Source organism: Lampetra fluviatilis, chromosome 12 (assembly GCF_964198595.1).
Source record: "Lampetra fluviatilis chromosome 12, kcLamFluv1.1, whole genome shotgun sequence".
Classification (NCBI taxonomy): domain Eukaryota; kingdom Metazoa; phylum Chordata; class Hyperoartia; order Petromyzontiformes; family Petromyzontidae; genus Lampetra; species Lampetra fluviatilis.
In genome coordinates, this window is record NC_136286.1 from 14,299,879 (window position 1) to 14,371,967 (window position 72,089).

Here is a 72,089-nt window from a genome sequence, read left to right on the forward strand (position 1 = left end):
TATCTCCAACGACGGCCCTCAGCCATTTGAGGAAATCCCAAGGGATCGCTGCATGCGAGTGATGCTCACGCTCAGCCTGACAGAGCTGCAATTCGAGGTGAAGGAGGCCTGTGCTCCCATGCACACGTTCTTTTCCTCGAAAGGCTTGAAATCTCACCCAGACAAGATCAGTGGAGATGCCGGAAAACCCACTGATGTGACATCAGTGCCGTGGTGACTCGTTGGGTTTGCGAACGACCTATCCATGTTCACGTCACGCCTCTCAGAGGCGCGTGTGCCCCCTGGGGAAGCTTCCTGGACAAGGACGCAGCCTGGCGCTGGCTTCTGCAGCGTGACAAAGCAGGGCAGAGAGGGAATTAAGCACCCGGTCACCGCTGCGCCAGTGTCGCAAGTATGACGACGTTTCAAAGCCGGGCACCATTACTGAGCGACCCAGGTGAACGGTGCCTCGGATGCTGCCTAACGCGAGGAGGTCACCCTGCCGCTTTAGCATCCAGGTCGAAGGACCCCAGGCGAGCAGCACTAAAGCACAGCTCCACCACTACCCGTCACGTCTTCTCTTCCAGAACCATTCGTAACCGCGGTGGAGCCGCCTTGGGTCTGTCCTGTTGCTACGCTGCTCTGCTATGTTGTTCGTTCCGCGCTGTAGAGGAGGGCAATGCGCCTCCAAGGAGACGGAACGGAGGAATGAGTCCCCTCCCCCTCCCCGTTAATCCGTGGCTCTTGTGCCTGTGAGAGCCGTGGCGACCAGCAGAGGGCAGGGGTCACACACGCGCCACCACCACCGACACGCGGCACGCCCATGGCCGCCTTTCCATGGGACATTTCACTCGGCGCTCATGAAAGCCCCCGCCACTTGACTGCGTCGCCTTTGGTGCTTGTTCCCCCTCTTGTCTGTTTTGTCAAAAATAACCGCTACATTTAAGAGTGTATCCCTCCCTCCGTCTGGTTATAAACGTTGTTCTTTAATCACGTTTTTCGTTGTTGCGTTAGACCTTCACATATACCGTACATTGCTGTGCACTGTCCCGCTTTGGTTTACTCCGAAGGTCACCAGCCTCCCTATGAGGTCTAAAAAATATATAAAATAGGTTGGCTTTTAGATGTAATTAAACAAAATAATTAAACGAATTCATGTTCGGTGATTCGTGGGATTGTGCAGTCTCCACAATGCATTGCTTTCTTGCGCTCGCTTCATTTTCATTCTGGGGACAGGGCAATTTTTCCCCCAAGTGTCAATAAGCACTTACTCGCCTCGCGCTGCACACTGATGCTGCATGCCACGACGTTTCATCCATTAGAGATGCTAATGGATGCGGAGGCTTTGAAACCTAATTGTTCACATCGACTCGTTTCCCTGCCGCCTCTATGCCCTCTCTCTATTTCTCGTCATGCTTTGTTGAGCAAAAGCCAAATGGAAAACCTAAAAATTAATTTGGCAACCTTTGCAATGTTTCCACTTAGGCCATTAAACATAACAATAAGAAAACAAACATTCGGTTATCAAGCTTTGCCATATCCGCGCTTTGCCCCCCGAAAGCATTAAGGATATTAAATTCAAAAATATATACATTTTGATTAGATTTCATTCCACTTTGCCCGATTGGGTGTCTGCCTCTCTGTCCTGTCTAGGGGCCTCCCATTGTTACAGTCCCCGTCTGGATGTCGTACGCGCATTGAGCGAACCGTGCCTGGCACCGATGCAGCTTCTGCCCACATTGATTCACCAACCGCGGCCGAACCGATAGACGCAGTCCATGTCGAAAAGTCAAAATGGTGACGCAAAAAAAATTCGGCAGAAAGCGAAAGACCCAACAATCCCCTTTTTTGATGTTAGCCAAAACAATCAAAAAGCACGTGTGCTCGTTTATTCACAGTTTTTCACGAAGCCAAAGAGATTTCTCGGTAAAACGTAAACGACATACGACCGCGCAGCGACTCGATGTTTCAAGTGGCGAATGCCCACGTCGCGGTGAGGAAATGTGCTCCAAATTTGGCGTAAAGAATGTAAAAGGCATATTTCTTATTTAATTCTTACTGTCGTTCGTTGCTGGGAAGAACGTTTCATCAGTTGTCCCGACTTCTTTTCGAGGGATCTGTATTGTAGATAACCACCGAAGTGGATAAATTGCGTCCTAAAGGATTGTTGACCCAAAGAATCGACAAGGCTGATTGGTCCTTGAAATAGAAAACAGTTAACTCCAGGATAGAATATGGGGCTTTAAACCAGTGCCAACATTATGCCTGGGCATAACCTTCCAATACCATATGGTTCATAAATATATCCCTGTTTGTTTACATCTTAGTACGATAGTCAAACTATATCTGTTTCATGTTTCTGTAGATTAGTTTTGTCATCTGTGCTGTGTTATATCTGGAGGTAATCTGCACTGCGGTGAATGGAATATATATCGTGGATTTAACATCGAGATCTGTTGTTTAAATTTTTTTTTTTATTCTTCGTGTGATACTTTAGCTTTTCAATTGTATTTTTTGCTCTGAATTTTCTTCACCTCATTGTCCTACTTTGTTTTTTGTTGTTGTAATTTTTTGCTGTTGATGACCCCAGGTCACTCGTGCGAATGAAACCCCAGCGCTGGTGTCTCGAGTTATCACCTCCCCGGTGAAACAAAGCAAAGTCGAGCTTGGCCGACGAAATCCGGAGCCGTGTTGCCGATAAGGAACGTCCCGAGACTGGCTGACGACACTTCGATGGCGTCTTGTGACGGAACGGCCGACCAAGCGTAAGTCGGACAGAAAGACGTGGTCTTCCTCTGCATTGGGCTCACACTGAACCGTCCGCAGCGAGTGCATCTATAACCAACGCGAGGGACGAGCAATGTTTTCATTCCGTCGAGGCGGTCCAAGTCGAGTGGACAAACAAAGAGACATCTTGGGCAGAGGCCAAGCAGGTCTCCAGGGCTGAGAGACCACGCTTTGGAAGAGCACAAAGTTCACGCCGGAGAGAAAACGCGTAGAGAGCGGGGGAGAGGCACTCACGCGGAGAGAAGTCTCGTCTCTGATGCGAGTCTCTGGTTAATCATGCGGCTGCGTAAAAACTGTTGAGGTGGTGGTACAACTGGAAAACATATCCTCTGATTGTGAATGGGAAGTGATGAGGTGGCGTGGCGAGAAATGAAGCCGCTTCACACAATGCCGGATTATCCTAGGAGCACAAGTAGCTACACATGTAGTAGCTACACATGTAGTAGCTACACATGTAGTAGCTACACATGTAGTAGCTACACATGTAGTAGCTACACATGTAGTAGCTACACATGTAGTAGCTACACATGTAGTAGCTACACATGTAGTAGCTGCACATGTAGTAGCTGCACATGTAGTAGCTACACATGTAGTAGCTGCACATGTAGTAGCTGCACATGTAGTAGCTACACATGTAGTAGCTACACATGTAGTAGCTACACATGTAGTAGCTACACATGTAGTAGCTACACATGTAGTAGCTACTGGCCCCGCACTTTCAAGGGCCCCGCGCTAAATGCTTTCAAGCTGTCAATTCCGATTTAAAGCTTTCGTGACTGCAGGGATTCATCTTCTTAGTTCTTTCGGTATAGTCACGTAGAAGGGAAATAATAAAATAATAAAAATATAACATAATAAAATACAATTCTCAGGACGTTTCGGCCACAACGCAAGCAGCCGTCCTCAGGTGAAGAACAGGTGTGTCGGAAAGACAGCGTCTGTCTTTCCGACACACCTGTTCTTCACCTGTGGCAAATTTTGTCTAAGTCGAATAATTGATGACTGCACGCAAACAAAGTATAGTTTAGTATGTAGAAATAAAATACAATTTAGTTAAATCACGAATAAAATACAATTTTAATACATTTTAAAATGTAAATAAATCACTAATAAAATACAATTTAAATAAATGTTAAAATTTATTGAAAATTTATTTTATTTGTGATTGGTTTAAATTTTATTTCTACATACGTGACTTTACCGAAATAACCAATGAGAATAGTAATTGCTGCAGTCACGAAAGCTTCAATTCTAGATTAAAGTATAGTTTGATTTTGCATTAAATTTTGTATAGTCTAACTCGTAGGCATCCTTTGGCAGATGTGAGTCTCTTATGTGCACAGCTGAAATGATTTGCAAGGATATGGCCTTTATACGACAGGGCGCTGGAGGACGATGGCTCACTGACTGCAACATCCTTACTTTGCCGTGCAAGAAGAAGTTTTTGGTTTTATTGTATAAAGCTATCCAACATTTGTTACGCTTGCACCCTGCATAGATACAATTGGCATGACTGTTATTTAAAAAAAAAAGGCAAATGTGTTTATCAAATTAGGATTATCCCAAGTTGTTAAGGAGCAGGATACGACCGATTTAGACTAAACTAGTTAATTCCTGCGTTGCTGGCTTTTAAAAGTCCCAGCGGCTCTCGTCAGCTGCTCCTTAGGGGTGATGGTGGCAAGTAAATCTCTCACAACAACAACAACAACAAAAGCGATTTACAATCCCCGTGTTGTGGCAGCAGCCGTGGCATGAAAGCAGGCAACTGGGCGGGCCCGGGGCGAAGTCTAAACGGGAACGCGTTTTCTGCATAGAGCGCATACATCGGTTTTGATACCATTCATTATGCTTTCACTTGATGAATGCAGCAGGGTTGGTACAAGCAACGATGCCAAATAAGAAGTGAAGCTAACAGGCACAGTCCTGAGGCCAAGAAAGTTCCTTCTTCGGAATTTCCCAGGGGGCACGCCCGATATTGTGTTTGGGGTCTCTGCCCATACGCATACACAAACGCCTTATTATTCACGATATATAAACAACTTTTGCTGGAGAATACAAAGAGCAGGGATTCTCCAATATTGAACGAAGTTGATTTGTCTGGAATTGTTGCTGGTTTGTTTCCTGGATTCTCAGTTTTCACATAGTCACATAGTCACTTAAGATGTTTTCTTGTTCATGGTTTTGTTGTTTGTTTGTTGCGGTTGCACCCGATTCAAGAGCCGAATGGCTCACAGGGCTATACACAATAAATGAACTTGAACTTGAAATTTGAACTTGAACTTGTCTTCATAACCTCTGTCAAACCTTTGTCCCAGTTATGGCGTACCGACACAGCTCTACTAACGCACTTGACAAATGCATATCCACACACACAAATCAACCTGTCTAATAACTATACTCTTGGGACAATATAGATCATCATCATCGGCCTTGATCAGTCCACTGCTGGATGAAAGCTTCTCCAAGACCTTCACCAGACAATTGAGTAACAAGATAATCAGTTGTGAAGCAATTCATGTTATCTCATTGCCATGCACATTTTTATTCCAAATCAACCTCGCAATCACTAAACCTTACAAAAGAAATTATAATGCAAGAGTCCTCATAATTGTCTTGTTAATGCTCAATAAAATCACAATCGGCTAAGGTCCTATTTAAAAAAAAAACTTGCATTAAGAATGAACAATGCGATTTTAACAATACTGAATTATTAGCCAAATTACAGATGTAGCAGGATGGCTTGGAGGGCAAATTATTTGCCCTTTCAGAGTCCCGAGTCAGCTGATGGAGAGTCTGCTCTGGCAATGCTGGCCTCCCAAGTGAGTTGAAATCGGGTTCTCGTTTCATCTTGGGTAGGAGATTAATCTTGGGAAAGGGGAGTAAAATAGATTGGATGATTTTTAGCCCAATCAATACTGAGCTAACAAATAAGTTTATTTCAACTCAATTTTAATGAGCCTTTAAGGCTTACGATATTGTGATGGTGGAGCAAATCAATGACACACGCTGCCGAAGCGTACAGCTGTTAGTGCCCTTGATAGTTCCAGAGGGGTTCTAATTGACGTCTCTCTTGCAAGGGCGCCGTGTCAAGCTGGGACATTAAATCTTGTTTCGAAGGTCAACTTGTCTCCCGTCTGCTTACGTGAGCCATGGTGCAGTGAGTAGGCCTGAGCCAGTGGTGGCAAGTCCACATTCCCATGGAAGAGGTCAGTTACATAACAGAAAAATCACTTTTGACTTTCCGCAGCGAACTGACCAACACGGTGCAAGTATGGTAAAACAACCCCCTAGACCCGCCTGGTTATGGGTAGGCGCTGGTATGAAATGATGTCAAACGTTTAATGAAGCACCGCCAGCAACAGCTGGCCGATCACCAACAGCATCATGTGTGGCTCATGCTGCTCGGATCAGATTGCTCACATTCTGAACAGGCCACTTCAGACCACAAGAGATTTGTTGACTGCATGGCAAAATCACGTTTCCCATCGCAGAGGGCTGTTGTGGTTGCAGCTCACTTGTCTGGTCTCACAACATCCTCTGCATCTTTTTTGTTCCCGCTATCGAGCAGGAAAGCGCACTTCCAGACACGAACGATTGCTGTCGAGCGAACATCGCAACGTTCCGAGACTTCAAGAGAACGGCGGAGCTGTTCGTCCGCAGCGCACTGCCGCTTGCGTCACCCCCCGTTGGGCAAACGTCCCATCGCATTCACGCGGACGCCGCCGACAGACCTGAACATCCCCAGATGCTGACAGACGGTTGTTATCTTTTGGCACAGCTGACGGACATTTTGCTATCTCCCCAACACACTGCCTGGCCTCTACCTCCCTCCCCCCCCCACTCTGTCGTGGGTTGAACGGCACAACTGTTGTGCTCAATGCCACGAACAAAAAAAAACCCGAAATGGATAAGACGCACATCAATAATTGAAGGGAAGGCGGCACGCGGCTGAACGCAACGCCGATGCGCGCCCTGGCTGCAGGAAGTCGTCGCGAGGCTTCTCTCCCTCCTGCGCTACTCCCCATGCACAAGGTCACAAACAATAAAGCCGTGCCAGCAAAACGCGATCATGTGGCTTGAATGCTGTGCTCTGGATATATTCTGCATTTTGTGGACACCTACATAGCAACTGTGAAATTAACATCAAGCCGCACAGCAAATCGTAGTCCATTTCACAACCCGCTACAACAGATGCCACATTCCAAAAGTGATATGCTCTTTAGCTGTATAGGTGACTGGTTCCCTCTATGCTCATCTTCTGGCTGGTGTCATCTGGCATAGCTGTGCCAGCTGACCAAACCTACCCCAACCTCCATCACTCACCCTGATCACTACCCCAACCCCCATCACTCACCCCGATCACTACCCCAACTACCATCACTCACCCCGATCACTACCCCAACCCCCATCACTCACCCTGATCACTACCCCAACCCCCATCACTCACCCTGATCACTACCCCAACCCCCATCACTCACCCCGATCACTACCCCAACCCCCATCACTCACCCCGATCACTACCCCAACCCCCATCACTCACCCGATCACTACCCCAACTACCATCACTCACCCCGATCACTACCCCAACCCCCATCACTCACCCCGATCACTACCCCAACTACCATCACTCACCCCGATCACTACCCCAACCCCCATCACTCACCCCGATCACTATCCCAACCCCCATCACTCACCCGATCACTACCCCAACTACCATCACTCACCCCGATCACTACCCCAACCCCCATCACTCACCCCGATCACTACCCCAACTACCATCACTCACCCCGATCACTACCCCAACCCCCATCACTCACCCCGATCACTATCCCAACCCCCATCACTCACCCCGATCACTACCCCAACCCCCATCACTCACCCCGATCACTACCCCAACTACCATCACTCACCCCGATCACTACCCCAACCCCCATCACTCACCCCGATCACTACCCTAACCCCCATCACTCACCCCGATCACTACCCCAACCCCCATCACTCACCCCGATCACTACCCCAACCCCTATCACTCACCCGATCACTACCCCAACCCCTATCACTCACCCGATCACTACCCCAACTACCATCACTATCCCTATCACTTTCCCTCCTTAGCCACTCTCGCCTGCTCTACTGTCACCATCACGACACCACAACTTGCTATAACCCCACCCTTTATTTTAACCACTATCACCGTATATACAATTATATATATATTGTTAGCAAATCGCCTTGAAATAAGGCGCTATATAATTCTACGAAAGATAAGTAGAAATCATGCGCACACAAAAATTAGTATCGGCTGAATTGCTTGAAAAACATTGTCACTTGGCCCCAAGGTTACGTGTGAGGCAGGCTTAGTGTCCGTCAACATAATACCTGTGCTTCAGCTTTAATAAAACCAAATATAGTCACCTAATTAATTGTATTTGTTCAACCACAAGAGCCTCATTTAATCGCAACTCTTTTTCAGGAGGATCCTTCATTTGGAATTGTTTGGTCAGTAAATTTTTCCAAAAAGTGTTTTGCACCTGGAAGGAAAGTAAAGTACCTGGAGAAAGCTCACGCACTCAGGGAAGACGTTGCCCAAAGGTCAATAAAGACAGATTCGATAATGTTCCATCTCACGGCCCACCTCACAGCCAAGCGTGTTTCTGCATCATCATTAGCCATGATCAATCCACCACCTCTCATAATCATGGATAAATTGTTGCATCAACAATCCATCTGGGATCTGCGAATGAACGTGTCTCATCACTCTATCTCCACGGAGGCCATCCAGGCGTCTTATAAATCGAGACAAACCTCCAGTCTTTTGACTCCAAAGTGGTCAATTACCTCCTTGTGCTGGATTACCACCTCCGATTAGCGCGGTTGGCTACGTGCAGTGCGAAAGAAGTTCAACAGACATTACAAGCTTGTGCCACGACGCCCGCCTCTCACCAAGCGCGTGCTTGCTGATTCACTCTTAACTCTTCCAAGGATAAGGCTCGAGCACTCGTCATTGTGGGAAATTATTTTATTATTCATTACACGTGACAACATTTTAAATTACGCATTGTATACCTTTGTTTACAGAATATATCAAGTGTTTCGTATCCACATTACATCACAAGAGACACTTGAGTAATTCACGTTTTCATCATTTTTAGCCAATATAAATCTCTATCAGCTGAGAAAAGAGCAATGTGCAGGACAAGGCAAACACGAATACATGCTCCGATTAAAACACATTTAGACCTCATGGCATCTCAATATTCCCACGATGTCACCTTGCCCGACGTGTCAATCAGCTGAGCGTGTAGTGTTTGACGCTTTGGTAATTACTTGTATAAATTACAGGCCCACTGTGGTAAATGAACTGTCAATGCTGTGCAAACTGGCTGAGTGGCGAGGGCATTGACTGCAGAGCTGCTACCCAGCGGCAGGGGAGTTGGAAGAATCATCGATGTCATCATCTCTTGGCAAGGCGACGATCTGGTGCCGGAGGATGTGTCTTCGTCAGCTCGGCGATGCGTGCGTCCTTTATCTGCACCAGCTGCTCCAGCCGCTGCACCTTCGCCTGCAGAAGCTGCACGCGCGCGCACAACCAGGTGAGCACGGGCCAAAGGCATTGATAGGAGCAGCAACACGGGAGAGAAGTAACTGGACTCCTTTCGTTAATCGGCAGAATTAATCATCATCCTACATCCATCATTTATTTTACCATAAGAAGTTTAAAGGAGCCTTAGTATTATTCATGGAGTTGAGCATTCAACTCTGAATTCACACTGAACCCTAGGAACTCAAAAGTTGCCTTAGTCTGACTCTGTGAGCCTCAGAGACTATCATTGAACCCTGGGAATCTTAAAGTTGCCTCTGGATTATTTGCCTCATTTGGTGTGAACGTGTCTGTGTGTGTGTAAGCGAAGAGATTCATAATTTCTCCATAACTGTTTATGCAGAGAATATAAAAGTGAAACAATACAAATGAGATTGTGATATCTGCCAGATGTTGTGTGGTGTCACACAGTCTGTGATGTCACATTGTCCCAGATAGTATTGAAAGGGCACAGTTAATATTATAGATGTTATCGTTATTATTGATGTACAATGCAGATCCCTCTGAACAACCTCCGCAAACACAGCTGAAAGTTGCATATGCTATAAGCCAGTCTTGCAATTTACAAAATGCGTGAAATATAACACCACAGAAAGTAAACCTTGTAATATTAATTGCTGCAAAACTAGTCCAAATGCAGTAAAACATAAAACAGGGAAGATCGGTAAAACAATTCTGTTGATTTTGAAACACTCGTTACTTTTGCGGCCCAGGGTGTCATTGACAAAGACGTGTTGAGTAGTTTAGTTATTGACGCTTGTGCACCACTGCAGCAGCAGAAAATACTAATAATGTGTTTCATCTTGAACGTAAGTCGAGGTAAATCCCTGCAATTGCTCATTTCCTCATCCAGCTGCTTCACCCAGCCGTTTCCCTCCCTTTAACAATGTTCCCTTGTACTCATTCTCTCTTGGATGCTTCTCGCAAATCGAAAATACCACCTCATACCACGACACCTCCGATTAGCACGGTTGGCTACGTGCGGTGCGAACAAAGTTCAGCACACATACACACTCACACCCCTCTTATCTCTCCCCCATATCGAGACCTTTTCTTCCACGCTCTCAAGCTCCCTGCCTCCCACACTCCAACTCGTCATTTCCCCTCGCTGACTACCTCGGCGTCTATTTATCTTTCTCCCCCTCTCATCCTCGTGTTGTTCTTCTCACTGCGCCCCCGCCGTCTCACTCTCTCCCCGCCGTCTCGCTCTCTCTCCCGTTCTCTCCCGCTCTCTCCCGCTCTCTCGCTGTCCATCTTCACACTGCTCGCCACTCCTCCCTCTGCAGGCGGCTACTGCCGTAGGTTTGAAGTTTAAAGTTCCATGTATCAGGTGTAGCCCTGTGAGCCATGCGGCTCTTGAGTCGGGTGCAATCGCAACAAACTAAATATGAACGGAGAACATCTTAAAGCGACGACGCGCAACAGAAACATCCTGGATAAACCAGAAGAAATTCCCACCGTATTACAACGCTGTGTGCAAAAATCCCAGTGTGATGTAAGTCAAACAATAACAACCCTAAGACAATTTAGATTAAAGTCATCCGGTCACTGCCCCAGCCAACCCCGCGTGCCTCCTCACGCCGATTCCCGTTATAATTCTCGCCGCTCGAAGCTGCCGCTGCCGCTGCCGCTGCCTCCTCATAGGGCTCAGTGGCCAAGCGGTTCTGACAGCAGGAAATACGTTGCGGCTGGATTAAGTGCGATAACATAAGGAAGGCTTGTTGAGGTGAAACAGACAGTGATAAAAAGATAAGTAGATAAGCCCTCGACAAAGGCGGGCAGGTTTTGATCTCTATGGGCTAGATGGTTCAATACTTTCGACTCCTGACAAAACATAGTTTCAATGAACTGCCACGAATGTTTACGGTGAGTTTGTGGCAGAAGGCCGAAAGGTCGTGCGTGAGCGTGCACACCCACGGGACGGTGTGCCGATGGACACAACGAGAATCCTCTCCCATTCATTCACGCCGAAGGCCTAAAGCGTTGGCGAAAGTTATTTTACTCACGATCATTGAACGAGCAATGCGCTTTACGTTAACGTAGACAAATATGAAAGCACGAAAGCAAACTCGTAAAAAGTCATCATCATTGTCAGCCACGATATATCCACTGCTGGATGAAGGATCTTCCCAAGCATTCCCCATGCCCAAACAGAGTGAATGGCCCAGTCAGAAGAGTCCGCATACATCCCCGCTCCTCTCAGAACAAAGTCCTCGCGAGACTTTCATCGCAGTTGCCAGCCTCGACCAGTCGAGGGAATTCCACAATTCCGTCGTAGGGGGATACTCTCCCATCGAGGTCAATCACTGCTGGCCTCAAACGATCAACGCCTTCGTATTATCGACCCTGCCGGGATGATAAGCTGTGGTAACCCTCGACAGGAATTTGAACTTGCATTGTCTTCAAAAATTTGCTTGTTTTTTCGAACATGATGATTCTGACCCGTCTCACAACATCTTCCACGATGTACATTACGACATTGAAAACGAAACCATCTCCTGCCCCCTCGCACGCTTGCATCCTGCCCTTGAAAACGTGCGATCATTTATTTGCATTTGGCTCGTATAATATTTATGGTACATTTATGAGCGAGTCTTGTGGTGCGTTTACAAGATAATGAGTGGGTCTTATTTAAATGCTTGGATTGAAGCATGTACTCGGGCACATGCGTCTCGTTCGTTTGAATGGAATCACCGGCTAAATAGAATGAGGCATAATTAATTATGCATTATTAAGACTTAAGGGCTATGTTAATACCATGACACAGTTTGTACTTGAAGAAAAAGCATTTCCAGAACATGATAACCTAAAAAACATGTTCGGCCAGTGTTCAAATCAGGAAATAAATAAGGCAATAAAAATAATAACTATGAGAATAATTACCGAATTAGCATGGCTCTGTACTTTGGGAAGCCATGAATCAGGCCTGGCAAGCAGTTTTACTCTGTGCTTGACAAATCCATTTGTCAAGGGGACAAATCACTTAAGTATGGCCACTGAAAATAAGTCAATTAAATCACTGTACCACTTTTAGTTACCAGAATTGAAACATACATCATCTAACCGTGATTAATATTTTTTGCCCTTCACTCGTGCATTTTTTATTTGATAAAAAAAAAGTTTGAAAGGCGGTGAAGCAAGTTGCTTTTGTGAATCCTAACCCTGTCACAGCCGGGGTGAGAGGCGAGCGTGATGTTGGGCTATCCAGGCACCGTATGGAAACGTGTAACTGTGTGTCAGCAACACATCGGATTACAAGGTTGGCTAGTGGTCTTAACTGTGTACTGGGGGGAAAGCCAAAGTATGCTCTAAATCAATCACAATGTAGATGTTGGTCACCTACCTAAAGTAACCAACCATTTAAACATTAATCAGGTTGGCGGGCCATGATGATACTGTTTGGCGTTGCCTTAAAGGCTCTATGAGGTTGTCGGTGAAACATGAAACGATAACGGAGCCCAGAGCTTTAATAACCTGCTCTCTGTCTCCCCGACATCCAGCTGAAGTGTACAAGGTCAGGTGCAGTTGATACAATTAGCGCAGGTCACACACAACAGTGTTAATCAATCACCCAATACTACGGGCCTGACTAAAGCATGCTGTGCTGCAACGCCCTGCTAGAATGAATTCCTTCAGTGAAACATTTTTTTTATGCGGCAATTCAAAGGACAGCATTCTTCAAATTAATTTGATTGTTTCCAATCAGCGTGGCATTGTGGTTAAAGCAATTGACCCGCAATTCTTAAGGCTGAAAGTTCCGATCTTTTTCGGGGGTCCAATTTGTTGGAACTGAACGGTGTTCATCTTGTGGGAAGACTGGTCCCTGCCATCTCCATCGGCTGGGGTTGCCGATGGAGATGAGTGCTGCCCCACTGATTCGAGCAGGAAGACCCTTTGAGTTCGCCAGAGTACACACGTAAGGACATCGTTTGTCATCACCAGACTGCCATAATTATCTAATGTCAAGATAATTCTAAAGTGTAATGGAGGCCTGGCGCAAAGTGGCAAAGTCAGATCCTGAGCCGTGTGTTGGCGGCACGTGTCCGTCATCCAGCAATCCGAGTGCAGGGTTGGTAACGTCATTGTGTGTGAGGCACATATCTACAGGGCAAAGAAAAACCTGTAGGAAGCAGTACCCCCAGTAGGTAGGAAACCTGTTCCAGATTTTGTGTTATCTCCTCATACGTGCAGCTTTTCTCTGGGCATTTACACGTCTCCTGCAAGCAAAGACACCTCTAATCAATCGGCCAAACATTTCAAGCAAGACCCTGCCTGAACATCGTCGCGGCTTCTCTGGGTACATAAAGAACGACTCTTGTATTATTATAACATTGGCCGTAAATTCCCGGGGATTTAGGATTACTGGGATTCAGCGGGAACGCCGAAGGCTTTGTGAACAAAAATCGCTCAAAAGTCCTCCGGAAAACAGCGTGCGGCAGGCACGTCTAGATGCGCCATCGCTTGTGGCACGTCAAAGAGGCTTTTACGTTGGCATGCAGAGCGCAGGGGTGAGCACACGGTGGGGTGAAGGGCAAATGCAGGTGCTGTGGTGTAGCTGTAACCTTCTCACCCGAGGGTTCCTCCGTCGATCCCATCCCTCAGGAATATGAAATGTGTTTTCAGGTTTAATTACCAATGCATCTTGCACTTTAGTTGGAGACACTAACCCGGCTGTTTTTTCTGGTTCCACATTTCTACGGCAGTCGCCGGCCTCTGCAGAGGGAAACCACTGATAATGATTTGATTAAATGTACAGGAAAGTTGGGTTTATTCATACTGTTGTATTTACAGCACAAAGTACATGCCCATCAAGGTGCCCTCACAGACAGCAATCTTGTCACGTCATGAGCAATGACCGTGGAAGAGACATTGCAGAGTTGTGTCTGTTATCTCTTCAACTGTTTATCTGCACATCTAAATTGCTCTGCCGATAGATTTATTCCTTTATCTCGACGCTGTTTTTTTGTTTGTCACGTAAAAATGTAACTCTTGCTTTGTTTTTGTTCATTGTTGCTGGCTGGGCTGAGACCGCTGATGTCGTCAAATATGATACGCAGCACGAAATAATAATTTGTGTCATTGTGGAGAATATAAGTAACACAATGAATAAGCAGACAGTACACTTCCTTCCCATTTCCTTTGTCTCTGCAGATGAGGAATACAATTATTAGTGTACACATTCCATTGGCCACGCGGCCTTCAGGGAGTGAATTTCCAGCAGCATTGGTTTGAAACTAGCAACCTCTGGCCCAGTTTTGACCTTCAAGTGTTTCATCAGCACAGTCAGCTTTGCTTCAACCGACGTTGGTGAACTGCCAGATGTTTCGAGGTAAGGATCCTCTGTATTAGATGTGGGTCCTAGTTTGACGCAAAACTATAAAATATGCGACAATATAATCATTAGCCTCGTCGTGGAAAATATAAGTAACAAAATAAGAAGCAGATAGTATAATGCCTCCTTGCCGTATCTCCCCCTCCACATAAAATACATTCGTATTTTTTGGAATAAAACATTTTAATATAGGGTTTAATTGCACCAGGAATTTGAGCTTAAGTTGTGCCTCACGAGAGTGCTGACACAGGGATTAGCCCCCAGGGCACCTCGCTACCCCTATTGGGAAATTCTTTCAATAAATATAAAACATTTTAATATATATATTAGCAGCATGTAATCACCGTTAAGAAGACGTGTTTTCATTAATGGTTTTACATCCATTGATCAATCATGACGATGGTTTTTTTTGGAGTCTGTCTCTGTTTCCCAGCAGGCAGGGATTTTAACTTGGGGAAAATGAGGCTTGTATAACAAGGATGAAGCCCTGGAGGGAATTATAACTTTGGGGAAAAAAATAATCTAATTTTCTCAGCAGGAAATCATTAATGTTCCCAAAGTTAATCCCTGCTTTAAGATTTTCTTCAGATAAAAGAGAGGTCAAATATCTATCTGAACAATAAATAAAGGCTGTGTGTGTTGTAAATACGTTTATTGCTGTGAGAGTTGGCTGCGCTGCTTGAATAATTTGCTTGTAATAGCAATTCGAAGAGTTAAAATTTCAGTCGAGATCAACTCAGCTCCTCATTCCGCACAATAAAGTATTTTCAGCATCACTTTTTCGGAGCTCAGTGTGGGAAAACTCACAAGAACTGCCAAAGACAGAGAGCACTGTGGCATAGGGTAGTCCATATCGTGGCCATCCCGGAAGGCTAGAAATAAATTAACAAATGTTTATATATAAGGAATAATGTCCATAGATTAAGAGGGAAAATAAAAAATCCACATTTAAACTGGCTGGCCTGACGAACAGCACATACAAAAGTCAGGAAAAGTTTCCTAATTAAACAGGATATAAGATCGGCCCGGGATGGTTAATGGAAAGAAAGTGGATTGGTGGTGATGGAGCGTCTGGGTGTCCATGTGTCTGTATTTGTCTGTGTTTGACAGGTTGGCACAGTGGGGGGGGGGGGGGGGGTACAGGTGGGGGTGGTGCGCCTGCCAGCAACCCACGTTTTATTAACCCCAAAAAGAACTTGGACCAATCCCTTGACCTCCTGCCAGGGAGTGTAGCCAAACTACTGTAGTTATGTCACCGCCATCTAATGGGGAATGATAACGGTAGTTGCTTTGGCTGTGTATGTGCATGTATGGGGGTCAGTGCGTGTCTGTGTCAGTGTGAGCACAGGTGTGTAGACAAAGACAAATATGCCCCATATAGCCTCTTCAATCTGTTGGGGACAGTCTCATCGAGAGTGGTAGTGCAGTGGTTGGCATGCTGCACTACAAACACATCGACGTGAATTCAATTCCTGCTCAGATATTCGCCAACTTTAGTGGTGAACATCTGAACTTGTCCCGGGCTTCCCATGAAGTCAACGCAGCCTTAAATGAGTACCTGGTGCACTATGTAAACATCAGCACTTGGAAGACCAAGGCAGCCGGGCGTGGTGCTGGCCACACCACCCCCTCGTGTGCCATGTTGGCCTCCATAGGTGCTCGCTACTAGCATTAGCCTCCAGCAGGCTGTTAAAGGCTATTGTGCGGATCTTTGTCTTTGCACAGGTGTGTGTGTGTGTGTGCACTGGGCGGTACCAGCACGGTCTCCTGGGCTGCCCTCAGTGCCTGGTCTCGTTCTTGTAGCAGAAGTCTCGCTTCGGGGTCGAGCCGTGCTTGAGAGGTGTCAGGCCCTGTCCCAGGTGACCTTTACCGGGGACGGTGAGGGACAGACATCATGGCAGGGAGTGCATGTTATCACCGTAAATAATAATACGCATATTGGAGTTTCATGATTCATTCGTAGGATTGTTATATTTCGTATCATCATCATCTGCCTTGATCTATCCACAGTTGGATGAGAACTTTCACAAGCTGTCGCCATCCCTCATGGTCTCGAGAGGGAATACTTTATCTCGCTCCATCTCCGCGGTGGTCATGTTCTCAGGCATCCAGGGCCCTTAGGCTGCCACACTCGCGTCCACAAGAGAACAAGATTGCAGATGTACGCCACCACACTCAGCAGCGTCTTAGGGCGATACCTGTGAGCTGACCTGAGATCTTACATTTTTATCCTAATAAGCCACTCAATGCTAAGCTATGTCACAAAAAATTAATCCAGCTACTCTTAATTCACCAGCGGATGAAGACCTCCCCACGTCACATTGATCATGGTTATTTTGTTCACCATATTTCACCGTGATAGTTCGTAGAGATTACAGAAGAAGGTGGGGGGGGGGGTGCAGGACCGGTTCTGGTATCACTTGCCCCTGGTGTCCCCAGGAATCAAACGCAGGTAGCCGGGTTTATAGCACACTGTATAACCACTCAAAGTCACGCAATTTTCGACGGCATAAAGCCAGTCACATATGACTGCACAAAGTTCCGTGTGACTTTGCACTAACTTTGGTTAAACATAGCTCTGGGAGGTTATTCTGTAGCTCGACACACACAGCCAGCCACTTAATCATGCGTGCAGCTTTAAAAAAAACCTTGCAATTTATCTGCTCCATAAAACAGACCTTTTGAAGGCTGTTGAATAACAGCCTGCGATGCATATCCAGATAATGTATTCACACAATGTAGTGTGACCACCAGTCCATTGCCCCGTGTTCATTTGAGCGCGTTTGGTTGTGACGACCACTGTGAAGCAGGTTGCGCAGCGCAGCTACGGCTCCCGTGCGTGATGCAGGGTCTGCACGGCGGCTCAGGTCGTCCACCCGCACAGTTTACGAGCCGCACCGCTCCGTGGGCACGGCCCCTCCCTCGGGGTCCCTCCAACCCCATCCTCCTCTCTACCCTTCATGGCTGGAGGGTAGTAGCAAATGAAGGAAAAAAACCCTCATTTAAATAACGGTTCTCATATGCTTGGGAAAGGCCAAGCTATTATTAGTAACGTTATATTACTTTTGTAATTTTCCATCCGTTTATTTTTTAAACAAAACCATGCCCCTAAGGTTGCCCGATGCGACGCATGCCACTGACGGCGGGTGTCTCTCTGGCGCGTTGACCCCGTGACATCGCCGGCGTGCACCAGGACCGCCGCCTGGTGCGAACGTGTAAAGCCGCCTCAGGAAAGCCGAGCCACGTGGCCCACTTTGAAGGGTTGCTGTTGGTTTGGCATGGCAGCGCGACTGGGGAAACGTGGGCCGAGTCCACTTGCCCGGTTCGTGAACTGGGGGGCCGCTCTCGTTCCTCTGCGGTCATGGGAACGTGGCATTGAGGCTTTACTTTTAAGTGCTTGACTCTGTTGTACTAGGAGTTTCCGGAATGCAAACAGACTTTGTTCTGAGCTTAGATTCCAATGGCAAAATTTAGATTTTTTTTCAATACGTTAAGGGGAAAAATGTAAACGAAAACACAAGGACCCCAAAGTGAAAAACACCTGGAATAAAAAACAAGATCTGGCATGAACCCCGTGGTTAGCACACACATTACACGCTGGCGAACACGTGCAGAGGAGTACAGTTGTTTTTCAAAGTGACCGAACGACTGTCTCGTAGTCGTGATGTGTTGATGTGCACAATCCATGGCACGGCATGAAGGCGGCGCGGGACGTGTGCGTTTTTACCGGGCCGTCCCGGTTATTAGTGACACGTGCAGAAGGGAGGACCAATAGGCAGGTGCCGACGTGCGGTGCAGATGGAAGCAGGCGATGCTGTGACGCCTCGTGAACGGAATGCGGTCTGCAGCTGGCTCAGCGGTAGTGGGTAAAGTGGGTCAGTCAACTGCGCTACCACTGGCAGTAATGCTTTGACAAAATATAATAACAATAATGTCATTTGTCCATTAAAATGGAGTGTCCATCATGATATATATTTTAAGGCAGCTCTATCAAACTCTAGCAACATGTTTGCAGATATTGTACTACTGCATTTTTGGCTAATATTTTTATTCAAGATTTGAACTCCCATAGCATCACAAAGTTCTTGTCTTGCAATTCATATTACGGGTTCTTTAACATTCACTCTTCATCATTCACTTGTCCACCTGAGCGAGCTACAAAGCATGTTGACCCGTAAGCTGACAACAGGGACACAGCACTCATTGATTCTGGTGGCTAGCCAAGCCCGCAATCAGCACTGTGGAGGAGAGGGCTGGTGGATCACACACATTCCTCCATAGCCGTGAGCGCCGTGGTCGGCATACCCTGGCTTGGCAGTGTATGACAGCAGTACAGCAAGTGGATAGATTTCCATCTCTATTCTAAACTATACTAAGCTAAATTTCGATTTAAAGCTTTCGTGACTGCAGGGATTCATCTTCTTGGTTCTTTCGGTAAAGTCACGTAGAAGGGAAGTAATAAAATAATAAAAATAAAACATAATAAAACGTCGTGAGAATTATTTTATTATGTTTTATTTTATTTTATTACTTCCCTTCTACGTGACTTTACCGAAAGAACCAAGAAGATATACAAAGCTATTATTTATTTATTATTTTATCTTTAGACGTGACTTAACCGAAAGAACCAAAGAATAATTTCTGCAGTCACGAAAGCTCCAAAATTAAGATACACTAAGCTATTTGCATTCTACCAGGTAAGGCCCACTGAGCTATAGAGCTTTTTCAGAAGAAACCTGGCCACGAATGATAGCTCAACGAAGTGGCTTTTCACGTGGAAATGTATCGCAGCCAAATCATACTCTACACGCTTGTTAGTTCTGTGGAGGGAAACCCGGAAAACTCGGAGAAAAATCCACACGATCATGGTGCTGATGCCGGCTGCTCTCCCACTTGTCTGGTGTCCCGTGTCTCAGAATCAATCCCGCTCCCTGAGAGTGAACGGAAACCGTGAGCATTAACATTTCTAATATATAAATATTAATTAGATGACGACGATGATGATGGCCTCTCACTGGTGGTTGGCGGGGTTGCTGGTTCCTCCTGCTCCCCTTGGCACGTGTGGGGATCGGGCTGAAAGCAAACAAGACAGACGCGCAGCTGTAAACACCAAACAGCAACACTTGGGATGCACGACGGTGGCTGGCTACTTTAACATTCAACGCGGGATCCCGTTACACGACAATGAGACTCTAAAGAGTGGCGACGTGGCCCAGTGATACCACATTCGCCGCTCGTTGCAGAGGCTCATGGCTCAACCGCCCAGCGACCCCTCCCCCTGGTTATTACTGCAGATGTGTCAACAGTATAAATACGCGCCGTCCGCTTCAGAGTAGACGTTAAAGATCCAGTGACGCCATTCCCAAGAGGAGGTCACTGTGCGCCGACATCACGGTGCAAATTTGCCATATTTGAATTACCCGCAAAATTCCTCAAATGAGATCATACATCGACAGCATCGCCCCGCACTGTGAAACAAACTTAGCAAGACCCTCCTGAAAACGATCCATGAGACGCAGAGATGCTTTCCTGGGTAAACAAGTGGAAAAATAATAATGATGATGATGATAAAAGAAAGAAGAGCACATTGGAATAGGACGGTCGATATTCACATGTTATTAACAAAGTTCTTATGCTGTGAAGTAGTTTCAGGAATATTAGTAACTGATCATGTGTTCACCAGCAGTCAATAATGTGCCTGATACGCCGCTGCCAATCTAAGTTTTTAGTCTAACTAGGGGTGGGACGCTGTCTTTCCGACAGCTCTGTTTCTTCACCTGAGGACGGCTGCTTGTGTTGTGGCCGAAACTTCGTGATAATTTTTTATTTAATAATGTTTTATTTTTATTATTTTATTACGTCCCTTCTACGTGACTTTACCAAAAGAACAAAGAAGATGAATCCCTGCAGTCACGAAAGCTTTAAATCGAAATCTTACCCTCTTGTCTGTTACCCAATAGCTCATATTAGGTAACTACAGTATTAATATGCTAATTTAATAACTGGACATTAGCAAACAATAACAGAGTGTGTTGTAGCTCATCAGGCCTCATACTGCGAAGTTCACACTCTCTAACTCGTATTATCATCCACTCTATCTCTCTTACCTCTCTATTCTTGTGCTATGAAGAAAGGACATTGCCCAAAAACTTCACCTATTATATATTTCTATTTTCAGGTATTGTTCTCGTGTTGACAAATGTGCTAAGTTGTTGTTAATTGGGCTTTGTTCACCACGGCCAACGCAGCAGCGTCACCAATTTGTTCAAAATACAATTCCGCAATACACTTAGTGCCCTGTAATGCTTAAATGGTTATTTTCTTTGAAATTAAATGGCATAAATGTAATCATTAGCAAGCGAATTATACATGCTTCATTAAGCTTCCGAAATGGGGAAATCATCGTGAGTAATTGGGTTTTTTTGCAGCAAACAAAGCTTTGCTGCTTAACGTGTGAATAATGATGCGTTAAGTGTCGTGAAAAATAAAATTCCACACGTGTGAGAGCACTGTCGAGACATTACGAGAGGTTTCATATGTAAATCACAGGGTGATAACTTTAGCTGTTACTTCCTGCCGATGGGGTTTTCATCGGCTGGGAAAAGGTGTTGCCTCGTGTTACAAGCCCCTTCGGCTGTGCCAACTCCCCTTCTTTATGGAGGCTCCAACGAAATGTCGGGAGGGAGGGCTGTTTTATATAAAGCATACGCACAGGTGCGGGGTCCTAAACTCGACCCACAAAGAGTCTCCATGGCATCCAGTGGGGCCACACTCATCTCCACTGGGCCACGTTCCACATTCCCATTGTGGGGTCAGTACACAGCTCCATATATTGACCATAAAGGGAAGATGAGCAGTGGACCCGGTCCAGGAGTTAAACTCACAACTTTCCAAACGCGAGTTAAGTTATTTTATTCATGATCTCTAATAAGTGCCAACCAGCATCCCCCCCCCCACCCAATTTGAACATGCTTCCCACATATGCTTCACCTTGATCAGATATGTATAAATAAAAAATGTTCTTGACTATTCTAATTCAGGTTAAAGTTGTACTATTACAATGAGTTGCCTGCACACACCGCTGCTGCTGGTGGAAGGCCCTACACCGCAGGGACAACGAGAGTGCCCCTCTGTAGGGTGTTCCACCAACTCTTACATGCTGACCACATCTCCTGCAAGAGGCGGGAGGAGCCACACTTGGACAACAACAACAACAATAATACTTTCAACTTGTAAACGCGCACGGCTTTCGTTTGCTCTCAAAGTAAGAAAACGGCTCAGAGGTGCGATGAGGAACCACCGACAAGCGGCAAGGAAGCCACTGGGCACCTCGACGCCAAAGGGGAGGGAGCTTTATACGGTACAACTAAAACTACACAACGATTTTGTTCTTTTAGCAGGCAAGGCACACTGAGCTAGACGGCTCTTTTCCAGGAGCGACCTGGCCACAAGTGATAGCTCAACGAAGTGGCTTATTATCACGTGGAAATTAATAATCCGTGAGAATTTTGTTGTTTTAATTTTATTATTTTATTATTTCCCTTCTACGTGACTTTACCGAAAGAACCAAGAATATGTTAAAAACAATGATGCACTGAAGCGACTCTCAGGGCATGTGCATTTGTGAGTGACCTTCAATGCAGGCTACATCAGCATTCTGGCAAGGCCCTCTGACCTATCGTTAATTGTACAAGTGTATATCTCAAACGGAACGACTGCTGCTCAACCAGACAAGACTGCATCAATTTACCGCCAATCACCAACCCTTGCTGTTTTCCTTTTGAAGACATTTCCCAAATGTGTTTCAGGTCCTTAGGAAAACACCCCTTGTCTTGGTGATTTATGTGCGATCTCGGCTCTGATCCTAGCTTTGCAGTGGTAGCCCCCAAGCAATGCTTGCTCACGCCACTCATTTAGAAGCAGTAGGGATTGCATGCGATGGAACATTCACGTTATGAAGGTCATATGTGGGGCATCCCGTAATATTGCTGCAGTAAGCATATTCTTACATGCGGTGCAGACATGCGAGGCTTTGTGGCGCCTTCATGAAGAAACCTCTCTGGCTCGATTCCCGTGCTTCCTAAACGAATACTTTGTGGCGCGGGACTGACCAAGCAAACTTAATGACATTTCGTGATAACGGTAATTTATCCAGAAAGAGCCTCAATCGGTCTCAGTAACGCCTGTTAAAGCGGTTCCTGCATTAGGATGTTTATAAACTGTATGAATTACAGTGTTTTACACGTGGGACAAAACCGGAGGTAATGGATAAAACACATGCCTCGTGCAACAGGCCTGACCAATGCAAGTTGACGTGTTTTGTTGCTCAAATGATAAACATGGAGGTGCTCAGGTGAGACGGAGCTCTTCAATATTCTGCTTGTGCGTCAAGCTTTGGCCACAGGGCAAGAATATTGGTCACCCTTGAACTGTAATCATAGATCAAGTTTTGACACGTCTGTTTGATTGTGTACATTTTTCTCCGTGCTCTTTCATGAAATATATTTTTTGCCATTTGTTTATCAGTGCCAGTTGTGGAGGCAAGCTCATTTCCCATTTTTTTCATCAACCACCTTGTGCCCAGGAAGATTCATAGCATGGAGACAAATGACAATTGATCAACATTCGCCACCTTTATAGATCTCTCTTAAGCCGCTGAAGTGTTTTTCCCACTACGTTCTGTGTTGTCAAATAAAATGTAAAGACATCAGTCACTGCATAAGGAACTCGAGCTGAGTGGCTCGTACGAGTATTGCCGTGTCCACCATACCGCAACGAACCCGCACGACTAGAATCCCAAGTCCATAGAGAACAACTCCTGTTGTTGTCAGCAGCAATACTATGGACCATATTCTCTATGATATTATCCGTGAATTTACTCCACTTATCCAAGGGATTTTAAAATATTAAATACACACAAGCACACACCCACAGAAACAATGGATATACACACTGACATACACACGCATAGAATCTAATATACCCGTTCGCACACACACACACACACACTGATTTAGCTTCCCTGGCCCTGCTGGGCCCCAAGCCAGATCTGCATGTCTCACGAGGTCAGTGATGACCTGTGGAAAAAATCACGGACGGATGACGGCAGATTATTGGAAGAATTGGGCCGCAGATAATAGGAGTTTTTGTGGACCCTAGAGCTCTCGTAATTGGAGTTGTGGGTAATATTTTTTTTTTGATATTCTGGGTTTTTATCTGCAGTAACCAGACTAAAACCAAGTTTGATGGTCTCAATCTTATTACCAATGTCTCAAAACAACTATTATATATCGGTAATTTTATTTCATATATGTATCATTATGGTAAGCCCAAATCTAAGGCCTAAGAATATATTGTAATTGTACAAACATGACAAATTCAAAGTAAACTCACTGGCCAATCAACATAAAGGAGCACCATCTTTGTGGCCGTAGTGAGAGAGGTCTTGAGCAGACGCTAGAAATTATGTCGTGGTATATCCTAGAATTAAAGAGTATGGATTCCTGTAGTCACGAAAGCTTCACATCAAGATTAAAATCAAGATCTCCTAGATTGTTTCTCAATATATTGTCTGTTAGGAGTTCCAGAAAGAATGTTTTTCACATCATATTGTGGCACCAGCATAGCACAATCGGGCTAAGTTGTCTATATATGCATAACCCTCACAGTACTTGGGGACATTTCTACTCCAGTATTTCAGCTAAAGTTTTAATCCAGAATGATGGCGTAGGTGGTTTGACCACATAACTTCCACATCACTGGATTTTCGTTGTAAAGATGTACTCGATACATTATGCACGAATGAAGGATAAATTATAAATATAACCAGCAGAATGTGGCTTTAGAAACTGGCACATGTATATTTTTGGACCGTGCATTGCAAATGCCGAATAATGCTCCAAGTTCCAGAGACGCTCGGAAGACCGGTACTCATGCATAACGGTCCATGATTTAACCAGTACATAGTAAAGAAAACAAACTCATGAAGAAAAATGAAAGGGTTTAGATTAATTGAATCTACCATGGTGAATATAAAATACACACAGAGGTGCCTGGGAGTCACGAGTTGTCAATGACGTGCCTTGACAGCGGAGCCACAGATATGTGGTGTGGATGCTGAGCCAAGTCAGAGCTGGCTCCACGAGATTATTTTTCTTTTACAGATGTGTGCTCTTGCCAGACGAGAGACCTTTGTATTCCAGTTATTTCTGTCCTAAATATTGGCAACAGTTAAGACTTAAAATGTGTGCACACAAAGATGAGGTATTAAAGTTGCACATGGGTGAGAAGGCTGGATGGTTTTAGAGGCTGAGACCCATGGCCAAGCAGTGATCCAGTATAGTATTGTGCAGTGCAGATATACCACTGTAATGCCCAGGGAACCCACCACTATTATATATGGATTATCAAATCCTCAGCAAATATTTCTTGGTTTCACAATGCCATTCATTGCACTGCACCTTCACCCGCAAAGTGGTAATGTGCAGTTTAGAGTTAGACACAAATCGAACGATTCATCTGTATAGCTGGAGAACTGCAGTCGTGTCTTTGTGGTAAGAAAGGGCTATGTCCTGTGCAGAGATGTGGACACTTGGTTTCTTGCCGTGCACATTTCACCAGCGCCATCAACATATTGTGACTGCTGTCCCATTCCTCATGTTGAGAAGGAAGACACTTTGACTATTATATACATTGTTAAAGAGTCTCACCATCGTTAACCAATTCTCATGACAATTATCCCCTGGTTTTTAAATGATAGGATATAACTATTTAGATGTAAGGGTGATTTAATGTTAGGGAATGCGAGATTTTAGTTGATGGAAAAATCATAAATACTGTAAACAATTCGTGGCTTAGATTTGTTGATTGGGCCAATTGTCTAATGTAAAGAAAAATGAGCAGCACTTAATGTATACTACTTTAGAGTAAGTTGCTATCGTTCCCCTATTAATAGACACATCCCTGAATTAGTAACAAGTAGTTTCCACAAATAGCTAATGGACAAACTTTGGAAAACATCACCGCCCAACTCTCAGTCAAGAATGGGGAGACACATTTTTTTTCATTCTGTTCTAAATATTATTTTTTTATATGCCAATAGAGTGTTAGCTTGGCAGCCACTGTCTATTAAAAGGTAAGTTCTGGTGGCAATGAAATACATTTTCTCTTTTTCATATATAAAACAACGTTACAGTAGCTGAAGCGCACTGGTCATGTGGGCTGCGAGGCCTGATGCCGAGGCACAGAATAGAGAGAGGCCTGTTAGCTCCCTGCAGGACTCTGACACAGCACGAGTCCCCCCAGACGCCCTGCCATCTCTTCAGTGGCCTGTTTAAACACTTAACATGGCAAGAACACTGCACAGTGTGAACGAAGACTCGCTACTAGCCAGCAAAACAACCACGGTGCAGTCAAGGGAAGCTCATACCGTCATGTGTGTGTGTTGGGTGTGTGTGTGCTGTGTGTGTAGTGGGTGTGTGTGGTGTGTGATGGATGTGGTGTGTGGTGGATGTGGTGTGTGGGTGTGGTGTGTGTGGGGTGTGTGTGTGGTGGGTGTGTGTGGTGTGTGTGGTGTGTGTGGTGGGTGTGTGTGTGCGGTGTGTATGGTGTGTGTGCGTGTGTTACCCTCGTGTACTAGGGCAGCGTTGGCAACCGACAGCTGCGGGGCCGCATGCCGCGGCTCTTTGAAGCGCTGCTGCTTCGTGACGTCATTCGCACGTGTTACGCGGCTCTTTAAATACTGAGGTGGGGGGTGGGTTTCTTCACCAAATTGGTAAATAAACAGAAGAAGAGTTTCTTCTTGGTATTTTGGTTGCGGGTGGGCTGTAGTCGGGGAAGGGGAAATGTGGTTCACCAAGAACGCACGAGCACGCTTCCAAAGTGTGCAACTTCCAGCAAAACAAATGTGTTTATAAATGCCCCTTGCCACCGCTGCTGCCTGACAGTTTAATGATAAGTACTTCTTTATTATCAATGCAGGTTCACCGAATTTGTTTTCCACATGCGACGTTAAACTGACCCATGGGTATTGAGCTGTTTTTTTATGGATACTTTGGCTGTTTTTGTGATTAAAGAAATTGTTGCGTATCTGCATCTTTTGTGTTGAGAAAAACAGTTGTAAGCACTACTGGGTATACGCTATATGAATAAAGGTATTTAAAATAGCAATGCACTTCTGTACTGCATTGTAAATAACCATGCATGTGACCGGTGTGTTTTTATATTTTAATTAAACCATGCACTCGCTGAAACATGAATACACCATGTAAGCTTGCTACAATCGTTTAACTTAAAGAAAAGTCAATACAGAAACCCAATTAAAAAATAAATTACAAACGTAAATATGGTATAGCCCTTTCGTTAATCCACTGCTGGATAACGCCCCCCCCCCCATGCACACCTTGCTGCTTGCGGGGGTTACTTGACCATACTTCACCACGCTGGTCAGTCTGGACTGGCGAATGCTCGGCGCATGGGCCTTGCTGATGGGTGCCACACAACGATAGATGCCATCAGTGCCCCCTGTTGACGACGCAGCCCCGCGGCAGTCGATCGTTCCTGTCCCACGCATGGGGGACCACCCATTCATGCACTATTCAGGCTCAAACCTGCTTAGCTTCTGAAAAAATAAATATTGTATTGTGAAGAAAATTAGGGATATACAGTAACTGACTTCAACGATTTACAACATGCTGGTATAATACCTTTAACTTTCTATTATGTGTTCGTTGCAGTCTTATATCAACATTTATTTAATGGGCTCTTATTGATCAAGGATATAATGCCAATTAAATGTAGAGGTGTGCCATTGGCACGGGTTGTGAGTGACCCCAGGGAAGAATGGAGAAGTGGCGTGGTGATGCGTGGTCTCGAGGGACAATGGCCATGGAGATCGGAACCTTGAGCCGATGTCTCCACTGCTAGATTGAAGCATGCCACAGCTGTGCTCGAAATGACCCTGCCCCATGTTTCCAGCAACTGCATGTCCCACTCCTCTCATGGTTTGTTCACCGTGCCACTAAATATCCCTATATACACTCCCAATCTTCTTTCCCTACGCCGCCTTTCTCAATCCAAACAAGCGTTGGATGGTATTCATATGCGCCGTTGGTCTTGATCCACTAATGGCATTTCCACAATCCTGTGGAGGGAGACCAATTTCTCCTTGAGTTTTACAACTGCTGCGGATGATGGACCGATTCGCTTCCCTGAATGGGATTTGAATTCAATACATTCCACAGTGCCGCCTGGCTGCTTAAACAGCCTGTATGTGTAAATTGGCCAAGTGCTGTTTGCTAACGTGACTTGTCTGCCTATGCCTGACATTAGGACCTCGTCACGGTGACCTCTAACACTGCGACTGTGCAGAGTGTCCACTCCTGTGAATCGCGCTGCTCGCTCTCTCTCTCTCCAAACTGCGTGAGATGAGTCCACGTCTGGGCCACTGCTCTCGTGCAACACGTCCACGAATAAAGTGGTGAGAAAACATGGGCCCACGGATGAGGCAGCCGCGACTCACCGGAGGCTAATTTTGAGGCCGAGACATGCCTGCAACTGCAGTATTTTCAGATGGGGTTGTATCAGTCGTGACGAAGCTTAATATTCCTAGCTTCAAGAAACGAACAGCTTCAACATTTAACTACTCGCTTCATTGATAAAAGATAAGCATCACTTGGTAGGATGTGAAAATAGGTCGTGTAATTAATAGACTGGGCCCCATCATAGTATGTACAAGGAATTCCCACCACTTTTCAAGGCCATAAGTCAAAATGAATATTGCCCCATGCTTTGGCGACTTAAGGCACTTTTACATAGACTCAGTGAGATGATTGTATAATGCCGTGCAGTCTTAGCACAGTCTTTTTGACCAATTTTGAATCCTAATGTAATATTTTGCGACCTAAACACCAATCTGGCAAAATATTGGGTGAGAGTGGAAAGACACCTTCACCAAACATTCTGGGCTGGTATCCATTGGGACCAGGCCTGAATGGAATGCAGGTTAATGTGAAGCAGCCCACACATGGTTTTAACCTGCGTCAAGCATCTACCAGAGCCTCAGCTTGATAACTGACCATACATCAATTCACTCCCCCACTGATGATTCCATTGATTGTCATCATTTGGGGTTGCGATTTTACTTAATAATAATTTCAATTTTTCTTGTTTGCACACATCAGTATTGTTACCATTTATTCTATCCAATTTTTACTAATATTAAATGTAAACGTAATATAAATTGTTTAATACATTGTAATTAATTGATACACACATCCATGATTTGGCATGTGTATGATGATTAATCGATTAATACTTTACATGCCTAATGATCACATGCTCATGAAAATCAATTTACAGAAATTCCAATATTATTTTAAAGGGCAGCTAGATGGACAGACTAATCATTGGCATATCTACAACTTAACAAAGCCTGTCACCTGTTGTGTATTGAAGGTTAAGGACCCCGTGATATCATCTGTAAGAGGAGGCCCTTGTGAGAATGGCTTCTAGCATGCACCCCAAGTTTTATCTGCAATTAAATTAACTTTATAGTAACTGCGAGCACACAGGTCACCCCCAGAAAGCCCAAAGGGCTCTCGCCAAATGTGATGCTCTTATCTAAAAATAGTATTTTGCCACCCATGAAGGAGAGATGAGATGACAAAGAATCATCACACTCCGTTTGCAACATCAAACCATTCAAGTAAGCCGTGGAATTAAACTGACACTAGCTTAGGAATGCCACATTCATCAACAAACTTAAAGCATCTGCTTCGAGATCTCAATCATGTATAAAATAACAGCTAACCCCATTTATGTCTATATAGATGAACACCTGTTCACAATCAATTAAATGAACAAAGGTATTGAATTTATTAAAACCTTAGGTCGCCTAGGAAATGTGCTAAACCCATGCAGAGGAAAATAATCCGTCATGTTTTATAGACGATAGTTGTGCATGAACAAAGAAGATGTAAGTTATGGATATTTTCTTTACTTTTTTAGCTATTAAAACACCTTAATATAACAGTACATGGAAGAATTTCAGTTGGGTCAATGCAATGATGAATGAGGACTGAATACAGCTGAGGTCACCTGTCCAGTGGCTAACTCTCGTGCAATGCATAAAGTGAAGTTCATGCCATATGTATGTCCTTGCTGGAATGCTGGCTGATAAACTGATAAGAATGACTAGTAATGTAGTAAAATTTCACATTGCCTCTGTACTGCAATCCAACGTATGGCCTGTCTATATAAGCACGTCCTAGTATGAGTAGATGTTTTCATTCTAATATATAATTTCCCTTACCATTTATTTTCTTGTTATATCCTCATGAATCCCCCCTTGCTTCAACTCATTTTACATTTGTCCATCCAACAGCTGTCGTAAAGGTTATACCACCCACCTCGTCGTGTGTGCTAGAAATATATTTAAATTTCTTGCAGCAAAGGCAGATTAAACGTGCTATCATGTGTAAAGTCGAGTACTTATCTCATTAGAACAGAACTTTCGAAATGTGCTTCTGCTCGTCAAAGCTTTATCCACACGCTGACACGGTGCACAGTTTCAGTGCTGTCCATATTCAGACAAAGTTACATAATTAATGCAATACTTAGTATTTTGATTCAGAAGACGAGCAAATGGAAGTGTGATGAAATGCGTGTAGAATTCGATGTCAAATTCGGAAAACAATTATCGTTGCTTAAATTTTATGACCTTGAGTGATTTAATGTTGCTAATTTCACCTTGCCATACGAAAAAAGACTGGTTGATTTGAACTGCAGATAGCTCCAATATGCAACAGTGCATGTCACTGATCGAGCTAAGGAATTGTCAAAAAATCTTGGTTTTATTTACTGTGCCGAGTTGTTTTTCACGCCAGATCAGCGTCCACTGCTAAGTCACGCGTAAGTCCAGCGGTCATATGTCGGATAGAGCTCCAGCAAGCTATCTGCCTGTAGCTGTCCACGTGATTGACGTTTCTATACTTGGTGACCGAAAACCACTCAATGTGTTGCCTCGTCTCTCTTCTACTGCGATTACGCGTGTTTCATTCAGCAGCTGTGTGTCTTGATTCTGCCTCCAATCTCTATGACGTGTGATATGTGCTTAACCAACAACTCTCATTTGTACTGCAGGATGAAAGATGCATCCTCTTCTTTCTTTGCACAATTCACTGTGGACCTCATCTGCCTTTCCAACCTCAGACGACCAGACGATGCAAGAAGTCAATCAATTCTCAACTATTACATCTAGACAGTTTTCTCTCTTGCTGGTCACTAGGCGTCTATGGGTCCAAATGTGAGCAAAACAAAAACATCTACATTCTGTCCACTTACAAAACCATACAATTACGTCTAGACTGCTTGAGTTCGTGGGAAAAGTGGCTCATAAAGATGAGGCATTACACGCAGCAAGTATTGAAGTCGAAGGAAACTAAAGCAAGAATGGGAAAACATGAGGAGGAGTCTCTCCCTTCCTCACTATCCATTATGTGCAGAATTTGCAGCCTCTGAATTATTTATATACCCTTGAAGCTGCTGCTGCTGCTCCTTGTGTTTCTCTGTTGGCAGAGCATGCAGGGCCGGACCCTTCCACTACCAAAGCACACGAGCAGGCAGCTCTCAATTGCTTGAGATGGATCGAGCGAATACATTAACAGCACTGCCAGGTGAGTGGATTCAGGGAGCTTGCAAACCAATCGCATGCAAGCGTCCAAAATCAATGCAGTGCTATGCTTTTCCCAATGCATTGCTTAGAATCTGGCTCCTCTCCAGACAGAGAAATTCTTAACTGATGCAGTGTCGTACAAAGAGGTAGAAACAAAGAGGCTTTTGAAAAAAAAAGTGTGATCCATATAAAGCCCCACACACTAGGCCTCTTAAGGGCTCCTTTGGCCCATGTAAGCTTTCGAGCCAACTGCAGGGTGTCCCGGTGGGAGGGGTAGGTGGGGGAGGCTGCACATTACTGCCACACACTTCTCTGTATTCTTTACTTCAGCGATGGGAATTGCTGCGCTGAAAGTTTCACACTCAAGTTGTTGTTGTCAAGAGCCCCTTTCGCAGGGATCAGGAGAAGTTAGCGCCAGCTCAAGTTAAATTCCCTCCACCGGAAACGCAGAATGAAAGAGACGGAGCATTTTCTCGCACTCCGAACTTGCTGCCCTGGGAATTTAATAACTTAATTTTAATCTTAAGGTAACTGTTGTAATACCTGCGAATGCAGGGGTGCATGTAAAATCTGCATCTTTATTTATCCTAGGGAAATCCGATGAGCTATAAAGCTCTTTTTCAGAGATGTCCAGTAGGGGCAGGTCAGAAAGTTACAACAACAAAAAGTACAAAAAACTATAGCAATGCAAAGTATTGGAAAGTTAAGCAAATCAACAAAATATAAATATAAAAAAATTATGAAGTATATAAGTTCAAATTTCAAGTGAATGGGTGAGGTATGACAACGTTGTTAGCAAAACTGCAATATTATCCTGGTGATCTGGGTTTAATTCCTGGAAATGCATACGACCAGTAGCAATTGGTATGTGTATCCTCTGGGTAAAATCAGCGTAAAATGAATGTGTAGTGTATTGTGGTCCTGCAAAAAGTTGTCTGAGGACAGTGCTGGCCTCACAACCGCCCAGGTGCCATCATGGAGCGTCGTTGCATCTCCCTGCTCCGGTGAACGTGTGACAGCGCTCACATTAATCCGAGAACCAACGTCAGTGGTGGATATTGCACACTCCTACAATGTGGAACTCATTTTCTAGAGGACATCTATAGAAGAGATCTGCTGCATATATCCACGTTGTTTTGTTGTCTCCCAACGAAGTGGTTACCTACTTGTTTCATCAACCCCAGAGGAACTATGGCTTGATTGAACCCCCAAACCCAAATCTGAACTCACAAACTTTCAAATGTTTAATTAGTACTTTGTCAGTGCCAGATTGAGCTTGCACAGGATCATGTCTCATATCAGTCATAATTGGTGTTCAATAACACAACACGATCACAATAGTCAATGCGGCTAAACTGCTGATACTTGTTTTTGTGTTACAGTGAGATCCGAACTGCTCTAGCGTTATACTCCTGGTCATAAACATCAGTGACAATTTATGTCTGTACTGGGCCGTGAGCTTCCCCGAGGTAGATGAAGCCAAAAATATAAAAATGAATGGTGCAGTGTGTCAACACCAGAGCTGGGGAAATGAAGGCACCCGGGACTTTGACTCTCAAAACGAGGCGCTTGCAAATTCGCCAACAATGTCACGAGGTGTATAAAGGAGATCTTTGTATTTCACAGAAAACAATAGACAATTTGGATACATGGCCACCGTATGTGAGTAATGTGCAGTACTGTAATGTAATGAATAGAGTAATCCGAGTAATAACAGTACTGATGAAGCCCCTGATATTTAAAGTAAAAATAAACAACCCCCGTGTTCCCATCAGTTGCGGGGGTGGTTGTATATTTGTTTGGATGAACTTGAACCAAAGGTGGAAAATTCCACATTCTACATGGAACCACTGGTGGAACTTGTTTTTGGCGGCCCTAGAGAAATAATGGGTTGAGTCGAGCCTTAACCCTGACTTGAGCTTACGACTGCGAATCAAAGCGCTCGACCACAGCACTAGCCAACTACATTATTCATTATTCAGAGTACGGTACAATACATTTTGGATTTACATAGCATCCGAATGTGACCGCGTCGCAAGATGCCGAGGAGTCGAGTGAGATGAGAGAGAGGAGAGGTCGGCAGGCGTGGTGAGTTCACGGAGGATCTTGCAGATGGTGAGTGCCACATTCATGTCAAGGAGCTCATTTCATCAATATAAACAAGTAAACCCGTAAAAACAAAGTTTCTCACTCTAAATACTTTATATGCGTGGCGGCTAGAGTCCTCTCGTCCTCTGGCTTGAGATGGCTGCCACCTATGGGTCAGATGATTGTCTGCCAGTATTAAGCAATTGGTAATTAAATATTTAATTTGTTTTCCCTAAACAGTGTAAAATTTTGGAAATTATTTTTCACGAAAATTAATTGTCACACACAACGAGTCTGTGTGGAAAATGTCAGCTCAATTGGATCACGGGAAGTGGGTTAAAAAACGAGCGAAAGATTTGCACGGTCCTAAGCAAGCAAGCGAACTTAATATAAAGGATTTAAAAATATATTCGCCTGTGGAGGACGCGGGGATCGATCCCGCGACCTTTGGCATGGGAAGCGAGGGCGCTACCAACTGCGCTACTCCGCCACGGCCTGTGGAGGGGTTACGCTCTGGGCTCTTATACTGTGACGTTCAGCCAAAGCCATGAATGAGTTCTATTTGAATATATGTAAAATAAAATTTCTTTGCCTAAAAAGTGTACAATTTTAGAAATGTTTTTTCACGAACATCAATTGTCTCGCACAACGAGTCTGTGTGGAACATGTCAGCTCGATTTGATCACGGGAAGTAGGTTAAAAAACGACCGAAAGATTTGCACGGTCGTAAGCAAGCAAGCAAGCACGCAAGCAAGCAAGCACGCAAGCAAGCAATCGAACTTAATATAAAGGATGTAAATAAAGCAGTGAGCCAGCAACCATTGCGCTATTGGGTCCAACTCAAGCGCACCTTCCATATATTCATCTCCCATCGGTTCTCATACGTAGCAGATGTTTTGGTGTCACTACAGCCGTCAATAACTGCATGAAGAATTACATTTGCGTGGGCGCCTATGCCAGACAAGCCCTTCTCTGAGTGCTTATCCTCTACATTTGCAAACTGAAAGAAAAACAAGACACGCGAAGATTGGTGTTTGCATAAAACCGACCATTGAATACTAATGAGTGAGGGTCTGCTATTTAACCTCCGGGTTGTTCAACATTGTACGATGTGGCTTTGCTTTTGAAGCACATTCTGGACTAGAAAGGAATTAAACCTTTACTCCAAACCTAGGTGTGGAAAATACGATTGGGACGTAATTGGTTTAACATTTTTTGTTCAAGAATCCTTCAAATAACATGGTAGAAATATATGGTGCGCCGTATAATTTCCCCGTGCTGTTAATCTACACCGTATTTTATATGTCCCCTTTCATTTTTATATTGCCAGAGGGTACTCAAGCTTTCCTCTGCAAGGGCTGCACAATTTCTCCAAATACTGGAATCCGCAAGAGAGCTCAGTCTCGTGCGCTACGGCTGCTCATGCGGGGTTTATCTGTACGCTTCTATCGCTCTGTGCCCATGTCTTGACATGATCGTTGAAATACGAGCAATTCCATGTGTGTGGGAGGTCTTGGATCAAGTGGCTTTCCAGTGAGACCTTAACACTTGCAATGCCCAGGCATGTGCACACTTGCCCACACACAAAAATCCCCCGTGTAGCCTTAACAGACTGTTGGGGCAAGTGTTGTTAGCGAGCACCTATGAAGGCCGGCACGACACACGAGGGGGTGGGTGGCCAGCACCACGCCCGGCCGCCTTTGTCTCCCCAGTGGTGATGTTTACAAACCACACCAGGTCCTCATTTGAGGCCGAGTCGACCTCGGGGAGGCCCAGGACCGATTCAGATAACCGTTATTGGTGTTGGCCGTGAGCGGGAATCGAACTCGGCTCGCCAGGTTCGTAGCGCAGTGTGCTAACCGATAGACTACCGCTCCCCACACACACACACGCACCCATAGAGCATCGACCGCACGCACTCGCTGCAGCTGTGTGGAGAACAGCAAGCGGCTTCCACCAGAGATGTTCAACGTTGGTCCCACACAGGCGGGGAGGAGTGCTCACAGCCAAGTTCAACAGCGAGTTGTCGCTCAGCTCACAGCTGCCCTGCAGCAGCCACCGCAGTCTGTGGAAAGCTGCGAGCTTTGCAATAACCAGGCTCCACGCCCACAGATCTCATCCGATGGTGCCAGAGAGCATTGTGATGCAGGGAGAAGCGGCGGATTAAATAAGACATGGTCAGAACGAGCACTGCACCACAACAATGATGTTGTGGTATATTGCCCTGCATGACAGTGAGGAAGAGTGACGTAGTAAGTGAGAGAGACGGTCAATCAGGGCTATTCTGCCATACCATGGTCCCACAAAACAGTACTGACATCGGGTCATTCAGACCTTCATAAAAATAACTTCAGAAACAAAAACCAAAGTAATCATTGATTATCCGGCAGGGTGGCACTGCGGTTAGACTGTTTGACTCACACTTGGAAATCTGAGTTCCAATTGTAGTTTGGGGTTGACTCATCATCCCTGCCTGGTTGATAAGGTGTTACAAAAGGAATGTCGCATTCTCACAACCACCTCAGGGCTGCCAACACAAATGAGCCTGCGCCAAACAATGATTTGAGCATGGAAACATTTGTACTCTTTATACAAATTACACACTGTTATATAACACTAAAATAGATCTTTTTTTAAAATGGGCTTACTTCAAGTTTTGGATGAAAGGCAGTTCCTACCGATATTTGGTGGAAAAACTAACCACATTACTGGAATTGTCTGGTAATATGTTTGTCATCAATACACGAAATAGGGCCATTGTGTTATTTGTTCATGATATAGTGTATTAATTATATCCAGTGTAGTGTATTAAGTATATCCATTGCAATTTGTAATTGTATTGTATACCTTAATTAACCTGCATATATCAGAAGGTTGCAAGTTCAAATCTCAGTCCTTCATCTCGTTTGGGTTTATAATTTTCCGCAATAACTCATGGACCCCACCACTAAATGGAAAGTCATTGTGGCTTTTACAATTACTGAAGTTAATTTCAGCCCTTTGTGAGTCCATCACTGGATAAATGCCTCTCCTAGTTGTGTCAGTCACGGAAGGTTGTTTGACCATACTTCACTATGGTGGTCAATGAAAATTGGTGATGAAGCCAATGGACAAATTGGTGATGAGGGCAGAACTGGTACATCAGCTGTCAATCATCACTGATGTCAGCCACAGCCAAGAATAGAAGATCTTAGGTCCTTGAATCCTTAGAGCAGTGGGAACTCCTGGCGTAGTGTGGTACTGTATATATCACTGTAATCTAGTGCCATTGTACATACTATTATTTGGTTCTTTCGGTTAAGTCACGTCTAAAGATAAAATAATAAATTAAATGAAATAATAGAATACGACGTTTCGATTGCAACACAAGCAATCATCATCAGGTATAATGAAATAGCGACATAAAATCTAACCAGAAAACTATAGACAGACATATTAGCAGACAGATATCACCAAGATACATAGCGAGGGCAACACAGGTAACAGAGAGGGGTGATCGTCTCTGTGTGGTGGCCTTAAATAGACAGAGGGGGGGCGGAGGCAGAGAGAGGGAGGAGGGTTAGAGAAAAAATTAGCATATCAATGAGTGGTCAACAGACGTGGTGCTGCGAATGCGATGGCACGGCAAGCAAGCCTGAAAATCAGGAGAAGGACGACTTGTTTTCTCTGCCTGTGTCCTCTCTTTAGATTGTTCACACTTACATTCTAACTTAGCAATCTTTGAAATACGTAATCAACCAGGCTATGCGTTAATTGTGTGTTGACCGACCCTTTGTGATGTATTACATTACATTTCGATATTTTACTAGGTTATTTAATTTTAGTGTGTCCTTCTCCTGATTTTCAGGCTTGCTTGCCGTGCCATCGCATTCGCAGCACCACGTCTGTTGACCACTCATTGATATGCTAATTTTTTCTCTAACCCTCCTCCCTCTCTCTGCCTCCGCCCCCCTCTGTCTATTTAAGGCCACCACACAGAGACGATCACCCCTCTCTGTTACCTGTGTTGCTCTCGCTATGTATCTTGGTGATATCTGTCTGCTAATATGTCTGTCTATAGTTTTCTGGTTAGATTTTATGTCGCTATTTCATTATACCTGATGATGATTGCTTGTGTTGCAATCGAAACGTCGTATTCTATTATTTAATTTAATTTATTATTTTATCTTTAGACGTGACTTAACCGAAAGAACCAAATAATAATTCCTGCAGTCACGAAAGTTCTAAAATTAAGATTGTACATACTGTTTTATCATATTTAGAAACAACTGGAGGAGTGCCTGGATCAGTGACTAAAATATTAAAGTAAGTTAAAGATAACACACTGATAGTTAAAACACGAAAGTGGCCTTGGGCAGGACACGTTTCTACACGGAATGATGCTGTGACAGAGAACAAACTCAGTGATTCTCGTGTGATTGACTGGTTTTCAATCAGCCTCACTAGTAAGGCCTCATATCCACTTACAACCAGATTACAAACTTTGCAAGCCAGTACATCGAATTCGCTGAGAGCTGAAGGCATAATAAGTAATACCAAACAATACAAAATACAATGTTACTACTCCCAATTGCAAATTTTAAATGTTTTTGAAAACGTATTCTTAAGTTTACTTAACACGGACAACCAATAAATAGAAACATCTCTATAACATGTGATGATAATGATGACGCAGCAGCCATACATATGTAATTAGATCTGCTGGTGGTGGGCTGAATGCCAGAAATAATGCAGCCCTTCCACACAGAAAGCCACGTGTGAATTGTGCTAGGCTTGCTTGCAGCATGAAGTGTACTGCCTTTGCTGACAGTAAAGTTTTTTTTTTATAAAAGCAGATAATTGCTTTAAGAAATATGGCCGTGCAATCGCATACACTTTACGCATGTTGGTTGAGAAATCAGTTGACTGAAGCACTTTTGCAGAGCGTATCAATAAAACACTTCATCGGATTTAATGGTCGTTTAAATTAAGGGGATTTTTTTTATTTTTGCACGGCCAGATATGGCATTACGAACTTCCGCGTGCAACATATTTAAAAAACAAAAAGTAACTCCAGAGCTTTTTCACTCTTTGCGCCGCTGAATTTAATAGTAACTCACATATAAACACTCTGGCACAATGTTAGCATATGTGTAATGATACGTGGTGCAGTCATATATATTTTTTCATGAAACATGCATTCATTGTTAGATCACGCTTGGGGCATAATCCACAGTATTTCTGCGTATTGCTAAATACGCGATTGAGGCTGCAAGGTATTGCAGGTTTTGCCCATTAAGCGCTTTCTGTTATGCTCACCTTATATTTGGTTCACACATTTTTTACTTATTTTTACTTATGACAAAATATGATTGCCCAAGTTTCACTCATTTAAACAGATGGCTCTATCCGATGGTCAACTGAAGTGTCTTGGCAAGAATAACAACGCAACAAGAGGGGACAAAGACATTAGTGACACACTTCTTGGTAGAATTTGTGCATATGGCTGTGGGGTAGTCGAGTATTGTGCCCTGATAAGACATAACAGGCATGACTCATGAGCATATTGACAGGGGGCACGCCAAGCCATGCTAGTCACACTTTTGTTGGACAAAAGAAAATCAAGAGTGCGATGTTCTAAAAGGCAATGACGAGACAACCATCCGAGTCACCCAGCGACAGTCCAACATGTCTGGAGGAATTAACCTGCTGTCAAATTGAAACGTCTACCATGTATTTAGGTGTATTATCTCACACATTTAATTCTAGCACTGATGGTTTTTAAATGATGTAGTCAAAATCTGAGTGTTAAACTACAGTTCAATAGCTTTAACACTAATTGCATGGTCAAAGACCATTACATAGAACACATACTAAGAGATAGAGCTGGTTTCCACAGTCGCTGAGCCTACAACATAGAAACCTTTTAGAAATAGTCAATGGACTTACTGTACTTGCAATGCTATTGCTTGCAGTTATGCTTGGGCGGTTCGTGTTATTTTAAACTAAGGCAATCCATTTGGCTTCATCAATAAATTATTCAGCAGAAGGTAGCAGTCGAAAGATTTGTAAGCCATTGCAGAGGCTATGAATTCAAATTCCAGCCTGAATCAAATAGAATCATCATTCATTCCTCCAGGCTCACAATGAGCGCCACTTGCTGAGGGAAGTTGATTGAGGTGAGTCATCTAAAGGCGGCCATGGGACTGACTTGGACCTACCAACATAAATTGATACGGCCCAGTACTCGACGAATCATAAAGACGCTCTATCCCTAATTGGTTATATACAGCGCGAGTAATGCTCCAATTAAGTTTTATCCACCTATTTATTAATTTTATGATACAATTAAAAGTAGTTTAAGTGAATGGAAGTAGTGCTACGCTGCTTTACCACTCGGCTTGAAAAGGGTCAATGCTTGGAATGTATTTCTTTAATCAGATATATTGTACACATCATTAGTGTTCTAATTTACGTGTAAACATGCGCAACGCTACTCTTGCAAAGGTTGTTGTAGTATCCAATGCCAAAGCTCACACTGTGCAGCTGCTTTCGTGGATACGTTATTGCACAGATGCATGACATCAGTGTAGGTAGAGAAGGAAAGCCATTGGTTAGGCTGGCCTGTAAAGCATGACATCAGTGTAGGTAGAGAAGGAAAGCCATTGGTTAGGCTGGCCTGTAAAGCATGACATCAGTGTAGGTAGAGAAGGAAAGCCATTGGTTAGGCTGGCCTGTAAAGCATGACATCAGTGTAGGTAGAGAAGGAAAGCCATTGGTTAGGCTGGCCTGTAAAGCATGACATCAGTGTAGGTAGAGAAGGAAAGCCATTGGTTAGGCTGGCCTGTAAAGCGGTCTCAAGTGCTAGGCTATTCACATGTGCCCATCGAGCCTTATACAAACCTAAATAACTCATCAAACCATTCAACAGGCCGGACGCCGTTTCCTAGTGCGACATCACAGAGCCGTGTCATGCCATCATGCAATAGCAGCCATTTTGTCACATCCATTTCTAAAAATCACTGCATCACCATGCAAAAGCAGCAAAGCAGATGTTGCATCATAGCATTTGTAACCCAACATGCTGCATGAACACGTGTTTGGGTTTAACAAGTGCGGATAAAAAATGCTCATGAAATAAGTCTTTTAGGATTCTCTTTAAAAAGCGAATGAGAAGATTGTGAACAATAAATCGATTGGAAGCTAAGGTTTATTACAGTGGTATGTGCATAAAGATCTCAATAATATCTTATTGTACTGGGGAAATTGCTTTTAGTGGACACCTATTGAGGCCACACAGCACCTGATAGTGGTGAAACCAGTTCTATGGCCATCGAACCTTTGTCTGCTTAGTGCTCGGTTCGGGCCACATTTAAAGGGGAAGGCCCAGGCCAGATTTAAATGAGGACTGGCGTTGGTCTTGTGCTTGGTTAGCAATCAAAACCACGTCGCTTTGATCGACCATGACTGCAGCACACCACACTCACACAAAGGTCTGCAGAACTTAATTCCAGGGGCATGTGCATCTTGTCTCTCCAGGAGCAGATAATCACAAGTGTCACCAGTGGTCATAATCAGCAACACTGATGGTTTCCCTATGCACGAGGGCACTTGTTGTTGTTGTTACAAGTATGTGAGCGTGCACGCCTCCTGCAAATAAGTTACGCGCCCAATGATTAACGGCCACAGTGAAACTGCAGCGCTGGCCAATATGACTGCACATTGTGCGTCAAGAATTGAACACACTTGGGCAGAACTGCAGAGATCGTTAACATTGTTTTCATTGGCCTTCTTGCCGTCGTCACTCAGAGGGCTTGATTAGCGGCCACAAAAAGACAGTTCGTCGCAGCGTTTAACGCGAAAACATTTGGAGGCAATGCACACGAGCCGCCTGCGAGACCAGGAGAAATCCGAGGAAGATCGGACTCAACAACAACAACAAACTTAGCTGAGCATCCCTGGAGGTTTTAAGAAGGGGCATACGCTTTACCACTCCGTTGTAAGGGTGTGCCCGTGTGAGTGTGTTGTAAATGTTACGTTTCGTCACAAAAGCACTACCACCCCACACACGCAAGCAACGCGAGGATGATTTAACTTTCCAATAAAGGTTACAAGGACCTTGACCGTGAACGAGGTTGCTTCACAGCGCATGAGGACATTTAAATAACGAGACAAATGTCTTCAATGAAGCCACACATTTTTTTAAAGGTAATACGCTGTCGAGAGTAAGGCAGACACTGCATTATATCTGTAGAATTAAATAGTCTATCAAAGTGAGAATCTCCCTTGTATGTGTATCTCGTAAAACAACATCGGATAGCAGTACGTTCCAATTTAACGTATCAAAAGTAGGAGTGGCTTTTATACTCAAATGACCATGTTTGTGACAGCACTAAAACACCACTTCCCTATATACCGGTAACAGACTGCCTTTTATTTCCCACGATAAGATAAACGACATCCATGCAATTCCTGATCAGGAGCTCTCCGTCGGTGACGACGTAGTAGGTGTATGCATTGGGAGGTTTCACTGTGACACAGTAACAACAAAAACAATGTCCAGCCCTTGGTAAATCCACTGCTGAATAAAAGCCCTCCCTGCCACATCAGTCAAGGGTGTTGTTAGACAATGCTTCACCCTGCTGGTCAATGCAGGCTGATGAAGTTATCTTATATTGAAATGACAGCAAAAACTTATAGTTTACTTGGGTAAAATAAGCTCCATATTTCTGAGAATATAAATGGATATTCATTTAAACATTTGTATTGCTTTCTGAGTGTTTTTCATCTTTGCTAACACAATATAGCAATCTACTGGGCATCTCAATCTGTCCAAAAATAAACGTTGCTCCCCAAGAGGCAATCAATTTTGTTAAGTTACTACATAAAGCACAACAACGAAAAACAATCTCAATGAAAAACAATCCTGGAAGAAAACACAAAGCCACTTTTCATTTCTTGTTAACAGGACATTTTTCCCACAACAACAAAAATTGGTCTGCTTCACAAAGTGCCAAATGTGATTTGGTATACAATTTATTATCCAATAGTGTACGTATATTTAAAAATTATCCTCCGAGTTAGGCTGAACCAGACTGTATTAAGCTAAATAATATTGTATTGCATGTTTTTCAGTCAGTAACGGGCGACACTAATTATCTTAACATACAGCACTGAATAATATGGTATAAATTAAGAGATCTCCCAACACTTGAAAGCAAGGCTCTGCTCAGCAGTGCTGCCTCAGGGCCCTAGACGAGGCCACAAGTGCCCCGAGCTATCGAGCCCTCCGTGCTTTTGCAGATTTCTAATGTCCCTTGGCTCCCGAGTGGATTCTTACACAAACACAATGAGGCGATGTGGTTCATCTGGGCGCTTGCTGTGTTACAAAATGAGCAAACCAGATGTCTGGATGTGCAACGTTCCCCGCCCATCGTGGAACCTCGGAGCTGTTCAGCATTATGCGTCTTTCAGGGCGCGATCGTGACCAGTTTTCAGAGAACTGGCTGCAAAACAACACTGCGGATACCTTATTGTTCTGCCAAGTTTCGGTGTAGAAATATTACACGGCAACTTTTGTATTTATCTGTTTTTTTTAGCATTAGCACATGCTGGTGTGTCAGATGTAAAACTGACATTTTCGGTTTAACAGCAACTCAAGTACAACAAACCATCAACATGAGGAGCATTTGTGACCGGCAGTACCTTTATCAGCCATTCTCCTTCACTGCTGAATAACACGTCCTGTTGTGCTTATGCTGCCAATGCTAATAATACCACCATGTGTCACGTTGGTGAATCGGCTGCATGGATATCTTGGGTTGGAATGCCAGACTCTCATCCTCAAAACAACCATCTGGAGCACGTAGGATGACTTCAGTCCAGTCCCCAGTGACAGCATCAAAAGGCTATGATCTTAAATTGGTTCTGGAATTAATTTGGTTAATCCCCCACCCCTGCCCAGCTCTGAGGAGGCAGCACACAGACTGCTCGGCATAGCTGAAGATTGTGTAGCCATGGTGGTTGTGTAAAACCGAACTTTTGAACAGGAGTGATGAAGGCAAATAATGCAAGATTTTGCGTCTCGTCAAGGAGCATAAACCATCACGCGAACTCCGGTCATCCTCACAGCGGCTTTCGGTAGGCCATCATACAAAGACGCTCACCGCATCACACGCTTTCAAATGCGCTTCTGCGGCCGTTTGGAGCGCTCTTCCTTTCTATATTAGGAAGCCACTGGAGCTATGCACTTTGAAATCGAGATTTAAAACGCATTCCTTTAGAACTGCTTTTTGTGTTGAGTTTGTTGTCCTTCCCCCGCACCTCCGATGAGCACGGTTGGCTACATACGGTGCGAAAGAAGTTGAACATACATACAATAATATGAAATGTGCCTCGTAAGATCATTGCAACAGAAACCAACACACGTAAAACAGGAAGACATTGGAACAGATAGTTAGACACAGCGAGAGAGACATGACACAATAGGGTCTAATGATGATTACAGGCAGAGAAGACAGCGAAAGATCTGAAGGGGTGGAGGGAATTGTATCAACAGTGGGTGTGGAAATGCATGATGCTACCTGGTGAGGATTGAATTCGGTAAAAACACTTAAAGAATATCAAAGATGATTTGAAGCTTTCGTGACTCTAAAGTCACGTAGAAAGAAAATAAATTAAATTATATAAATTGACGTTTCGATTGCAACACAAGCAACCATCATCAGGTAGAACTAAATTTGCGAGAGAGACAAAACACAGACACGGAGACACAGACACACAAGCAGAGAGAGACAACACAGAGACACAGAGAGAGACACACACAACATAGAGAAAGAAAAATATCAGAGATGTAACCGTTGAAAAACAATAAAGGAATACAAAAACAAAGCTATATAAAAGAATGTGAAATTGTAGTTGTTGCTTTGCCATCTACATCAGCCGTACGAAAGAAAACCGTTGCAATATTTTCAATATGTTTTAGCTTTTGGATTTTCTGAGATAAATCCAAATCCTCTAATACCATGCTTTAGCGAATGCAAAAAAACGCCACTTTTTTGTAAAATAATTCCATTGCCCAAATGCCGCCGGTGCCAAACAAATCCCCGACGGAGCCAACGTGAAGCCCTCCAGGCCACGGCAGTGGCGGCGGCTTTGCGCTTTCCTGTTCGCGGAAGGCATCCGGCAGCCGTGGCGTCTCGTGCCGTGAGCCCAGGGTCAGCTCGGGATCGTCCTTGGGCAGGGCCCGCTCGACTGACGGGACCGAGCCTGCAGGGGCGAGTGGAGGCCATGGGGCGGCTCGCTCGTTCGTGTGGCCGTCCATGGCGCCTGGTGAGCTGCGAGGCTTTGCTAATCAGCTGATGGAATCAAGCCCCAGCAAGTGGACTCCGCTAGACGCGTGCGTGATGGATCGTGAAGCTGTTTAGACAGCGGTCGCTCTGTCGCTGCAGTTTTCTGTCGTTTCGCTTAACGAGAGTACGAAAAACACCCGGAGGTGGGGGGAGATTCATCTAGAATTAGTATGCGCGCTACAGTGTAGTCATGCCATTGCGGTTACCACTTTTCTGCCCCACACCCCTAATGTAATTAACACTTTGTGTATCGCGCTGAGGTCATATGCATGGGATAGGCATCTGAAGGGGGCACTAAGGTCCGTGTCAGAACGATGAGAGAAGACAGGTTGAAGCATAGTTCGTATGTAAGGAATTTTCAGATTATCATTTCAATAGTAACGGATTTCACTGGTCCCTTCTGTTTCCTTTGACATGCAAATCGCTTCGAAGGAAATGTCGAAAATGTCTTGAAAACAAGTCACAAGACTCGGTAAGGCTTTCTTGAGGAAACAAGTGAAAATATGTAAGAATAATTTGCGGCCATGAACACCAATGCCAATTAGTATCCTAGCCTGGGCTTCTCCCACGTTGACTGGGGGAGCCTAAGGCCACGAAACAAAGGCTTGTATGTACCTGATCACTTACACTGTCTAGCCGCAAGGCCGACACTCTTGACTGAGTTCGTTTTCATATATTTAAAAGCTTAATTTCCACAGCTTTCCATTATTTTCGACTCGACATTTTTGGTGTAAGTTACCGTGAAGTAGATATTCAAAATACCTGTCAAACCTTTGTCAGAGTGTGTCAGTATCATAGTCAGAACCCACAAATGCAGTACGATATTACCAAAATCAGATACTTTCCGTCGGAATTCCAGTAGCTTAGGTCACACTTGCGAAAGAAGTAAAGAATGTAATTTTTTTTCACCTTGCGAAATAAATGCATTCTCTAATAGCCCATTTAATAAAGTGACTGGATTAAACGCTTGCATGTGGAGCAGTTAAAATGTAAAATCCAATAGCATTGTGCCATGGAGAGACTGGTCCCTGTCCTAAAACTGATGAATTACCACAACTGGTTCAAGATCTCGAACCGAGAAATTGGGATGGCACTCATGTCCATTGATGACCTTGAGCCAGTGATGGAAATTCGACATTCCTATGGCAGGGTCCCGTTCATTCTAATGAATACCCCCAATTGACTTCTCACAAAGTGTTATCCATTTTATCAACCCTGGAGAGATAATGTGCTGCTTTGATACCTGACCAAGATTGAAGTCACAACCGTCAAAGTTTTAGTATTTTTTTCTTCAAACAAACGCTCTTGACGGATTTATACCATCTATCTAAATACGCACATCGCACATGCACGCATGAATACATGCATGAATACATGCATGCGTGCACTTGAACTACACCTTGACAACAAACTACTACCCAGATCTCAAAATGGCACCGGGGCGCTGCGAGTCCATTTCCACAGTGGGCTCAACCCTCTTCCTTTGAATAACACCTCACATGGAGCAACGCTCCCACACCAACCCATCCCCAGGAAGCCACACCGGGGCCCCCGTGCCAGGCCACCGGCAGGCAGCAGCCACACCGCACGGCGGAAGCCCGCTACATACCGCGGAGCATGGGAAATGGCTAACCTTGTCACACCCAAGCAGTTTTTGTAACCTTGCCCAAGCCTCGCTCTCTTGCCTGCGAATAAGTGGAGCCAAGCTCTTGAAGGGCTGGTAATATTAGACTCAGACACTTCCCATGTTTAGTCTTGGCGTGCGTTTGGTTAAGTATGAATGGGGGGAGGAGTGCTTTTATTGGATGAGTTACTACCCGTATAAAGCATACGAGAGTATAATGCACACGGCTTCTCTTGCCAGGATTAATTGTAGCGTTTCTTTATTTAGCAAAGAAAAAGCCATGAGATGAATTAAGTTTCTGCTGTCACACGTTGATAGCTCTGGAGCAGACATGCTTTTATTTCGTGTTGAGAACGAGACACGTTTGATTTAAACTTGCCGCGTACTGCAGTGAGTTCATGGTTCTATATCCAGAACTGAATAGTTGGTTGAAGAATTGCCAAAAGTGAATTGACTTTAAAGATCAACATATCAAAGGGAACAAGAGACTATCGCATCCCAACACCAATGATACGATGACGCAACATCACTTCCTTCTTCTGCAAGACCCAAACACTGTTGTAAAGCTGGTACCTAACCAGCAAAGTTATCACGAACAGTATCTCAGCATCCGCCTTTAGGTCTTCTGCTCGGTGGTAGGCCGCTGGGTGCCACTTTAATGCACGATTCAGAAATGTGACATTGAACGTGACTGTAGGTCAATAAGAAAAAGCATGCCCTATGACACGGTAGTCAAGTTCTCGCAAAGCAGATCTACTTTCAATTGCCTCTTCCCCCTGCCTGAGTGAAAATAATACATTGATTAGAAAATATGTGCTGTCAAATGAATAAACACCTGCTACAAATGTACCTTTTGATGAGTGATTAATTTCATGATTTGATTCCCCACCACCGCCCCCCTCCAACTGTTTGGGGAGGGATGGGGGGGGGGGCTGTTTCAGATCCACTGCCATGCCGCTGTCCATCTCACGCATTCGTCTATTCCAGAAGAATGTGCAATGCTGGGGTCGCATCCCGAAGTGCGTTGTATTTTACGGGATGGAACTTATTTTTCGCTGATGCTGCATTGGCAGTGGTGCATTTGTAACGACAACTATAGCTCGAGTGTAAAGGCACCAATCCCGACTTTGGAAGATAACGTCGATGACTGCGTGAGCGTTGCCTCTTGCTCAAAAGAGGAACGCAATAGCTTATTTAAATGTGTTCACAATTTTCATCTAGCAGTATAATGCACTTGGTCAATGGCAGAAGACAGCCTGCGTTTGATTCCTGGCCAGACAACCCCCATGACTGACATGGCCACAGGGGGCCTTCATCCAGCAGGGGACTCACAATGGGCTGCAAATAATAATACCAATACGTTGTGTTTGGACCATCAAGTGCAATTCACACTGGGTTAGTTTTACAAACAAAAGTTATTTTAAGATAATAATGAAAAAAATCTGTTGCAGAGCAATGTCAGCTTGACAATAATGAAACTAAATGTCCACATGTTTTGTTTGCTGTTGATGGTCAATGACGTGGGGCGTCACATGTACCACGTGACTAAATACACGTGCCAGTCCTGTAACAGTCTGTGGCTCATCAGCAGGAGCTCGTGACGTCACTTGGCTCGCCCTACAAATTATTTTACGTCAAAATACAAATAACTTATTTTTGGTTTTTTTGTTTTGTTATCATTTCAATACAGAAAATCATTTCCAAGAAAAGGATAACGAGGTGAAGACACTGAAGGTAAACATAAAGACATGACGGTGAATCATGGTTCCCACTGCTCAGATGGTCATGTGTTGCAGTGGTGGACCGTGATGGCAATTCCACATCGCTATGGCTACGGTCAGTCTCAACAATGATACGATAATTATAATAAATAAATAAAAATAATTATTTATCCATGTTGGTGCTCATGGCTTTAATTCACCCACACTGAGATTTGAGTCGAATGCTCTGCCCACAGCCACTCTGCTGTCGAAAAACACAACACTTCACTTTTTTCTTAATCACGCTTGCTGAGCATCGGCCCAGAGGCTCAACACCAAGTGGCTGGCAACAAACAGCACTATTAATATTGTCATGCACTAGCAGTAGTATGTTTCTTTAATTGACCAAGGCCGTAAGAGGGAAGCAGCAGAAAGAGAAGTGTTGCCACCTGCAGCGTGGTTGGTTGAATGGGCTCTGGAGCAGTCTGATGGACCAAGTCCTGAACATGGCTGGAGCAATGAACGATTGAAGTTGACGGGAACAGCAGCCGTGATAGTTGGGAAGAAAGAGTGACTAGGAGGTGACTGAACGCCAGTGAATGAGTTAATCGTGTGACTCAATGAGTGATAGATCATCAAATTAGCGTGTCTGCTGTACACTCATTAGCCATGCAGCAACAACAAAGGGCACTGGAAACTGTGACATCAGCCTTGTGGGAGGATGTTGCTCATTTAACAACCTTGCTCTTTGGAAGGACTATCTGGGTATTTTTACGTGACTTTTAGCAGAGATATAAGCAGTTTGCTGACACTGTGATGAAAGCATGGGCAATGACGCATGCAAAAGGACCACCTCTTTGCTCGATGCAGAATGTTAACTTTGCCAAATCTGTACGCAGCAGTGCAAGCACTCCCGTTAAAACAACATCAGCATGTCTTGCTAATGTGTTGTTATCTATTCTTAAATAATGAACAAAAATACTAGACTCGCACGAACAGTGTTTGTAGATGACGCCCACCCCATAACTCTCGGAGCCATCAAAGCCCCTGACTAATTAATTCCGCCAATTTTTTTACTTTGCACCAAAAAATTGCACGAACATTTCACACGAGAACAGAAAAATGAACAGAAAAACAGAATCTTTATTTTCAAACGGAATTCTTTAGGGATAGATTTTTTTTGTTTCTTTGTTTTTCCTCTTTTTGACGGATATCAGAGTTCGGTAAAACCCAAACAAAAATATGTAAAGTGCAATAAATTGATGGGTGCCAGCCCTCCTGATGTAATAAACATGTCCCGGCAATTTCCGGAGCTGGTGACGTTGAAATGTGGGATGGTGCAGCCCAAGTGCCTTGGAGCACCCGAGGCACGAGTGGAAACAGTTAAACGCGAACGGTGATAAACCCCTTGGTGCTAGAGAGTAGCAACTTCGAGCAAAACTACATTCATAACTACAACCCAAATGCATTTCATAAAACTGAATATACGCAAAGCTTTCATCCAATGGTCATCGTATCTGTGACTTATAATACCTGATATTACAAATAGAATTAATGTCGCAAAGTTCCTCTTCGAAAATATTTTGTGTCTGCGTATTTCTTGTTCTTCTGGCGTACATACATATATACTACCCTTATTGAGCTATGGCTACTTGTGTCTCCATTGCAAAAGGGAGAATGAATCTTACCGGACTTTCACTCCTTCACCGTGTAAACAAGAGAATTGAATCAATATGCTCTCTCTCAGGTCACCCCGAGCCTGTCTGTCAGTGCCTTGCGGGGCTGGAGCACGGCTTCCGGCGACAGAGACTGGCACTCGTTCGCCACGCCAGGTTCCCAGGCAGCCCCTCCCGGCGTGCGCGGGGAGGAATTTCCGCTCACACGGTATGCCGGTTGGTGTGACGTTTGTCTTGGCGGCTGCCCGCGGGCTGAGAGGCAGCCTTAATCCACAAGCTTGCCCCGACACCATCTTCTGCCACTTCCACTCTCTCCCTCTCCACGTCTAAAGAATGCCCCCCCCCCACCTCAATTCCCATCGCCTGCCAGATCTCCTTCTCGCCCTTCCTCCTCCACCAATATCCTACATTGGCACCTCCACATTCTCCACTGGCTTTAGTCCGTAAACAGAGCCTCCATTTTGAGGGCAGGGCAGCCCAGTTGTCAACGTGCTTGCCGCTGAGCCAGAAGTTCGCACGTGGTCAGCAGTTCTGATCCTGCAGCTGCCTGCAATTTAACAACAAGCGTACTCTCTCCCGTGAAGTGAATGTTAAAGCCAAGGCATTAGAGTATCATTAATTCTGCCAAGCGATGCTATTGTTAGAGTACTTGACTCACAATCAGAAGCTAAGTTGGTATTAATCCATTGGGGGTCACCTGGGCTAGGGGTCAAGGTAACCTATCATCCCTCTGAGGTCAAGACCATGATTACCACTTTTGCGGGAAGTCAAAAGTGGTTGCTTTTCCCTTGCTCAGGGCTATCAAAGAGTATCCGTGCGCAATCCTCATTTGAGCACAGACACACGTGACATTTGATTAAGCCACCTTCATTTTGTGACAGTGCCATCGTCAATTGTACCCACAAACAAATTGACAAGGCCAGAAAAGCCTCTACTACATCAGCCTCAACGGGCAATCAATTGGTTTGGCTTCGCGCACCTTAACGCTGATCACCTTCCTGTTACTATACCGCCAATGAGGCTAGGGACAAAATGCTGAAAATGCACAGCATCTCAAGGAAGCTTAAAACAACACCCAATCTGGGCAAACGAATAACGTGTGCATCACGGACGGATTGTGCAGCTCGCGTTGTACAAGATGTGCTGCGACCACTACAGAAGCGGCGTGGTGGCTACCGCCTCTAACATCGGCCGACACCTTCCCGGGCTCTTCCCAAAACAATCGCCACTGGTGGCGCTGTGCACCTGACGTAAGCCACGTTGGCTCATCCAGTGTTCCACTGCTAAGCGTGGGGTTATTTTTCTTTGCACGTGTTATTTTTCATTGAAGGTAAAAAAAAGTGAAGAAAATATTTCAATTATTCATTCCATCAAAAGGCAAAGTGTAATCAAAACAGGATTGGGCCCAGGAAGAAACCGACACAGGCTTTTCTTAAGGCCCCAGTGTACGGAGCTGGAATAAATTTCCCTTTCTTGCTTTGGCAATACAACATCCATCACCATTCATGACCAAAAATAACAATGACAGAATTAAAGAGTGGATCTTGAGAAAAGCCTGTGGTGTTACTACCACTGAAATGAGCCAACACACACAAGATCCCCCCTGTAGTCTGGATCGACTGCTGGTTGCAAGCACTGTTTGTGAGCACCTATCACCCCAAGAATAGAACGCAAGATGTCGGCACCTTTGTTTCCCCAGCGATGATGATGATGATGATGCTGACGCTAAGCTCCATCAAACTATGGCAGAGCATACCGCCAGCACTGGCTACGGATCTCGACACATTGAAACTTCTCACTGCAGGAAGTTACTCCAAATCGTGCTTGCTGCTGTTTGCATTTCTCAACTACAGTGAAACTATCCGCAAATCGTGTTGTCCATGGCACTAAAGAAGAACCATGGATACTTCTGTTATCTATGGGTGCATTTTTCCGAGAAGAAAAACAAGCTTGAGAAAATTACTAAATTAGCCACTCATTTTCTGTTTTGTTGAACCAAAAATGTTTTGCAAATGGATTTTTAATGGGATTTTTTTAAAGCAAATGTTTAAGGGGAGTGCCAACCCAATTCCCCAAACAGATCTGTTACCAGTGATGAAACCATCACTCCTTATACTAGATAACCTAGTTTAATCAAGGGCAGCTGTCAAATTTGAACCCACGTTCCGTTCTAAGGCGTACAAGCTCAGTGCCCGACCTCTGACCCACCCAGCCACCTCATTAACAACCCTAATTTATACAAACACTCGAGTGCAATTCAAGTCTGAACTCGGCTCAACCCTGCGTCGTTTCAGAGATCTGCAATCAGGGTGATTTTGTTACAGACTGAGATGAAACTATCAAAGTATCAAATGTCCCTCTGGAATGTATCGCCAGGATATCTGCCGCATTTGACATGGCCAGTAAACCCCCCCAACTGGCCTGGGTTGTTCAGCCACCTCGGTGAAAGGGATTTTTAGAGAAATCGTTGAATATTCGAAAGCAACTACGCAGAGATGTAAAGGCAGACTAACGCTCACAGGGAAAACAAGCAAGCGATATATTCTATAGACAATCACTTGAGGTGTGCCTACAATTAGCACGACAGCTGCCTAGGCGCTCAAGCTTCAGCGGCTGACTGAGAGAGATGTCAGTTGCCTGCAGCATTGGGACAGGCTCTGCACATGTAATACAGCAAAAATAAACAGTGCCAGTGGGATGTCATGCATCTGCCACCAGGTCATCGACGAGAAAGCCGCACAGCACCCAAAAAATGTCCTTGTTGACTTTGACTCGTTATCGGTTTATCGCACAATCTCACTCTCCAGAAAGCCCCGGGACAGATGGGGTGAAAAGTAGGTGGGTGGGAAAGGGTAAATTAATCTGACATTTTGGGTTCATGTCAATCACAGTACGTGTCTGTGTGTCATTAAGCAGTATGGCATGTTTCCACCAATACTGCATACTGTTAGTATAGAGCATATCTTCATTATCCTGCAAAAAGTATGTGGCACATTGTCAGAGTGGGCGTGTAAATTTGTGCGATAAAAAAAGGCATGTGGCGAGTAGTGCTGCTGCCAAAGAGCGCAACTCACAATTAGTCAAAAGTTCAAATGCAAGTCTGGAGGTGAACTCAGCCCGTCGTCCACTCTTTGGGGTTGTTAATAAAGAGTGCCCCTTGGTGTGAGTCAACAGTTGGTGCCATGTGGAGAGGATGGCCCCCAGCGAGGAGTACCACCACCATCCATTCATTCATTACTCACTTTGAGCAGTGGCAAGTTGTGGTTATGAATGTAGATACGTTAATGGTTTGTGGATGGGCGTTTTACGTGAAAAACTAGTGCTATTGTGTAAAACATGTTATCCTGCTAAAAGTTACAATCACCATTGCAATGACAGTTTATGATGTAATTACTTTACAGACTACTGGTATCATTGCTGGGAATATAAAAATATAATAATGAACTTAGTTGTATTGGAGACAACCATTGGAGACAGATGCATCTTTAAGATGCCATTATTTAAAGGTGTGTTAAAAAAAAACATTGGCACCCAAAGCATTGGCATCACATTCAAAGACTCAAGGTGTCCTCATCACATAAGCATTCTTGTTGATTGTAAATTATATCTACCATGAAATTGAAGTGCTTTCAAAGAGACATATGGCTGTAATAAATCTTATATTCGATTCGGAATAAAATCACTTATATATAAGCAGCAGTCTTGCTGTACATTTAAATTCAATACAAAACGTTTAAGACAAGCTGAGTGTATTTCACAACAGTGAGAAATGTGAATATCTATTGTTTATCTGCACAATACCCAGGCATTTGAATTATGAGAATGATTTGTATTTAGCTGATAAAATTGTCATCCTATAGAGGACAATTAGAAACTAATGACAATTATATGAACTGATTAAATAAATGAATAAAGAAGACTGAAAAGTTGTACTCGAAGGATTGTACAACTTGAACATCACGTTAGCTCATATTTATCCAACCAAGCTTAGGAATAAATTAAGCACTTACTCACCTGGAGATTGCATGTTGGTACTGTAGTATTCCACATCCTGCACAACACAAACACATCGAAACCACACACTGCCATTAGAACACTTTTAAACACAACATGCAACCACAACATATTTGCTTGATTTCGCATTGGGCTGATAGAGAACATTGAACTTTACAGTGGTGCTGCAGGTGTGCTGTACAAATATTATTACATTTTCTTACAATGCAGCATGATGAAATGTTATGTTTGTAGCAGCAATGCAATGAACTCTACATTAGTATATATTAACATCATCATTAATATACAAATTACAGTCTTCATTATAACGTAGTTTCACTATGCCACAAGGTACTGTACAAATCGGAGGCAACTTTTACCCTGGTCAAAGAGTTAAATTCGTTTACTTAGATTAGATCCCAGAGAAGGTATTTGGACAGGTGGTGCTGTAATTAGATCACTTGGCATCTAATTGGAAGTTTGCAAGTTCAAAGCGTGGTCACGGGTCGACTCAGCCCACCGCACCTCTTGGAATTTCCACAACCGCCTCAAGGCGCCCAATGGTGATGCACACTGCTCCATTGAGCCAACATTTTGTGAAAAATACGAGCAAATTGCGAATATTTTCAGCTAACATCATTTTTTCAATACAGTGGTTGGAGCTATCTTTCCTTCAACGAATGAATCCGGCCACATATCTCATGTCAAGAATATCGCGCTCATAAATAGAAGGGGACGATGTGCTTAGCGGAATCAGTGTTTGATAGCAGCAGCTGGCACCTGCCCATTTTTCATAGGGCCCTTGCCCTGCTGCTGATGATGATGCTGCTGCTGCTGGCGCCGCTGCTGCTTGTCCTGCGTCTTCTCCTGAAGCTTGAGCCGCAGCGAGTGCAGCACCAGCTCCACGACGCCGGGGCTGCACCCCGTCACGCTGCGCACCACGTCCTGCGGGACGTGCATTCCGCACAGCTTGGAGAGCACCTTCCTGTGCGCGCACGCACACGCACAAGCACGAGCACTCACCAACACACTCGCGAATACACTCGCACACTCACCAATACACATGTACACTAGCTAATACAACCGCCAACAACCGCCATTCGCCACTAAGTGGCGGTGACGTTACCACGGCGCTTGTGCCAGGCTATGTGCACGTTAAGGCCACGTGAAGTGTCGAACGCCCGCTGGCAGGAGGTCACGAGGCAGAACCAGGTGCCACGGGTCGACTCACTGAGATGACAGAGATGAGTGGCAGATGCACCACCTGTGCACCCTACTGTGCCAACTTGCTGTATTTTATCCGCCCGGCACTCTGCTCGTTGTTGTGAGCGTCGCTCCTCCGCCCCCATGTAACACGCATTTCTAATAATAGGTTCCATTTTGCAATGTAATTAACAAATACACTCACACACTCACTAATATACTCGCACACATATACTCCTAAAATCACTCGCACACGAGCACGCACGAATACACGTGCACACGTACACTCGCTCACGCATTCAACAATTGCAAGTCAAGTTAAAGTGTCCCCCCGCTGCAATTAACGTATCTATGTATGCATATTGAACTTCTTTGCCACCGTACGTACCCAACCGTGCTATTCGGCAGTGTTCATTTCCATCGCTTAATACTCACGGATGGATTTCTTACTTCAGAGCCGAGGCACATATCTTAACATACATTTTTAAAAATGTTTTTTGTTTATTTTTAAAGTTACCTATTAATTACCTTAAATGTAATTTCTAAACGTTTACAACGTAATATAAACCAATATTAAATGTTTTTGTCCCAACGTTCCTTAATTTTTTGGGTGTTTTCAAGAGACATTGTAAATTTCTGCTCAGAAGAACGGACAGCCTAAAATATTGTCCATGCGCAGCCCTTTTGTAAACAAACCCACCGTGGGCTGAGGACCTCCCCACATCGTGCGGGTCACTGGGGTTACTTAACCATACTTCACTATGCTGGTGAGTGGAAGGTGGTGAAGGCGATGAACACAGAGTACAGTACAACAATGGGGTTTCTCTGCACTACCGTCTGCTGCCCACCTCGTAGCCCTACAACTGGTTGTGCCTCGTGGTCGTCCATCCAAGCAATGTCCAGGCTCAACCCTACTTAGCAGCGTGCATGCAGTTCTGCCAATGCAATCGCCGTTAGGTTTCATTTTTGATGCAATTACATATGAATAATTCAGTGAATAAATTGCCGAATTATGAATACCTTGGCTGTTACTTCAGCAGACTCGTGACTACAAGGGCACCCATTTAGATCTTGACTCAGTCCATCATCCCTGCGCGCCACACCTGGCGAGAGTCACCAGTCGTCGCTCTACGCTTGCACACACCTGTTGAGCGTATTCCAGTTGCTGATTTTTTGCTGCACTGAGTTGGCCGGGATGTAATTGTGCATCTCCACGATCCGTGGAAAGAAGTGCTTGACCAGCTCAGCCACCATCACTGCGTTACACGCACAAGGGGCGCGAGAAAATGGGCAGCGAGGGTCAACGTTTTAGAGGTTTTACGATGTGACATCATAAGAACTGTAAAGAGAAGTTTACTTGGGCAGGGCCCGTCTCAAGATGGGACAATAGACGGTGGTCAGTTAATGTGCAGGTTCTAGATGGATTGTTGCATTGTTGGATGATGAGATGTTGCGGCATTCATCCAGCAGTGAATATATCATGATTGATAATAATAATGATGATGATGCTGATGTAGAATGTGGACAGCATAATGTAGCATTGTTTTCTATTCACTGTATATACTGGGGATAATGCAATTAACACAAAGTATGCAACAATTGGAAGAAATGTAGGTGAAAAATACTTTTCTCAATCACAAACTATCATGTAACGGTATGACTGACAAATTTGTAGATTTAAAAAAGTATGGCTTTTGAAGTAACAAAGTAATTTATTCACATTTTGAGCAGTAAGATAAACCCACTGGACTCTTCACTCGGCATGTAACTATGCACTTATTGATTTAAATAAACTCTTAAGACTCTCAATGCGTGCATCAATTGTGCTTGTGAAAATCAATTAGCAATGCGTTATAAAGTATAAATCACATGCTAATAAAACCCTCCTACAATTTGCCCCGTGGGATGGATAAAACCGTGCAAACAGCACAAAAATAAAACCGTAAAACAAATGTGACGGCTCAATTTAAACCTTGAATCAAATCATGGCCGCAGACTTTGACAATTAATTAACTCACTGCGAGGGAGGGGGCTACATTGTTCTCTGCCTATTTGTTGCCAAATTTTTTCACACAAATGTGAAATGTCATTCTGCTGTGGTCACATGTGCATGCGTAAGCACAAGCCTCGGTTCGCGAGCTACACAAATGATGTCATTGCGGAGCGTGTGAGATGAATATCGCATTGCACCTGCAATGTCGCGAACACGAGGGCAAGTGAACATATTGGCCAGCACTTAATGAGGCCGGCGAGAGCGGCTGCTGCTGAGTCTTCATGCACTTGGGCGGCACTCGGCTCGACAAGCCACTCAAGTGTACTCCAACGCCAGGAACAGGATGGAAAGTCTGGACTCCGACCATTGGGTGTAAACATAAGGGGAGGTAATAATGCCACGGCAAATATGGGCCTGGCACAAATGTGTTTCTATTTGTTTAAAGCACACTACAAAAACAAAGTAAATGTTGTCCGCTCATTTCACGCAATATATTATACAGACACATTACTGTGGAGGGATGAAAGCATTGCAAAGCACACGACCATGCAGTAATGCTACCCTCAAATTAATCACTGGTCTAAAGCTCTATGAAAGTGCTTTGCTCCATTAGTTTTGCTATAAAACATTTTGGACATCCCTCCAATCAAATCTCACCCTGGACACAGTGGTTGTGCTCTACGCTTTGAATCGGGCAACATAAGTTCGACTCCAGGACACAATCCCTCTGAGCCACCATTAGTGTCCATATTTAAAAAAAAAAGTGTCTCGCTGCTCTGAAGAAGAAGCCGATTTCGTCATAGCCGTCCTTTGCCAGGATTCGAACCCCAAATATCAGTGCCAGGCCCGGCTCCAGCTCTTCTCGGATTTGTGGGGGTGGGGGTCGACCAAGTGAACTTGGGTGGTGCCAAAGGGACATTTGCAGTGCAGGGCTCACCCCAGTAATTTAGATTATTTTGATGCTATAAATGTCCACACGATAAGCCACTTTGTGGAGCTATCATTTGTGGCCAGGTCGCTTCTGAAAAATAAGCCAATAGCCCAGTGGGCTTTACCTGGTAAGATAAAAAATAGTTTTGTTTTATTTGTTGATTGTTTTACTGATTTGATTACATTTTCCTATACGTTGCACTCCTATCGTTATTTTGCATCGTTTTATCATTGTGACGTTCGGACCCGACCCTGACCGGACACCAAGAGCTTCACAGCTCATCGGATTCCTCCTGCGGTCTCAAGAAAAAATTCCCATCCTGATTTCAGCCGCCCCGTCAAGCACCGGTCCTGACTCGGGTCCCCTCCACAATTAGCGAGGGCCAAGCCGAGTGGAGGGGACACGCGAGTCGGGGGAGGGGGGGGCGGCCCCCCACGCCTCTCGCCACCGCAGCGTTACCGCCGTCGCTGAAGTCGCGGGCGATGTTGCGCTTGGGCCGAGAGAGCGGCACGGTGTCGATCCACGCGTAGAGCTCCTGCAGCGCCTCCTCGTCCATGCCGCCCTCGGGCCCCATCAGCCCCGAGGAGAGGGACGAGGAGGACGAGGAGCCCTGCTGCCCGGGCAGCGCGCAGTCCCCAGGCCGCCGCTGCCGCTGCTGCTGCTGCTGCTGGCTTACTGTGGCCATGGGACAAACTGTGATGAGCTCGTTGCCAGAGACACGCACAGGCGGACACAGGCAGAGAGACACGCACGGACACACAGAGCTCGCCTCGAACTGCCCCAGGTGCTTGTGAGCTCGTCCGCTGCCCAGAAAGCCGACTGAGTGCGGCGCGCAACGCGTTTGTTTACGCGGCGTCGCTATGGAGACGGGTGGGGGACACGTGCGTTGCGAGTGTGTGTACGCATAGGGATGTGTGTGTGTGTATGCATAGGTGTATGTGTACGTGTGTACGGGGAACGGTGGTGTAGCGGTTAGCGCTACGCTGCACTACGAACCCGGCTACCCAAGTTCGATTCCCGCTCACGGCCAACACACACAGTGACGATTATCTGAACCGGTCCTGGGCCTCCTCTAGGTCGACTCAGCATCAAATTAGTACCTGGTGCGGTGTGTAAAACTCATTGCCACTGGGGAGAAAAATGCGGCTGGGCGTCGTGCTGGCCGCCCACCCCCTCGTGTGCTGTGCCGGCCTTCATAGACGCTCGCTAACAGCACTTGCCCCAACAGTCTGTTACAGACTATATGGGGGATCTTTGTATTTGTGTGTACGCAAAGGGGTGTTGTGTGTGTGTACGTGTCGGTGTTTGTGTGATGCATGTGTACGGGCTGGAGAAGAGATGGACCGATAAGGTACGGGTGGATTGTGGAGCTGAGTGGACTTGCCGAAGACTGGTACCAGCGGTGTCAAGATCGACCTCGGTGGAGGAGGTTCGTGAAGGACGCTGCTACTGGGCAAGTTGGAGGCAGTCGCCCTCCAACAACAACGGAGGGCAAAGGAGCGACGCTCACAACAACGAGCGGAGTGCCGGGCGTATAAAATGCAGCAAGTTGGCACAGTGGGGGGCACAACTGGTGCGTCTGCCAGTCACCTCAGTCAGTCACCTGGGTCTGTCCCGTGACCTTCTGTCAGGGAGCCTTCGACACCTGGCCTGGCACAGGCCACTTAGTGGCGAATGTTGGTGTGTGTGAGCGTTAATAAACCACTACGTTACCGCTCCACCCACATACTGCAAAGCGGCACACGTATCCGAGATATGGAAATGAGCACACACATTGTGACAGGTACAGCGTGATAAGTGTCACTTTAAAAAAAACTGGACAAGTGTGTTTTCGTCACAAACCAACGGTTTGTCCATTTTATTGTACAGTACAATTGCACAATTTTTCTCAAGTCTTGGGCATTTGCCAGCACAGCATCGGTGTTTAAAATGCACGTAATATTTTTTTTACAAAAAAAATTTAAACAAGGAAAAATAAGATTAATTGTAAAAAATTCATCGGATGAATCAAGTAAAAAATTGAACCGCTAAAATCTTTCTCAAGCAAATATTAGTTTTGAAAAATATCTAAAAGGTCTATGGATGAATAATCCATTCAACACTAGTTTAACATGGCTGTGTAATAGTTACATGTTTACAGCTGCAAATTAATAGAAGTTAGAGCACAAACATTGAAAATAAAGCATTGACATTAAGTAAAAAAAGAGCTAGTTTCTCTGTTGATTACTCATTTTTAGCTTAAATATAACGAGTACCTTCATGGAAATGTTGGTAAACCCAGCTGCAATAATGTCAAATATAATACTGGAGCAGATGTTAAGACATCCATATGGAGTAACCGATCCTTCATGCACCATATATTTTTTTAAATTATATAATTCTCTCCGAGTTCGCAATCGATGGCTACTCACTCTTAACATTTCACTTGGAACACTCACTCTACATACTGCATGTATTTTTGGCAGAGGTTGCTACCAAGCTTGGATGATTAATTTTACTGACCAAATCACCTGCTTGACAGAGGGGCACGTGATGTCACACAAACGGCCAACCAATCCGTCGCTTGGTTCACAACTGATGCCGCTCTGCCTGCTCGCAGTGCCAGTGAAACGTTAGTTTTAGAAGACACTTCGTACTTGATTTGTGTTATTATTGTTTAAATGAAAAAAGCAGTACATTCATTCCAAATACTGTAATGTTGATTTGACAAATTCCACCAATAGGTCCAACAAGCCCTCCAATACTGTTGTCTAAGCAAACTCGACCTAATGCAGTCTATAAACAGACAAACTGCTTGCCACGGAATACACGTTATCCAAGACACTCCTAATAAGTTAACACAATTGCTCACATTACTTTCTGTAATGTAATAACCATAAGGCAGCAACGTTTTATGTTCCTTTCCATCATCTCACCCTGGTCAACCCACTCCTGCAACGAGTGTGACAACAAAACAAAACGAGACGTGAACGGTGGGTACTGGGTAAAGTCCTGGCAACGTTACAGACAAAACGCTCAAGTTTGCCGGATCGTTATGACCCATCATTGTGCACACGCGCTCCGCCCCAAGGTTCATTCCCAGATGAACAGGAAAGTAGAATTTTAGCCAGAATAAGCAAGCACTCGTGCTGAGCAAACACAGCGGCACGGCGATGGTGTTCTTCAACGGTCACAAAGTACGTTGATGCATTTTCAGCTTTTATTAGGCACGGCTGAAGCTGCAATTTTGTAGGCACAAGACTAGCACACTAGAGCCCATTCAAACAGTTTAACCAGTGCAAAATGCATCTATACCAGAGACATACACTTACAAACTGAGCAACCATGTAAATGGCCCATATACGCCTAATTGGTCAAAGAGTGCTCATTATTGCATTTCATTACAACATTACATAAGTGTGGCGGTGTAAAACTGCAGTAGGCTTTATTTTTAACCAGAACACTCATGCAACGGTAACATGATGAGATCACATCAGTCAGCAGGTACTAACTGTATTTTGCAATGCTTTACAGTGCTTTATACTTTAATGAATTTACCATAAAATAGTAGAGTGGCAATGAGGGGCTAGTGACTGAATTCCCTTCTAACCAATCAATATGTCAATATTTTAATGTAAATTCATGGGGTTAAAGCTAGGGTTAAAAGCTCACAGGACCAATCTACGACATTTAGTGCAGACGACGTCTAAAAAAAACAAGATTCCTCCACAGAACACACGGGGGCTTCGTTAGTTTCAAGCAGAAGGCGCATTAAGAGGCACTGCATACAACGTAATTTGTTACAATTATAATACTAGCTTACATCACAAAATACAAGAGACCATGGTGCATGGCTCACTCTGCTCTACTCTATTGGCATCATACCTGAGTTGCAGGTCTTGCTGTAGATAGAGTGTCGCATTAACACATGGAGCTCGAAATACAACCTTATAGTGATACAATGACAGGGCCACCAGGGCAAGGCTGCTAGCAGTCACTCAATTCTCTGTCATGTAAAGAGTTAAAGGTCAATGCCACATGAGCTCGACAATACCCAATTCCCTGCGTGTGGTGAAATTGACCTAGGTAAGGCCATTACGAGAAATATAGCGCCTGGGCTAACCTCTGCCCAGCTACGTTTGTTATGCGAACACCATGGCAATTCCAGGGTTTGAAGTTGTGGTAAAACAGTCAACTGGGTTAAGTATCTGTTAACAGGCTCCCATCAAGTACTTCAGCACAAGCGATTCAACCCTAACTAGGAACACAACTTGGAATCCCGAACTAGGAATTCAACCATGTGCCACTGAATTGTCAGTACGTCTTTACAGCATCTCCATCACTGGCAACGGTTCGTCATTTGAAAGTGGGTCTACCTGGAGGAGGCCTTCAGATACAATTCACCTCTGAGTGGTCATCACCATGCATTAATGTCAGGCTGTCAATCTCAAGGTGGCTTTCATCAAGACAGTACTAATAATTTCAAGCTGGGTTGACCTTGTGTAGATGGAGCAGCTGAGCTGTTCTACACCGGCTATAGAAGCAAACGTTGACTTGGGAGTAGTAACTTGAGTGCAGTGCATCACCCAGTTGCTATGAATCACCTTTACCCTCTTCTGAACTGCCCAGAGTAAACAGCCATCTGTTTTGTACAGTTCGTAATTAATGTAGCTATTGCAAACAGACAGGAAGGTCTGACAGCAGCATCCCCCTTAGCAAGTTTACTGCTGACGATCTCACTTTCCCTTTATTGTCTGCCGTCAGTTAGATAAATCAAAATATGCTCCTCGCAAGCAGGCCAAGGGTTTGGTGCTGGTGCATTGCGGTAGTCTGGTATTTGTTTCTCGAGCGAGAAAAGAGTCCTTTCCTTTTGCGCGAGGCAGACCTGAATAAGACCATGTAAAATAAACAACCACGATCATTGATCACTGAAGACACTAACAAGACACCAGGCAGGCACACTGCAGCAAGCCAGCACAAATAACAAGACAACTCATCCATCTGTGTTATGAGCTTTTTATAGTGCAACAATTGGGGGGGGGGAGATGGATGCATTTAGTAATTTGGGGTAGATCAAAGAGTAGTACAATTAAATATAATCGATTTGTAAAAATCAATCAATTGTATTTAACTACGGAATAATATTTCCTGCTTGACAATGGATAGGATACATGAATGTCATTACCACCACAGTCCACTGGTCATGTTAAGTGAAGGTCATATAATTCCTGCGGAACCAGCCACAGAGAAGACATTGAAAGCACCCAGCTGTGATGGGGTGGCTCTTTGAATGGGCAGAATTAGAGACGGTGTACTTCACGGCCGATTCCCCGTGCTCGTAAAAGTGAGATCACTCACACGTGTTTGGGCCAGACTTGGCCACTTAACTTGATTAATCGACTAACTCGTCGCGGGCGCCTGAAACATCGTATTAGTGAGGTTGTCAAATTATGCCATTTTATAAAGAAAATATCTAAATTATGGTCGTAAGTATTTTTTTTTATAATAAATCTGAGTGAAAATGTTAATCAAGTCATGTTCATATAAAAACCCATAAGTTAACAACTGTTAAAATGCTGAAGATACTTTAATTTATAACACACCATTCCGCCATTTTATAGAGATATACAGATGTATTCCCCCATGAAATAACATGATTGGGTCACATTTAAACATTTTTTTAATCGACAGTTGCATTAGTTGTATTTATTTAGAGTAACCAAAATTGTGTTTTTTTCTACTTTATTTTTTTTTATTTACTTAAACTTGTGCCAAAAAATAATACATTTCCTGATAGAAACATTACGTTTATTGCACCATATACTGTAGACTTATTCCATTACGTCTTCATAATTAACTTTTTGTTTGTAGTCTAGTTTCCCGGGCACAATATGAAATATGAATCTGTAGATTGCACCATCGCTTATCGAGAGGTTTAATCACCGATGTGATGATCTACGTTATATGTGCATGTTTAAGCCATTTATTACGGCATGAAAGGCGGCCATATTAAAATAAAACGGACAGTGACACTTAAATCAAAGCACGCGGTCTTGGTAAATAATAGTTAGCAGATTTACATGGTGGGTTGAAGAGAACAAGGGGTTCAGGGGGAATTGCGGATGTGAGTCACACTGCGATATATGGTGCTCTGCGCGGCCCATTGAAATCCTACACTGCGTCAGCCTTCTACTGAATGTGCACGAGTGAGTTGTGTGTGCACACTTAATACCGTCAACATTTAAACATTTAGCTTACGTCTCACTCTTGTGTCGAGGTTTAAACATCACCGAGGAAAGTCTCACTGAGTCTTTATGACTATTTGTCCATAAGTGTCCTTTTTATTACAAATCTTGTCCTGTTTCAATTGAGAAATCGGTTGACCAGAAGTGACCCTGCACCAGCAGTGGAAATTCCACATTCACATGGCAGAGACAACAATGTGACAAAGTTGAATGGTCAGGGCTTAACCCATGACCCCCTGGTTTCAATAAAGTGAGTATCACTTTGTGGTGAGACAGCAGTGGTTGTCTTAGGGATAAATCTGCATAATACTCATAATGAGGAATTGGCCTAACATAAGCAACGTCACTTCTGAAGAAGCCTTGAGAATCAGTGAGGTTTTCTTATATGACTACATCGCTTATTCTTCTTATGGGCTGAGACAATAAACACTGTTAATTTATCTTTTAGAAGATTGGTTCCCAAAGGGGGGGGCTCTGAAAGTCCACAAAGGACTATAACTATATGTATGCACTCATGCGAATAGAACAGAAATACTCCAAACAAGCATGCTGAGTTACAGAGCAATACATGGATGAACAAGCATTTGGCATATGCACACGATGTCTGCACGTCCATCCATTTGACAGCTCTGTCATTAGCTGAATTGAGATCACAAGATCGCATTACTCTTGAGTCACCGTTTTAAATTGAAGGTCATTGAGATGACACGGCATCGACTTCAAAGTGTTCACAGTTCACGAAACGCCGGAAACCAATGCTCCAGAATCCGTCCCCAAATATTAGATGCTACATCTTGTTTCATATTCACCAATGAACACATTCTTGCAGCCTATTTACAAACAAGTTTATAATTACTGCATTAGTAAAACATGTCAAATGGCACCCTGGAGAGGCATGTTTAGTGGAGTTTGGATTTCCCTGTTCAATGGTTAACCCTCAGGTTAAATCAATTTTAAATTTTGCATGTATAGCAATACCATATAGCAATGCCTGTTCCACATCCGAATGTGGATGAAATTCCATTTGCACTCAGTCTGACAATGATAAGGATGTCTTTTCCCCCTACCCTTTAAATCACCTTTGTGATGTGCTATGCTGGAGCCTGCACATTTAACCAGAACGAACATCCAATGGATGTTGAGACTGATGGAAATCTGCAGCAGCAACAGCAGCAAAATGATTTTCTTTTAAATCGCTCCATAAATTTCATAGAAAGTGGTTATTTTCTTTGGCAGCCATCGCAACCATTTAGCAACAAGCGCCGTGAAATGTTTACCCGAATTAAAACCCGTCAAGAGATAAATCTTCTTCATGCAACTGGAACACTTGTTAAAACGTGGCTCTTTTATAATCTAACTTTACGCGTGCGATACGTCACATCCACGCGGCATGTGAGATGCATCACGGCAGTACCACAGAGGTGTGAACCAGGACTACCAATTCTACAAATGCACATTGTGTGTCAGTGTGCTGAGCTCATCTCAATTGGGCATGCGATGCACCAGGGACGGGTTTACGAGCTCCAGTCACGTAGGAGGAGGTGCACTTGGGTGAAATTGGTGTTTGCAGTGGAAACACGCGCCGGAATAAACAATATAAAATTTTGATCAAGGCAGAGGTGATTGGTTGGCTGGGACGGCTCACGCTCCGTGCACGCGAGAACACTGAGCCTGCACTCTTGAGACTTCACATTTGATCTGTGGACACAGCCCAACACGAAGCCACGATGCCCCCATGGGTGTTTGTTCATCCTTCTTGGGCGAGTTACAAATGATTTAGCCGGGTGGAGCTGCGGGTAGAGTGCTAGACGCGCCATCAGAGTGCACGAATGAAAATGCTGGCTGGAGATCAATTTAGTCCATCATCCCTGCAGGGTCGTTAGAATCAGCACCACTTTTTTGGGAAGTGGTGGTCTTTCTGAAGCGAGACTGCTCCCCTCTCGCTGTGGAATTTCTGATACTGGCTGAGGATCACCCATGACGATGATCCCAGCCAACGCTTGCAAGAGCGTGGGAACGCTTTTCATTTATTTGAGTAACCGATGGCCGCACAAAATAAGAAAAAACGTGGTTTTACAATGAATCCAACCCCAGCTCTGTCATAAGAGAGCCCCTTCGTTGCATGAGATAGACCATTGAAGGGCGCTGTATTTCTGCCTTTTATGCCACCTGAGTTATTATCCTACAACACATGCGGTGCATTCATTTAAACAAAATATCCATCGCTACCATGGTGAGATGTTTAATGTGCGATGTGTTGTGCTGTGGAAGTGTGGAGACTGTATAACAGTTTTGTTTTACACAGCTTAAGGTATGGCTGTACACACATATGGCAACAGTAAATGTCTTCTTCACCGCTGTAGAAATTAAACAACATTGTATTGAGATGACGTCAATCGTGTTCTCTTGTGAAGGCACACGTTGGAGTGCAGGAGGAGATTTGAGAGTGGCTGATACAAGAGGAGGTTGTCCAAGTACCACTTTCAAACAACGTGAGCTTTGGGTGCTCATGTCATACAAAGCTCAGGGGTCCAATTTCTTCCAGGTGTATCTGCCCAAGCATTCAAAACGAAACGTAAACACTTACACCATCAGGTGGAGTAAAACAAAAATGGCATTCTAAGATAATACATACTCTTAGTTTTTTCGGTAAAGTCACGTAGGTAAAAAAATGAAATTAAAATTAATAAAAATAAAATAATAAAAAATCACGACGTTTCGGAGGCAACGCAAGTCTCCGGCATCAGGTGGGACCGTCACAGCCAGATTTGCTGTATCAAGTGAGGCAGGGATTCTTGGAATCCCTGCCTCACTTGATTCGGGAAAGTCAGTAAAGTCACCTACGTGACTTTACCGAAAAAAACTAAGAGTATGGATCCTTGCAGTCACGAAAGCTTCAAATCTAGAATTAAATTCTAAGATAATATTTCACTATTTCAATGAGCCTCAAGACTTCATCTGCAATGTCTTGCTTCACGATATTGGAAATTCCCTTATTGCATTTCTGTCAGGTATGGGAGGAAACTGCCGAAAGAGAAAAGCCACGCACATGACAGATGAAAACTAAAACTCATAAGAGTTGGACACAAAACATTATTTTTGCGTTGCACGCATCATATGGGAACTTTACTGCTCAGCAGTCGTCTGATGCAGGCTCCATCTCCGTTCAAGCAACAAATCCTACCTCCAGGTGACTGGACTACGGGGGTAACGTCACCACGCGTGGCTGGGTGTATATGAGCGGCACTCGCCGGCGCTTTGTGTCAATTCAGTCGGCCACACGTTATGCGGTACGAGTGATTGTAGGAAACCCTGGTGGGGCAGGCTAGCCGCTTGAACCTTGAGGCCACCACGGCTGCTGGTAGTTGCGTGGAGTCGCTCCCCTTTGGGCGTCTCATGGAGAGGAGGCGATGAGTCACCGGGGGCTCGCAGGACGCTGGGCCTGGGACTGCTGTAGCGCAGCCTGCAGCTGGGCCACAATCTACAAGCCACATGCAAGGACAGTGCCGTGCTCTGGATGGCAGATGGACAGCATCGTGGTCAATAACGTCACCCCTAGGCTTGTTGGCATGGTTCCACCGTGCCATTGAAATTATCGGATTTAGCAACATTTTATTTATTTCATTTTCCCTCTTATGCCACCACAAACGATGACGATTTTCATTCGTAGAAATATTTTTCATCCAAATCTAATACTAAATTCATAGCCAAGTCCAAGTGTCATTTGCTCAAACACTTGCGTGGTTTGAATTAAGCCAGCGGTTAATATTCCAAATACCGATAGCAGGGAATGATAGATCCCATAGGCTGGCTACCTCCAACAAAGAGGCACTCATTACTACCAACCCCAGAAGTAGGATGGGCTGGGTTGGTCCTCCATATAAGATTTGAAATCACGGCATTGTGACTCCAATTGTGAGTCGAGCACCATAACCACGGCGCCAACACTGCACCGCACACTTGAAACACATCTCAGAGGGCACGCGAATGACAGCGATACGGCGTCATGCTGGGTGTGGGAGTCGTGCACACCTCTAATACAATGCCTGGAAGTTGGGCTGGTGGGTCAGGGTGCGTGGGAGGAGGGTTTGGGGGGGAGTTTGTGTGGTAATTATTCAAGAGGCACAGGTGAGGCATGTGAAGATTCACGAGTTGACAGATTATCGTCATTTGGGACCCATGATTCAATATTCTATTCCAGCATTGATTCTTGTTTGCCTTATTTGTACTCTCTTATTGGCACCATCTGTCTGAGTTGATCTCTATTGACTGCTCTGCCTCGTTCTTCCCATTACGCCAAGAGGTAACAATTCAAGGCTTTGGTTAAAGAAACGTCACGTTTACATTTTAGATAATCCTGCTGTTGTTGTGCGTACGGCAACACTTTGAAAGATAAGAGAAGATTCAATGAGCAAATAAATATCAATGGGTAATAATCACCTGCAGGTTTTTCACCTTTACTGGAGGCAAAGGGCGACCAGGAGCAGGTGGGCATGCCTGTGGAATCACAAACATCAACATGAACACCAGAGTTTTACAGCAGAACCAATAACATCTGGGGACAGAACTACATCAAGTGCAGCAGGAGCATTACTAGAGAAATGCATCTCCGATGAACACGGTTGGCTATGTACGGTGCGAAAGAAGTGCAACATACATATAAAGAAAAACAACACGATTAATAAAACCTGGGATTTCAAAAAAGCAATAAAAAACCTCAAATACCACACAATACGCTATAAATGTCAGATTTTTATGCTAAAATTAAATACATATTTTATGTTTTACAAAAACAACATGTATCACGGATTTCATCCCAATAGGGTTATTGTTAGTCATTTCATGAGGCCTACAAGCACCCTACGGGACCTCATCCAGGCGGCAGCAGCAGCAGCAGAGCCTCTCGCCTTGCCAAGGAACGGCCCAAGAAGCTGACACCACAGACGTCTCTCTGGAGCCCTCTCGTTACAGAGACTACCCAGCACCACCTGGTCGTCAATCTAGAGTGCTGTGCCATATGACAATCGTTCAATACGTTCTAAATGTTATCCATTACAGCTTGGGCCATTCCAAATTCAACTAAACTTAAGATGACCTTATTTTCTGCATGCATTATGGGACTTGTGGATGCTGTCGTGGTGCCATGGTTAGCAGTGCACTGGACTTGCAATGCAGAGGTCGCCGGATCGATTCCATCTTCCGGCGTGGCAGTAAAAACAACTGTGCACATTTTTTTGCATGGCGCTGAACTATTATATTTTATTAGTGACTGAGCATAGACGATAAACCTCACTGCACTTGAGTGATTGCATTAATCATAGGTGGGCACCTGCATATGAGCACAGGACCTCAGTAATGCATGACAATGCTATGACGACATGAAGTCTAGCCACCTAAGCCGCACAGCCACCTCACTGCGGTGATATGTTCACGTGATATGCAAGAGCAGACCTTCATGATGGAGAAGCAAGCACGACGAGGCATGGCGACTGGCTTCTGTTAGGAATTCAGATGGCAATACTGACTCATGCGGTCCTCAATGCTCATGAAAACACATACTGCCCATGCACATGGCAGACACTGGAGAGGAAGAAGCAGTGTCTCAAGAAGGGAATACCTGCTCAAAGAAAATAAATGAAGAATTGTAAATGCATAAAAGCAATAGCAAAATAAGGGCTTGGATTTGAATCCTATTATAATGAATTTCGCAGTGTTCCTTAGCCTGTTACCTGAAAATGTTGGCAATGTATTTCACAGGAGGCGAAATGCAATATGGTTTTTGGTTTCATGTTAAAGATCACCACATTCCCAGACCTAAATAAAACGAATGTCTGGGTAATAAACGTTCATCTGGATGTGAGGATTGTAATACGAGATGACAGAGGAGAAATACAAGTACAGGGCTCTGGCAAACCTCAGATTCATGAATCACGAGGAAATGCCTCTGCTCTCAGACGCAAGTGACATGATACAGACAGGAAAAAGGAGAATATACAAAATTGGAATATGTACATTTGGACACATTTCAATATTGGCTTAACGAGACATGATTTAAAAGATAGTCAAAGCAGTGAATTGGCTTTCCAGTGTAAATGTATATATTTTTAAACAAATGGATACATTTACAATTAAAACATTGTGTAAAGCATCGCTTTCGAATGAAAATACCATTTTGCAAAACACATTGTTCCTATTTCTGATTAAACGCAATTTAACGTCACATGCGCAAACCGATGACCATCCGTGGCCTCTCGCAGAACTCCTGCGAGTAGACGCCTCGGGGTCAGGCAGTAAAAGTGGCACGGCCGTTGCCCTGTTCGTCAAGAAGAGGCCGCGCCTGGCTGGCATAGCGATCTCAAGGACACGTGACACGAGTATGGACCCAGGAGAACGCTGGCAGAGGCATTTGCTTCCTCGTGAATATTTAAGTAACTCGGCGAGTTGTCGACTGCTGTGCCATGACGTCAGAATGTAGTATTGGAAGCGTTTGCCAATCACCTCCTTGCCAGGCTCGTTTCCTGCCGCCAATGTTCTTAAATATTTCATCTGCGATGATACCTATCCATTTACACGCCGCTGGAAAAGCTGGGGGGGGGGAGGGAAAAACCAAGTAAAGTATATAATTTCAGATGACAAGCATATGGAATATTGTGCAGTGTGTATATACAGCGTATAGACGCGAACATTCGTGCAAATGTCTGCTTATGAAAAACAGAGCTGACTCTCAATGTCGAAAGCTAATTGAAGAAGCTGTTGTCCAAATGTCAATGTTTTTGTTGGCAATGGAAACATCGTTCAAGTCGAATAAGACTACGGGGAGAAATATCTGTGGGGGGCGAGCAGCGGCGAGCGAGAGCACTCCCCTGCACACGTCCGCACGAGTTACCGGGGCCCGCGGGGGTGCGGCCTGCAGCTGCACGGCCGGCGGCGGCGTGGCCGGCGCCGCGTCCCCGGGGCCGGGGACCTTGCAGGGCTTGGGGGGCGGCGGGGGCGGCACGGCCGAGCCCTGGGGTCGATGCACGGGGGTCGGCGCTGGGTTCAAGGGTCGGAGAGCGAAGGAGGTGGCGGGGGCCCGCCGGGGCTTGAGGGCGGGCGACGGGGCGGACGGGGGAGGCCCGAGAGCGGAGAAAGCGGCGGCCGTCGTCGGGGGAGCGGGCGCGGCGCGCTGGGGCTGCAGGGAAGGCGCCGGCGCGGCTCGCGCGGGTCGGAGGGCGAACGCGGCGGCGGGGAACCGCGGCGGGTGGAGGGGCGCGTGGGCACCCGCCTGCTGAGGCTGCGTCTGGAGGAGAGGTGGTGGCGGGGGAGGAAAAGGGACGCGCGGGGAGGAGGGGGGGGCACGAAAGGAAACGTTAATGAGCTACGATCTAAAAATACACCGCCCGCTGCTCAATGTCACCGCGGCCGCCTGGGCTTTAACGCAACTTCACTTTTCGAGGCACCCGTCGTGCGTCGAGAATCATTGCGCCGGATTTTTTACGGCAGGGCAGGAAATGTTTTACATTTAGGAAACTGAACGAGAGCCAAGTGTCTATTCGTGTCGAGTGTTTAATTTGGCGAGCCTCGTTTCACTCTCGAGCCATTCGACTCGTTGCTCGATCGCTTGGAAGAAGGTGCCCTGATGGGTTTTCAGGGCAGCACTGGAGATGTTCCGGCTGCTCTGTCTTGTTTCTGCTCGGCCCGTAATGCAGCGTGTAGTTTTTGCTCCGGGACCCAGACGCCAGCATTGACGAGGCAGGAAATTCCATCTGACCCCCTTGGAAATCAGCCCCACGAGGCACGGTGCCTTCACCGAGGCTGAGATGCTTGGTAATGGTGTGTGGGGGAGAGCTGAGGAAAATGAGAGCTTCCAAGAAAAGACCTGGACAGCACCTCCTTTCAACCACAGAGTCCGCTGCACCTACGCACTTTCCGTTGTTGAGTTTGACGGGGCCTTCAGGCGCACTTTTCAGCCAACAC

The 72,089-nt window shown here is 44.7% G+C and overlaps 2 protein-coding genes across 4 annotated transcripts in view; both read right to left on the minus strand.

Annotated features, from left to right (window-relative positions):
• Nucleotides 1–8,780: 8,780 nt before the first annotated feature.
• Nucleotides 8,781–58,738, minus strand: SPEF1 (sperm flagellar and cilia associated 1). Of its 3 annotated transcripts, XM_078861247.1 has the most exons (8): nucleotides 58,679–58,705; nucleotides 58,369–58,584; nucleotides 56,130–56,241; nucleotides 54,563–54,767; nucleotides 53,804–53,840; nucleotides 19,715–19,772; nucleotides 16,455–16,563; nucleotides 8,781–9,337 (listed from the first exon to the last, which is right to left on the minus strand). In XM_078861247.1, exons 2-8 carry the CDS (start codon nucleotides 58,481–58,483, stop codon nucleotides 9,221–9,223), a joined length of 753 nt encoding a protein of 250 aa, XP_078717373.1. In that variant the 5' UTR covers nucleotides 58,484–58,584; nucleotides 58,679–58,705; the 3' UTR covers nucleotides 8,781–9,220. The 3 variants fall into 3 exon arrangements, with proteins under 3 accessions (XP_078717373.1, XP_078717372.1, XP_078717375.1); XM_078861246.1 differs by having other exon boundaries at nucleotides 58,369–58,738; XM_078861249.1 differs by having other exon boundaries at nucleotides 9,218–9,337; nucleotides 54,567–54,767; nucleotides 58,369–58,738.
• Nucleotides 58,739–67,426: 8,688 nt separating this feature from the next.
• The window catches only part of LOC144935275 (zinc metalloproteinase-disintegrin-like MTP4), a 70,987-nt gene continuing 66,324 nt past the window's right edge, over nucleotides 67,427–72,089 (minus strand). Inside the window, exons 20-22 of the mRNA XM_078861845.1 lie at nucleotides 71,020–71,412; nucleotides 68,574–68,630; nucleotides 67,427–67,614 (exon numbers count right to left, since the gene is read on the minus strand). Of these exons, the coding sequence (XP_078717971.1) occupies nucleotides 67,549–67,614; nucleotides 68,574–68,630; nucleotides 71,020–71,412 (516 nt within the window). The 3' untranslated portion in view covers nucleotides 67,427–67,548. The remainder of the gene's footprint in view (nucleotides 67,615–68,573; nucleotides 68,631–71,019; nucleotides 71,413–72,089) is intronic.

What these genes read in the sequence shown, in the direction of transcription:
- SPEF1 (XM_078861246.1), bottom strand. Translation starts at nt 58,594, where the DNA reads ATGGCCACAGTAAGCCAGCAGCAGCAGCAGCAGCGGCAGCGGCGGCCT. An exon ending in AGCAACCCCGCCAACCACCA is followed by an intron (nt 16,564 to 19,714) that starts GTGAGAGGCCAT and finishes TCCCCGGTAAAG; the next exon opens with GTCACCTGGGACAGGGCCTG. An exon ending in CAGCCCAGGAGACCGTGCTG is followed by an intron (nt 9,338 to 16,454) that starts GTACCGCCCAGT and finishes GCGCGCGTGCAG; the next exon opens with CTTCTGCAGGCGAAGGTGCA.